General features: G+C 34.9%; 5 protein-coding genes across 64 annotated transcripts in view; 3 read left to right on the forward strand and 2 right to left on the reverse strand.

The window, feature by feature from the left end:
- The window catches only part of LOC18426634 (peroxisomal fatty acid beta-oxidation multifunctional protein AIM1), an 18,500-nt gene extending 15,493 nt beyond the window's left edge, over positions 1-3,007 (forward strand). For 2 of the 10 annotated variants that reach the window (XM_088866641.1, XM_088866637.1), the window contains exons 16-19: positions 3-151; positions 1,123-1,261; positions 1,790-1,966; positions 2,765-3,007. In XM_088866641.1, coding sequence (XP_088722767.1) covers positions 3-151; positions 1,123-1,261; positions 1,790-1,885 — 384 coding nt within the window. In that variant the 3' untranslated portion in view covers positions 1,886-1,966; positions 2,765-3,007. Of the gene's footprint in view, positions 1-2; positions 152-1,122; positions 1,262-1,789; positions 1,977-2,764 lie in introns of all 10 variants that reach the window. The other 8 variants (XM_088866643.1, XM_088866640.1, XM_020662596.2 and 5 more) reach the window with 5 other exon arrangements.
- Positions 3,008-10,241: 7,234 nt separating this feature from the next.
- LOC18426635 (peroxisomal fatty acid beta-oxidation multifunctional protein) lies at positions 10,242-24,454 on the forward strand. The gene is made up of 18 exons (XM_006833277.4): positions 10,242-10,469; positions 12,590-12,661; positions 12,985-13,047; positions 13,174-13,230; positions 13,408-13,475; positions 13,562-13,643; positions 13,799-13,854; positions 14,438-14,740; positions 14,971-15,057; positions 16,257-16,431; positions 17,407-17,528; positions 18,633-18,796; positions 20,495-20,749; positions 21,552-21,673; positions 21,813-21,934; positions 22,357-22,505; positions 23,672-23,810; positions 24,076-24,454. The coding sequence occupies exons 1-18, from the start codon at positions 10,385-10,387 to the stop codon at positions 24,118-24,120; spliced, it is 2,166 nt and encodes a 721-aa protein (XP_006833340.1). The 5' UTR covers positions 10,242-10,384; the 3' UTR covers positions 24,121-24,454.
- A 3,602-nt stretch (positions 24,455-28,056) lies between these two features.
- On the reverse strand, positions 28,057-31,217 carry LOC18426636 (pentatricopeptide repeat-containing protein At3g02330, mitochondrial). The gene has a single exon (XM_006833278.4). It carries the CDS (start codon positions 30,608-30,610, stop codon positions 28,157-28,159), a length of 2,454 nt encoding a protein of 817 aa, XP_006833341.2. The 5' UTR covers positions 30,611-31,217; the 3' UTR covers positions 28,057-28,156.
- Positions 31,218-32,233: 1,016 nt separating this feature from the next.
- Positions 32,234-45,951, reverse strand: LOC18426637 (alpha/beta-Hydrolases superfamily protein). Of its 50 annotated transcripts, none has more exons than XR_016055539.1 (15): positions 45,774-45,951; positions 44,597-44,935; positions 44,408-44,484; positions 44,226-44,303; positions 41,388-41,516; positions 41,222-41,308; positions 40,494-40,547; positions 39,407-39,497; positions 38,738-38,808; positions 38,254-38,441; positions 38,006-38,144; positions 37,667-37,719; positions 36,841-36,934; positions 36,032-36,129; positions 32,234-32,555 (listed from the first exon to the last, which is right to left on the reverse strand). XR_016055539.1 is itself a non-coding variant. In XM_088866654.1 (15 exons), the coding sequence occupies exons 3-15, from the start codon at positions 44,667-44,669 to the stop codon at positions 32,469-32,471; spliced, it is 1,062 nt and encodes a 353-aa protein (XP_088722780.1). In that variant the 5' UTR covers positions 44,670-44,759; positions 44,833-44,935; positions 45,774-45,902; the 3' UTR covers positions 32,234-32,468. The 50 variants fall into 50 exon arrangements, 34 of the variants coding, with proteins under 34 accessions (XP_088722780.1, XP_088722799.1, XP_088722781.1 ...); XR_016055538.1 differs by lacking the exon at positions 38,006-38,144 and having other exon boundaries at positions 44,597-44,759; positions 44,833-44,935; positions 45,774-45,902; XR_016055540.1 differs by having other exon boundaries at positions 44,597-44,759; positions 45,774-45,868.
- Positions 45,952-58,283: 12,332 nt separating this feature from the next.
- LOC18426638 (Tesmin/TSO1-like CXC domain-containing protein) lies at positions 58,284-70,002 on the forward strand. Of its 2 annotated transcripts, XR_016055550.1 has the most exons (9): positions 58,284-58,811; positions 62,186-62,299; positions 62,814-62,991; positions 63,884-64,249; positions 66,743-66,849; positions 66,974-67,068; positions 68,479-68,895; positions 69,069-69,156; positions 69,455-70,002. XR_016055550.1 is itself a non-coding variant. In XM_006833280.4 (8 exons), the coding sequence occupies exons 1-8, from the start codon at positions 58,669-58,671 to the stop codon at positions 69,733-69,735; spliced, it is 1,701 nt and encodes a 566-aa protein (XP_006833343.1). In that variant the 5' UTR covers positions 58,284-58,668; the 3' UTR covers positions 69,736-70,002. The 2 variants fall into 2 exon arrangements, 1 of the variants encoding a protein (XP_006833343.1); XM_006833280.4 differs by lacking the exon at positions 69,069-69,156.
- Positions 70,003-72,089: the final 2,087 nt, after the last annotated feature.

A 72,089-nucleotide genomic window follows, 5' to 3' on the forward strand; every position in this document is an offset into this window, starting at 1 on the left:
AGCCAATAACGGTGAGTGACTGTGAAATATTGGAGATGATCCTTTTTCCAGTTGTAAACGAGGCTTGCCGGGTTCTGAGTGAAGGAATTGTTCTTAGAGCATCTGACCTCGACATTTCATCCATTCTTGGAATGGGTTTCCCCAAGTACAGGTAAGCATTGTTCTCCATGTTTCCTGCAAGTACTTTTTGCCCCTTCGCCTTTTCTTTAAGGTGAATTACCACAAGAAATTCATTGAGGAAATTTGGTAAGATAAACCTATGGGATTAACTATTTAGCTTTTTACTTATATGTTTTTAATTAATTTCATAATTCCCATCAAAATACACATGATTTTAATTTTGAACAGTAAGAAAATGGTAAAATGTTAAACAGTTGAAATGTGAGGTGTATTTTGATAAATTTCCTAATTCGTTTTCCCATAATCATCATCATATTATTATCATCAAAATCAGTGACAGTATTATTAATTTATTTTGATAATCAATGGCTGCATTATTATTGTTTTTCTATCATAAGTATTCGAAAATGTGGCTCGGCATCGGAACTCGGACCTGGGAGGTCAGAGTGAACGGATGAGTCTGAGTCGACTCACCCAAGTCAGTGCCAAGCTGTCCAAAGAGGGAAAAGCTTTAAAAAAAAAAGAAGGGGAGAAATCTTGAAAATTCAGTAAAAATAGGAGCGAAGAAAGCAAAAATAAAAATGATAACATAAAAAGATTAAAAAATAGAAAACTCATTAAAGATCATTTTCTCATAAAAATCATTATAAATCATAAGAACATGAAAAGTATGCACCTAATTAGTTATCAATCAATTATAGTTGATTTAGTCAAATATTAAATCAATTACAGTTAGGGGTGTTCTGGGCTTGGCAGCCTGCCAAATTGAGTGGCTAGGGTGAGTTTGAGGCAAGTCACCCGTGTGGGCTATCACTGTTTATCACCAGGGACTGCATTTTTTGGGAAAGCATGGTTGTTTCCATTACTAGCATATTTGTGTGTAATTTTTTGGGGCTGTTGAATTCCTTTTGTTATTCTCAATATTGTTTATTATATATTGGAACTCTAAATTTAAGTGGGAGCTTACCATATTCATTTGTTTTAATGTTGTTCATGTGTTAGGGGAGGGATTGTGTTTTGGGCAGATTTAGTTGGACCTGCACACATATATTCCAGTCTCAAGAAGTGGGCTGAGGTATATGGTGGCTTTTATGAACCATGCTTATTTTTGGAGGAAAGGGCTAAGAAAGGCATTCCTTTGGTGAGCACTCCCACTATTGGTTTTGTTTCAACTGTCAATAATCAGTTCGATCCTTTCTCTCTCTGAGCAACCTGCAGAAAGCACTCATCTCATCATGCATGTCATGCTGTCTCTCTCTCACACACACATGCACACAAAAAACTAAAGAAAGTAGAAAGTGTTCATCTGATCGTTCATGGCATGCTCATGGCATGCTCTCTCTCTGTGAGTCAGAAAACTAGAGAAAGTAGATAGCTCCCATCATGGACGTGATGCTCTCTCTCTCATCTCATCATGCATGTCATGCTCTCTCTCTCTCTCACACACACAAACATACACACAACAAACTAAAAAAAGTAGAAAGTGCTCATCTGATCGTTCATGGCATGCTCTCTCTCTCTCTCTGAGTCAGCAAACTAGAGAAAGTAGATAGCACCCATCATGCTCGTCATGCTCTCTCTCTCTCAGCAAACTAGAGAAATTAGAAAGCACTCATCGTGCATGTCATGCTCTCTTTCTCTCTCTCATGTACTTGCATGTTACTTGTAGAGTGATCCGGTTTCTCTCTGTCTCTCTCATGTACTTGCATGGTACTTGCAGAGTGATCCGGTTGCGTCAAGTGGTGATGCAATGTCACGCCTCTGACTCACTGCTTGTTTGTGAATCCACTCGTAAATGTGGCGATGCGGTTACTTCATTTACTATTTTCAACAGGTGGCTGGACAGGTGGCTTTTGGTAGCTTCTGTCGTGTTTCTGGACTCCCTTTTACTCGTGCTATTTCTATCGTATTAAGATACATTTTACAATTGTCGAGTCTTTCTTACCAATCCTGTGGTATTAATGGAGTCCAATTTGAGGGAATAACTATAGTAACTCTTTTATGATGAAAGATATTCCAAGTTTCATCATAAGAATGAGCCAATATAATTTCAAAAATATTTTTAAGTCCTCCAGCTCTTTCTTCTTAGACATTTTTCTTTTCATAAAATAATCCTTTTGAGTTTGGAAATGGTAACACTCCTTGTTTTCAAATATGAATTGTGAAAATGTAATGATTGCATATAATTGTTTTTGATTAATTTTTGGAATAGCACTGAAACAACAAATAAAAATAGGCATTGGTAGAATTTTTAGGAAACACAGCAGGGATTCATTTTTTATCTTCAAATTTTAGATAAAAGCTTGTCACAAATCTTGCTATCATTAACAATTTTTCCACTTCTTCATCCTGAAGATGTATTCTTGGAAGACTTTTTTTCCAGCAAATTCTTTTTTCTTTATAATAAGTGAAATCTTGGAAATAGTTCTAGATTTCTGTGAGATATTCTTTTTGAGATTTTCTGCTAATTTCTTTTGATATTTTGTAAGGCATAAAGACAAAGAACAACGGATCTGATTTACTTCTGGAATATGGAATAATACTCAACAAAATTATTCTATAATATGGTTTAACCAGTTTTTCTTTTACTGTAGAACATATTGCAAAGAATTGGCTACTAACTAGAGAATTGTCTATGATGCAGGAAAACTCCATGGATTCTCAAGGGTTATCGCGACAACAGAAGATAAATTATTTGAAAAGCTTGGCTAATGATTCTCTTAAGTCAGAGCATTGTGAGTTAATTGAAAAATTAATTATAGTTATTCAGAAATGTTCTCAAAGGGATCTCTGTGAGAATACCGAAAAAATAATTAACAAATTATCCAAGTATAAGGATATCTCTTTACTTGGAAAAATAAATAGATTTATTGAGGAATTAGCTAAAGTTATTCTCTCAGACGAATTCCAAAAAAGCCACGGCTATGTCATGCTAACAAGAATATTTTCTGTACAAGATTCTTTAGATCATCTTGTAGATTCACTAGGGTGACCACTAGGAGAGAAGATAAAGAAGCCGAAGGAAAAAAAATGAAGAAGAGCTAATACAAGCTGCTTCAAAAAATAGAGAAAAGGGGGAAACCTCCAGAAAAATACAAGAATTGCCTTATGAAATATTTAAAAAAATTAGCAGAAAATCTCAAGAAGAATATCTTACAGAAATATGAAACTATTCCCAAGATTTCACTTATTATAAAGAAAAAAAAAATTTGCTGGAAAGAGGGTCTTCTAGAAATATAGGATGAAGAAGAGCAATTGTTTGTTAATGACAACAGGATTGGTAACAAGCTTATGTCTATAATCTGAGGATAAAAAAGGAATCTCTAAAATGCTGTCGTGCTTTTTAATTTTTTTACCGAGATGTATTTTTGTTTGTTATTTCAGTGTTATTCCAAAAATTCATCAAGCATAGTTATATGCAGCTCATTATGTTTTCATAATTATTTTTGGAGAACAAAGAGTGTTTTACCATTTTCAAACTCAAAAAGATTATTTTGTGAAAAGAAAAGTTACGAAGAAGGGAAAGCTGAATGATTTAAAAAAAAATTCTGAAGTTATATTGACTCATTCTTATTCTTATGATGAGAGTTGGAACATCTTTCATGATGAAAGAGTTGTTATAATTCTTCTCTCAAATTGGATTCCAATAGTACTATGATTCCAATTGTACTTCAGGATCGATACGAAAGACTGAAATGTATCTCAATACAATAGAGACAGCACGGATAAAATGAAGCCTCGAAACACGACATAGGCTACCAAAGAAATATATGCTCAGCCATACTATCAAGTTTCAGAAGATTTAAGGAGCAGATTTTTATGATAGCTTAAATGATGAGGGATTAGCAAATCTCGACAGCATAATGGAATCATAAGATCGAATGATATACGAAAACCCCCACTTACAATCACATTTTAGTTGCCAAAAGATGCCCATTCGGAGACATCAAAGTCTCTCTCGCTCTCTTTCGATGGACTCAAGTTTCGTCTCTTTCTCTCTCTTGCTGACATCGAAGTTTGAGAAGGAGATTAGATCTCAATCTCTTTCTCTAAGCTCTCTCTCGTCTCTTATTCCCACCTCTCAATCTTTTTCCATGACCCTTCGATCGCTCTAAAAATTATATTTGTGTTTTGTGAAGTCTGTTCTCTCTCTCTCTGTGTCAAAATCTAGATGGTGCACTGATTTTGATGGTGCACTGGGGATGGAATTCCCAACTCCTTGACTATCACTTGATTTTGGGGCTTACGAGGAAGCTTTCCAAGTATCTGCTTAATCATGATTACTGAATTTTCTAGACCTCATATTATTACAATTCAACGACTATAAATCAGTACCATGATCATGTGAGGAACCCAAATGCCAATTTCACATTCAATGATGTCAAATAGGATTGAGATGCCAAACACAGTCCCTATCAAATAACATATGTCAATTATGCATCATATTTAAAAATGCATAATCTAAATTGGGGATCAGCATCCCATCTAAAACAAGATGGAAAAAAAAAACATGGTTTTCAAATCTACTTTTTTATACTTCTCTCTTTCATGTTCTAAACTCATAAAGTTAACATCTTTCTTTCCATGACCCAATTCCAATTCCAACAATAGGGAGACAAAAGCATATTTTATCCCGAACGTAGATTTTGTCAGTGTGTGAGAGAGGGGAGAATACAAAGAGAGAGACGGGGTTTGGGGAGAGTCAGAGAGAGAAGTTTGAGGTGATGCACGGGAAGAATCAAATGATTGGATTTAAAAACGGGCATCTCTTTCTAAGATTTGTTCGGGCTAAAAAAATAAGTTTAAAGTGGATAAAGTTACTCTATGAGATTAAAAAGTCTATGAATTTAGAAGATATAAAACCTTAAAATAAAGGATACATAGATATTTTTCAAAACACTATTCATTTATTTTTAATGGAAAAAGTTTATATAAGGATGCAACCTTATAATGTAGAACTATAGATGCACCTCAAAAATCCATCGGATAAGGTAGTTTTAATGTTGAAAAACCCTTTGATTGATCATCTCGACATCGAGATGTATGACCATGAAAAATAAAAAGATTTTAAGTCTCAGAAATAGTGTTTTTTATAACATATTATCCAAACCGTCCATTTTCATTATTTTCATATGTTTATAGATCTACTTGATTTTAAACACTTTTGAAATTTAAAATTTTATAATTAGATATAAAATCAGATTTTGAGATAATCCTAAGAACATTTTACATCAGAATTATATACCATGATAAAATTTGAAAGGGCACCTTACCTCGACAGCTACAGATACCTCGACAGCTACGGATGCATCTGTATGCCGACTGCACCCATTTTTAATATGGTACAACTGCACCCATTTTTATTATGGTACAGTAACAAAACAAATAGATGGAAAAATTACCAAAAAAAAGAAGTAAGGAGTGATCCCTGTACACCATATCTAAAAGATCTCACTATTCAACAAGGACCTTCTCTCTAAAACTCACCTCAATAAGGTTCATATATTGCAATCTAATGTACAACTATTACCTAAGTGGCCTTCAGTATTTATCATTGCTGTTGGTAAATACTGAGCTAGCCAAAAATTGTTCAATAAATTTGTGAATCATGCGCATTTTCTTGAGGAATCAAACATGAAATAGTAGGGCTAATAGCCTTAGAATCCATGGCCACTTGAGTGAAAAACATGATTTTCTATTACAATTATGAAAATAAAAGCATGGCATTCTGTTGTTGCTGATATTTATCGTTGATTCCCTATGTTATTGCTGAAATTCAGATTCCAATTAACTGAATGGTTCAGTGCCTTCTTTCCGTGACTTATTTCTCATTAAATCTTTTATGCCTTATATTCCGTGCTTCAGAAATTGCTAATTTGGATTTAGAATTGCAGGGAATTGGTGAGTAACGACCTAGGTCTTAGTTGTCAATGGGAATGAAAACCACAATGTGTAATTGTAAATGGGAATGCAAGCTACAACATGCAAATGATGTGTTACCACCACGTCCTCGCCCCTTTCCCAATCTCTCTCTCATATCACTATGTACATTATGAGGATAAAAATTAATGCTTGAGAAAAAATAAAACGAAAAGAAAAATAATGGGAAAAAATAAAAGAGAGACTTATGTATGCCTTTACTCCTTTCCAGATCTCTCTCATATCACTCTCTACATTATGAGGATAAAAACTAATGCTTGAGAAAAAATAAACAAAAAGAAAAATAATGGAAAAAAAAAAAGAGAGACTTACGTGATTTGACAAATTGCTTATATCCACGTGACAATAGAATTCCTTTCCATGAAACAAAAAAACATCATAAAAGCATGGAAAAGAGAAAAGTTTAGAAGCTCTCTCTCGGAAACCCTCAAATAGGCTTTCATTTTTCTTAGAACACCCACATGATGCTTCCTAAATATCCCCATTTTTTAGGTGTTAACAAGCCCTCAAGTTCATATGAAAAATATGTAGGTCTGATTTTTATGTATTAGAGGATATTGTTATTGGCTGCGCTCCTTAATACATTCATTGTCCATTTACGTGAAAAATAGAGATTGTATATGAAAAATGAGACCAGGATACAATCTCTATCATCTATTGTAAATAGACGGTGGATATATAAGGGGACACAGTATAAATTGCATCTCTTGATGCACCAAGAACTTTTCCAACAACATACAAGCCAAAACCAAAGAAGGCCAACTAGAGCAAGTGTCGAGAAAAATGGGCAGAAAAAGGGTTTTATTATTTTGCATCTTTAGTAAAAAATCGAACAAAAGGTAAGGGCCTGTCGGTCGGCATTTCATCTGAGTCGGGCAAAAAGATCAATGGTTATCCAAAGATCTCTTAATTTCCATTTTCTGCAGTGCTCTTCTTCTCTGTCTTTCTTTAGCCTATGAAAAACTTGGCTCTCCCATGGCTTCTCTATCTTTTTCTCTAACCTTGACTCTTTACCCGGAATTTTCTGTCATGCTTGTCTCCTCCAAATATCTCGTCTTCTCTCCCCCTCAATTTTTATCATACAAAAAAAATATTGACATTGTCTTAAAAAATGAGCCAAATTTTTACCATCCAACTAAAATAAATAGTTTAAGTATTTGTAATAAAATAATGAAAGAGATATAAATGTGAAATGATTTTCTAAAAGCATTTGCTTTGTTAATACATTAGTTGGTAACCATCTTAGGTGATTTGACAATTTTAACAATATTTCTCAAAATTTTTATTTGGATATTGAAACTTAAAGCTTGTAAGGAATATAATGCACATAAAGAAAGTGAATTGAACATTCATGGAAATAATATGTAGGCTACTTAGAATTCTAAAAGTGTATGTCCTTTGATTCCTTTTTTCCACAAGAGAGGATCCAGTCAATTAGAAAAAAGTCTTATATGTAAACCAATGGCTAAAGCTTTTATATTATTGAAGTGTAAGCTACCTAGAAATGTCCATTTCTCTTCCAATCCTTGAAGAGAAACTACTTTCCACCTTCTACAAGTCAATCCAAGTCAAGGGAACCATTTTTGTTTTAGGATGAAGTTTGTAAGGCCTAGGTTTTATGAAGACCAAATAAAGCCTCACATCAAATCCTTGTTTGTAAAGCACTTTCGGCAAAAGAATGCTCCAAAATAAAATTCCAACACCGACAATAAAATTTAAAACTCAAAAAGTCCTATAGATGTTGTGGATCTTTGAACACTTATTTTTAGGGTAAAATAGATGGTCTAGATAATTTGTTAAAATATAAACTACTTTTTAGGGTTTGAAATCTTTTTTTTTTCACAACCATAATGTTCAAGTTGTGATGACTTATGTAAAAGCTTTCGAATGCTTGAATTACAATTTTCAATGAGTTATTAGATGAGGCTTTACTTATTTTTATAGGGCTGCAACCCTAGCAAACCGTTTTTCTTTATTTTAAATGTGAATCACCAATTTTAAAATAATTTATGATTTTCCTCGTAATATATGTGTAGGTGAGAGAGAGAGAGGACGCATGGGTGCCATCTTTTTTAGTGGGAATCAATTTAAAATAGAGCTTATAAGTCTTGCTTTAAAATTAAAAATTTTAAAAAAGTTATGTTTCTTTTTAAGATGCGAGTTTTAAAACAACTCCAAGAAAACTTCATTTTATTGAAAGAAAAAAAATGGTATTTTTAATGTTATTATTAAAATAAATTTTGAAAATTTTCCTAAAATACATGTGAGGAATTTAGTGTTAGATCTAGTGGGACCAAATCCCATCTCTCTCTCTCTTCCCTTGTCTTGCATGCAATCTACCTAACTACCCCTATTATAGAATTTGGTTTACTATTTAAAACGTAAGTCAATTTTAGTATGAGAGAGGAGTTTTATTTACTAAAAAATGACAGGCTCTTGATGATGATGATTATTATATAAACTTAGTCAATTTTAGTTTTAGAGATGGTTTTTTTTTTTGCTAAAGATGACAGTGTCTTAATAATTATCTGGTATATAACCACTTACATTATTAGCATAATTTTTTATTTATTATATTGTAATTTACTATTTTTACTAACACTCTCTAAATAAATTCACCCAAACAACATGCCAAAGTTTGATATCTTTTTGGGCAAATCCAAAATAATCAAGTGTTTTTTACTTTTTTTCTATTTTTTTATTATTTTTTTTAAATTTTTTTTGCCTTTTTTTTTCCAATAAATCGCCATTAAATGATTTATTACCTATTAATAGCAAAACCGAATTAATAACATTATTGTCCTTGTCAGAGAAAGAAATTAGAGAGAGGAACAATGAAAATTAGATGGAGTAGAGAGAGAAAATGACAAACAATTCTCTCTCTCTCTTTGTAATTTTCTGTGAACTGCCAAAGCCATATGCCCTCTCTCTCTACAAGTCATGCCATGAGAGTTCTACTCTCTCTTTCTCTCTCCAAGTCATGCCATGAGATACTCGTACTCTCTTTCTCTCTCTAAGTCATGCTGCCCTCTCTCTCTCTAAGTCATCCCATGAGATACTCGTTTAGACAGGTCTCTCTCTCTAAGTCAACCCATGGGTGAAAGAGCCGCTAACTTTTGCTTTCGGAAGCAAAATTTTTTATTTCAATCTAAAATCTACTAAAATCTTATAGATTTTGTGGTTGTCGAAACGTTACAAATCTATTTCACAATTTTTTTAGACTGTAACTCAAAAACATTACAATTTTCGGTACATCCAAACTCTCACCAAACTGGCCTTAAATAATGTTTTACACAACATTAAACATAACATTAAATAAATAAAGGAAGAAGTTTATATGAGGCTGCAACCTTAGAATTACATATGCACCTCTAAACTCATTGGAAAAAGGTTGTTTTGATATTGAAAAACCCTCTAATTGATTATCTTGACATCGAGATGTACAAATATGAAAAAAAGAACACATAAATAGTGCATCTTGCAACACATTATCTAAATCATCCATTTTCAATATTTTCATATATTTATAGATCTTTCATATATTTATAGATCTACTTAATTTTAGCCATTTTTGAAATTTTATATTTTATATTTAGATATAAAAATAGATTTTGAAATAATCGTAAGAATTGTTTATTTCAAAATTACGTTCAAATTTGAAGGTACGCCTTAATTGGATCGTTTAAAGTTTATAGAAACCCCACCCTTGAATAGAACGACACGGTTTCCTCGAATGTAGAAATGCGGGCCCTTTTAATAATTTATTTTTGAAATAAAATATTTTATCTGAATTTTTAAATAATATATGATCTTTAACATGGATAATATTAATCGGTAAAAATAAATTTAAAAAACTAAAAATAATATCTTTTAAAAAAATTATTTGAACTACTAGACTTCACTTTTTTTTTTTTTGGAACGATCTTATTTATGGGAGGTGTAGATCTCCAAGCCCACGTAGTAGCTGGCGCGGGCTTCCTAAATAAAAGCATTATCTTTTTATAGGATACATTTATCCATTAAAAACATCAAGAACCGTTTTACGCGGGTTTATCACTGTTTTCCATATTTCTCCACGTTAAAAACGAAAATTTTCATTAACAACGAAATCATTCGTACAAATCAGAAAAAAAAACCTCGCAATTTCGCCTTTAATATCACATTCTCTCTCTATCAAACCCAATCATTCACATTTTGTATTCTCAGTGGGATCACTGGTTCTTTGCGTCCCCTTTCCGTGAAAGCCCGGAAAAAGGGTGTCTAGGATTTGAAAACCCTAGAATTTGCAGAGAATCAAGTTAGAAGTGCTGTTTCGTTGGTAGCCATGAGTCTTTTGATGGATGTCGGTGCTGATGGAGTTGCAGTGATCACGATCTCCAATCCACCTGTTAATTCATTGGCTACTACAAGTGAGCTGAATTCCTTCTTATGAAGTGGATAATTTTCTGCTATTCTCTGTAATTTGGTTAATGGATTCTATAACATTAATGAACATTCGAAACTGAATTGTGGAATTGTGTTAGCTAAGAAAATCTGAATTTTGCTTGAGATAATTAGAGATTAACTCGATCTGTTTTTTAAAATTTTGGAAATAACTCAGTTGAATCAGGGCCTGCTTTATTTTGGCTGGAATTAGCTCACAAATTTGGATAAAATCAGCGAGAACAAGTTTTGGCATCTGGATTCACACAGCTGCCCCTTTTTTAACTTTGGGCCATGAGGGACTATCATGAAAACTGGTCTTCGATAGACATTGTTATTTAGTAGTTAATCCTTGCAGAAAGTTATTGGGAATTCTTCAATGTTATTCTGCATTATTTGTACTAAATCACATACATTATGCCTTCCATGGCACTTAAAATGTTTATTCTACGAGTTATTGAAGAGTTTCTGTTTTGTATTCGTTATGGATTTCATTTTTACTTCAGTTTTTAAGGTTTTTTTTTGCTTTGAATTGATATTCATAAAACTGTGAAAGATTTGTTCATCCCCATGTGGAATTTCCAGCTATATATATATATATATATATATATATATATATAGAAAATGCTGAGAGTAGCTCACTAGCTCATATGAACATATGAGCCCAATGGAATCTGGGACCGATTTGACGTTCTCGACCTCATTTCGTATTTCAATTTTGTTTTTTTTTTTTACAAATCCAAATAAGTTGAAATTTTAGGTGCGTGTTCTTAAAAAATAGGAGAATCTAATAAAAATAACAAAAAAATAATTTGCAAGAAATAAATGGATCAAAATACCCCTGAAACGTTTCGGGGGTATTTTGGTCAATTTATTTCTTGTGGATTAGTTTTAAAATATTTTTATTAGGTGCGCCTTGATGAGAAGAATAAACGACTAAAATTTCAAGTTATTTGAATTCGTAAAAAAAAAATTAAAATTAAAATTAAAATACGATATGAGATCGTGGCCGTCAGATCGGCCTAGATTCAATATAAGCCGTTGGGCTCATATGAGTTAGTGGGCTAATCTCAGCATTTTCATATATATATATATATATATATATATATATATATATGGAAAAGATTACATTAGCCTATTGGCTAATACTATACAAGTTCCCCCCCCCCCCCCCCCCCCCCACCCCAATTTTTTGATACTAGTTCTCCTTTTTTAGGGCCATTTTTTGCGCACCTATCCTTTTAGCCCCAGCAAATGTCCCCATGAAAAAATTTGAAGAAAATTAGAAGTTATTTTTTGAAGTGAGGGAGTATTTTTCATTGTCGACCATTTGTTTTGGTGCATGTGAGCTATAAGATTACATTGGTCCGAAATCACCTTCTTTTTTCTTTTTGAAATTGCTCATCTAGTGTTCTTAGGATCATCCCAAAAAAATGGCCCTCAAATGATACACTTGACACCAAAGAAGGGAGTGTAGCATACTTGTACAATGACTTTATTAGAGGGGCTAATTTTTAATCCTGTATTGGCTTTGTTGCTGCTTTTCATTGCTTTGAACTCCTTTTGTTCTTATAGGGAAGGGGGGGAAATGATTAATTGATTTCTTGGCTTGCATTACCGATACTTTGGGCAAGTGCTAGTGGTTTTGCTCAAAGAGTCTTACCTTACGAAGTGAACTTCTGAAGTTACGTCTAGCCTATAGCTAACCTAAGGGTTTCCCATATGTGCGTGTGAGCACGCTACAAGAGCATGCTGTATGCTTACTTCCTTGGGTGAAAGTGCTTGGATGAATTTTTTCAATATGGAATTTTGGGATCTCCCAAGAAGAGTACCAGATGATTATTTTCAAAAAAAAAAGGAAGGATTTTGAGTTCTTAAACACACTTAGTTTTGACAGTCCATACCCGAGGAATTGATGGGAGAAAATGCTCCCACAGGAGTGTAACTTCATATTTAATTTGTTTTAGAAGGCTGTGTTATTTGCTCAGGATTTATCTTATACTCTATATTTTCTGATTGTTTAGACACTGGATTAAGTTAATCTCTCCAGTGCATGATTTATAAATTTTATTTGGATGCATCTGACCACTGTAAATCTTAATTGCAGTAATTGCTGGATTGAAGGAGAAATATGATGAGGCAATTCGAAGAGATGATGTCAAAGCCATTGTCCTTGTTGGTATGTTCTATAAGTTACTATTATCATGCTCAAAATATTGGTTCGGCCAGGACTTTTACTTGTAGCTCAATATTTTTTCAATTTTAATTTCAAGGGGTTAGTAGCATGCTAGAAATACACAAATTTCATGGATACTTGTAATGTTCTAAGAATGCTTTTGGTTTATTATGTTTTGGATATTACTCTACATGTGAAAAACATGGTCTTTTTTTTTTTCTTTTCTTTTTTTTAACGGTATGAGATTTGAACTGTTAAAATTTGTCACTGCTTATAAGTAAAGGAACTAAAATGATGATTAATGTATTTTTCCTCTTCTTTCAAAGGTGAGGGTGGTAAATTTTCTGGTGGATTCGACATAAATGTAATGAAACGGGTCCAAAAGACTGGTGAGATATCTCTAGTTTGAGTGCTTGACTGATTGATCAGGAAAAAAAACTGAGTGCTTGTATGAACTTTATTACATGTTTTTGGACCTAAGGATGCATGTGAGTCATGATTCTTATATCTTACAGGAGATAAATCAATTCTACCAGACGTCTCTGTTGCACTTCTCAATGACACTGTTGAAGGTTTATATCTGATTCTCCCTTTGCATGTTAGTTAACACTGTAATGATTTAATTTTGTATTTGTCATACACTGAGTTTGATGGTTATTGCATAAGTGTTTTTTTCTCTTTGGATAGTTAACTTTATTCAGATTCTATGTTTTTTGCTAGTAGTTTGCTTACGCCTTATATTTCTTCAGCTGCTAGGAAGCCCTCTGTAGCAGCTATTCAAGGTCTTGCACTTGGCGGTGGCCTGGAGTTAGCAATGGTTTGTCACATATTCCTTTTTTTTTCTTCTTGTTTTCTTTTTTGTCTTATGTATAACATTATGCACTGTGCAATTATTATTTGCAGGCATGCAACGCAAGGATATCCACTCCAAAAGCTCAACTTGGCCTTCCAGAACTGACCCTTGGAGTAATTCCTGGGTTTGGAGGTAGCCATCATGTTCCTTTATTTTACTTTTGAAGCTCGTTAATCATCAAATCTTCATTTGTTTCCTGGTTTTATGGTATATGTTAATGTTGGCTGTCTTAAATGTCCTCAAATTCATTGCTGGTTTCACTAAAAAAACTCATGAATTCTTGAAAGGTACACAACGCCTTCCAAGACTTGTAGGATTGTCAAAGGCTATCGAAATGATGCTGGTGAGTCTTCCATATCCATTGATACATTGAAACAGTTCACTACTTCATCGTGTTCATTATTTTTATTTGATTTCGAATTCCTTGACCTATATACTTTGGATATGATAATTACTAAAAGGTAAAAATCTCATGTAGCTATTGTGGGGATATTCAGTTTTTTAAGATGTCTATGACCTTGTCTGGAAATTCATGTGTAGTTTGTTGTGCATGTTGTTTGGCTTTATACCTCTTAAATTGGATGATTGTTTGTTAATGGTTTCTGATCATGTTGTCTGTAGCAACCCCATTTTATCCCTTTGCCAGCCATCAAATCTAGGTTGATAATAATGAAACTTATCTTGATGTAGAGCTGATATGACTACATTATGTTTGATAAGCTATGCGTTAGCATTATGGAGCAACTTGGTGATGTTTTTAATTTGAAAGTATGAATTTCAGACCATTTTTGTGCAATCAACTAGCCTCATGGAACTTCTGGTGTCAAACATTCACGTTATGTTATTTTAATTCTTGGGCATCGATGCATTTCCTTCACATGCTATGCTTTTAAGGTGTTGAAATGGTATCTCTTATTTCCTTGCAGCTATCCAAACCGATAACATCTGATGAGGGTAGGAAACTTGGGCTGATTGATGAAATTGTACCAGCTGATGAGTTGTTGAGAGTATCAAGGAAGTGGGCTTTGGATATCGCTGAGAGGCGCAAACCTTGGCTAATCTCCCTTCATCTGACTGATAAACTTGGCTCTCTTTCTGAAGCTCGTGATACATTGAAAATTGCTAGGCAGCAAGCAGCAAGAATTGCTCCAAATATGCCACAACACCAAGTTTGTCTTGACGCGATTGAAGAAGGAATTGTATCAGGAGGATATGCAGGCGTCGTAAAAGTACGTGGGGTTTCAATGTTCTCCAAATAATAGAGTTTTTCTGGTGGATCTGTCTTTTATATGATGGTTTTCGGTTGATAAGAATGGCTTATCTACAAACAATCAATTTGGTTTCCACGTCCTTCATGATAGAGCACAGTGTTTTTCATTGTTTCCATATGGTCATGCTTATTAAGATAGAATTGTTTGTGTTTGTGAAGCCTGATATCTAAACAAGGTTTTTGCCTCAGGAAGCAAAAATTTTCAAGGAGTCAGTTGTATCTGATACTGCAAAAGGTCTTATTCATGCATTCTTTGCTCAACGGACAACTTCAAAGGTACATCTCCAACTTACTAGGATTGTCTTATGCTGCTATTTCTGGATTGATTATAATATTTGTCTCTTTTATCCTATGTTAAAATTTCACGGGTGATGCATTTTCTTCTTCTGTACTTAAGGATACAATCCTAGTTACTCAGTACATCTGTGGTAGTACTCTGGGCTTTCTTTGCTAGGTTTCTAAATTTGGCTTATATGATTGGAACAAGAAGCTGGCCATTATCCAACTATTGCTTCTTAACTTTATTAGCATCTGAGAAAAAGCAACATGGGGAACCCTATCCAACTGTGGCTGGACCTTGATCCTTTTTACTAGTATTATTAAAATCGATATTAAACTTTAATAAAGTAATGGGAAGACACTTTGGTTGTTTCTCCTGGGTTACAGGTGATGAACCTCCACATTTGGCCTCAAGTCTTTTTTCTTTTGATAGATTAGCTGGGTTTAAACTTCCCCAGTACTCTTGCCTAGACACTAACCTGAATTCTCAGGTATAAGAAGCCATTCACATTCATTATAATAAAATAAGTATCTGTGTACTCAATCATGTTTATTTGTGGCTTCTCCCTTCCCATCACCTTCAGAAAACCATATCGTTGCTGTATTTCCAGTTTCCCCAACTTCTCAAATCCTGAGAACTAAAGAGCCCAAAACGATTCCTGTCTTTTCTAGTTTTGAAATTCAAACCCAACTCAATAGTACACCAGATGAAGAAGTCAGTCCTCTAGTATGCGAAGGTAGAGACTAGAGATCTATGTTCCTGAGATGCCTACAGGTCTCCAATCAACCTGTCTGGTGGGTTCTGACTTCAAAATGTGCAACACAGGAATCGAGCTCCAAACTGGCTCCAGCAGCTATAGGTGCTATAGCTATTGGTGCTCTAGCTCAAGTAGCTGAGCTCAATCAACTCAAGAACGCAGAGTTGTATAGTTGGAAAGGACTATGCTCTTCATCCTCTTGAAAACGAAAACAAGAATAACACACATTTGATAACTTCTTTGTTGTCCCATGCCCCATCAAAATTCTGCACTTTTGGAAATCAAACTCGAAGGAAATTTTATACTTAATAGTATGAGAAGTTCAAAGAATATGGTAAAAATATCTGGCTTGTGATACATGTTATATATTGCTTGAAGGAAGTGTTTCTCTACTATGTTACTTTTTCTCAAAATATCCTAAACTTATGCATCGTGCAGATAACTGGTGTGACTGATATTGGACTAAGACCCAGGCCAATCAAGAAAGTTGCAGTTATTGGTGGGGGTTTGATGGGGTCTGGCATTGCTACAGCTCTTATCCTAAGCAATACTTGTGTCATTCTCAAGGAGGCCAATTCTAACTATCTGCAACAAGGAATTGACAGAATTTCTGGTAAGACTATTGAATTGATGTTATCTGTGTTTCTGTTTTCTCATAATCATAAATGTTCAATGGCTGCTTTCATACAAAATAGAAAGGGGCTTGCCTCATGTTCCATGGGACACACTTCCATAAGTACTATTTATAATGCTTATGCTTGCATATCATAAAAATTACTCACGAAATGCTAATTCAACGGGAAAATTATATATGTTATATTTTCAATGTTTCATGGAACAACAAGGAGTCATGTGTCTTACAACTTTTTTTTGGTGGAACACAACATTTGCGGGGTTTTCTTTGTACAAAATGATGAAATATTCATATGCAGGAGAATTCTCTGACGATATTGATTCAGTAGTGTACATGTTGGCCATTATGAAGAACTATGGACCTAATATAAGTGAATAGATGGGTTTATATTGTTTAGGGCACCTATGTACAAAACCAACTCACCCAATAAGACTGAGGTGTTCATTACATGCCTGGTTTCTAATAGGGCATCTTAATGCTTCCAGTTCTTCTTTGGCAAGAATGGAGGATCCAAAAATCCTTGGGAGGCCAACATGCCCACCAATTCATTGGCAGTGGATGTTATTTGTCACTTAAAGTCTCTTGGCTGGAACTCCTGTTTCTTTTTCGATTTAATGTGTTCCCCTCATCATCTCTTTGGTTGATGATGATTTTTCATCTTTTCCTTATGTTCTATTTCGATGAACGTAGATTTCTTAATGAATAAGTTCTATTAGGGTCCTAGAAGTATAAAAATCTCTCCTATCATGCTAGGCACTCGAGTCAGTTCTTGTTTCAAAAACTTTGATGTTTTTAATAGTCTTTACCTATGATTGTAATGAGAGTACAAATTTTTTTTGCTTGCATTTATTTGGAATTGATTGCTCTTCTTGTTGGGGTTGGTTTGGTATCACTTCATTAAGCATCATTTTTGGCATCTTTTATGGGAGACTGATTTCTGTGCCCTTATATCAGCAAATCTAAAGGGTCTAGTTGCAAAAGGAACTATATCAAATGATAAGTTCGACAAGACCATGTCCCTTGTCAAAGGTGCCCTGGATTACTCGGAGTTTAGTACAGTGGATATGGTCATCGAGGTAAGATTTTGAACAGGTTTGCAGTTTTTATGAGGTATCTGTCCAGGGCTTAGATCTTTATTCATGCATGTACCTGATCTGGAATATGTTCACTGCCCTGGCTTGGTTCAAACTTAGGTATTCTAGTATATGATTGGCACTCTTTGTGATGCTCAAAATTGTTCACTTTGTGAATAAGAGACCGAAAATGCCAATATTGCATTGTGTATTTTTCCAGCTAATGTAGAAAGGAACAGACATGAGTGTCTAACACTGGCACAAGTGTCAGAAACAACAACTTCAAATATGGCCTTTAGAAACAAAACGTATGTACTATGTTTGAGTTATAAAATTTTATATATTAGACATGTTCTTGAGATCTAAAAATTACGACTAGATATACAAATATTTTACATTAAAATTTAGAGAAAAACAGTGTTTGCTATTGCGTCATATTTTTAACTTTTCCCACTTAAAAAGGGGTGTGCATATAGTGATGTGCCTGGTAGAATATCCACCCGACCTTTTGGGTGGAACTAGTAAGACAAGTGGAGTAAGTTTCAGGGAGGAGGGGGAAGGGGGGGGGGGGGGAGGGGATATCTTGTCTTTTGTGATAAGTCAGCTCCTTTTAAAAGTACTTGGCCTCATGTAAAACCTTATTATATCTGAATTAAATAATAAAATGCTGTTTAACGTACAAAATTAAAGAGCATGTTATTTTGCTATTTTATTTGGTATTTCACCTCCTGTAGAGCATGGATCTAAAAAACATGCATAATGCATTTCCATACATTTCATTTCTGTGTGTCAAAATGCATGTCCGAGTACACTGCATTTTGTGAAGGGTGAAGCTCGGAAATATGTTGTTCAGTTACATAGGTTTCTGGACATCTAGGGACAATTTTTCGCGTACGAGAAAATAACCGATATACAATCGCGAACATGGTTGTACATGATGTGAGCTACCTTGCATCCTGAGCGAGTTTTCCTTGATTGATCCCTTTAAGTTGCTTGAAGTGTTCAACTTATTTAAACGAATTGCTATCAGAATTTCCTACTATTAGACAATGCTTGGACTTTTGAATATCAGTGTGACTTTTGTGTTTTCCTTATGCAACTTTCTAGGCTGTCATTGAAAATGTTTCTTTGAAGCAATCACTATTTAATACGTTTGAAAAGGAGTGTCCTCCTCATTGTATTTTGGCAACAAACACATCTACTATTGATCTCAATTTGGTTGGAGCAAGGACAAATTCCCACGATCGCATAGTGGGGGCACACTTCTTCAGGTTTGTGATTCTTTTTCTTGTTAGTTTATGTACTGCCATATTCATCACAAGTTTTTTGAAGATTGACAATTTTATTTGTTTAAGACTAAGGTGTATACATGGACAAAATTAGTAACCCTGTATTAGTAAAGTATGTAACTTGGACATCTTACAACATGCGAAGTCCACCTGATTCCTCTCAGGCACTAATACCCCTTGAACACTAGCTGCATGCATCAAGCATGTGACTAAGTATGTCTCACCATTCTTCAGAAACAACCATTGTGGTGCACAATTGTTGAACAGGCAGATTCTTGTTTTACCACAGAAAAGATTTTTGAACCTGTCATAATAAAGGGAAAAAAATTAAAAAGAAAATAATGAGTTTGTAAAAATAGAACTTTAGGATGATATTCAACATAATGGATTAGTTTTATTTTCTTATTTTCTTTTATTTGTAGATTTGGTATTTCCAAATCCTGTGTATTTTTACTATAAGAAGTGTATATACATTGATCAAGAAATGCTAGAAAAATAATATGTACATCCTAATGTCCATTTTTTTTGAAAAATTTCATGGCATGCTAACAAATTTTCAACACCCTTGCATTTTTGGCGAACATTGCTTTCTGCGCAATTGTCATGACATTTTTGCAATATTCTTTGATGACACTGGTGCTTCTCAAAATTCTCTAAGAGATAGCCATGCCACCTACTTCCCACCATGGGGAAAACATGCTGACCATCCTTACATTTTCCGTATTACATAAAACCTCAAAAAAGTGATTTTCTTTCCTTTTATACAGTTTCACAGATTATCTTGCTCCTCCATTGTTTCTTGGAATCTATCATTGCTCCCATTGTTCCCAATTACTCAACTGTAGTTCAAAAATTAATGGTAGTGTCGAGAAATGGCATAGCACAATGGGGTTCTCATTAACTGTGATTGTTGTATACCTTTGCCTCAGGGTGCGTTCATATGTCAATAGGTTTCATCGGTGGAGGTGAAAAGTGGATGTTCTTGAGAGTATTAAATGGTTGATATTATCCTTTTTGTACCTTGAATGATGTGCAAGGGATTCTTGTGATCCAGCTTGCTTGAAGGGTGGCCATTTGAAATAAGTCGGTCCCTTGGGAAAGTTTTGAAGTGGGAGAAGCTTACTTAATATTCATTATGATGTGTTTGTACGATGTATGTATGTGGGAGAAGTACATATGCATGCACACATGTATGTATTAACATATCATATACATGTGGTGTTCTATAAGCTGTAAGATATTAATCTTTCTGTCAGATATCCTTATGTATCCTGAATTTTGTGAAATTCTGAGTCGTAAATGCTCCTGTCTGTGTACATTTCCTTGTCCAAATCTACATACCAGGGATCACCCTACAAGCACAATCTAGAGCAAAGTTGTTACTTTGGAAGGGTGCAACTCTGAGGTACTTTTAAGTCCTTAATACGTGAAGTAGTTGCCTCCTTCCAATAGTAGCTGTTTGTTTTTACTTTTTTAGATTTGACCAATCAAATAAAAAAAAAATCTCTTGTTTGGATTTGCATCTTGAAAAAAACCTGGTAAAGGTTATCTTGGTCCAATTGCTATTTGAATTGACTATATGAATGGTGGGTCTTTTATTAGCATACATTTTTTTGCTTTTGTACATGTGCTCTCTAGTCTCTACTGAATTCTTTTGTTGTGGTGCACTTTCATGAACAGCCCTGCACATGTGATGCCCCTGCTAGAAATTGTTCGGTCAGAGAAGACTTCCCCACAAGTGATTCTCGATCTCATGACCATTGGAACGGCCATAAAAAAAGTCCCTGTTGTAGTAGGAAACTGCACAGGATTCGCTGTTAATCGAAACTTCTTCCCTTACACTCAAAGCGCACATTTGTTGGTACACCTTGGCGTCGATTTGTTCAGAGTTGACAGAGTAATCAGCAGTTTTGGAATGCCGATGGGACCTTTCCAGTAATTATTCTCGCCATGCTGGAAGAGAGAGAAAGAGAGAGAGAGAGAGAGAGAGAGAGAGAGAAAGATTCTCAAGTCGAAATGGTTTTAGCTGCTGCTGGAACGAGAGAGATTCACATTCCAAAATGGCTGGGGCTGGAATGAGAGAGATTCACATTTCACTTGTGTTTTAGCTGTAGGGCTGGAAACAAATTTTGGATTTTGGACCACATAATCAATCGCGCACTTTCTTAAACAATTACATTTATTTGAGAACCAGGAAATGTAACCGTGATTAAGAACTTCGATGTAATGGGAGTACCATTTATAAAAGAAATATCTTGAAAAAAGGCAAGAAATACTGCATAATCCATTGGAATATGGAAAACCATTGTTGGGTCCTAATGATCCATTTAACATATGGAGGGTATTGGAAAGTGTGATCCACCATAAGAGACCATGAACCCAACGGTTTTCAAAGGATTGTGATAAATCCAATGGTTTTCCCAGGGTCTCAGATTACACTGTAGTTTCACTTGATTTAATACATTCCAAACTCCTGATATTCATTATATGGGCTCTGGTTTCCATCTGGGTTGACGTTGATTAAGTTCAACTTACCAACCAAAAGAAAGGAAAATTGGTGTTGGGGGGCGGGGGTGGAGTTTTATTTTTGGAAAGGGGGGAAGGGGAGGAGGGTCGGGATGTTGATTCTGATTTTTCAGCCAAAAATTAGCCCCAAGTTTAAAGTATAGATTTGCTTTTACTTTCTATGATGAAAACTAGGCTTGATTATTTATATCCCCCTTGAACACCTTCACAGGCTCCAAGATTTGGCTGGATATGATCTTGCAGTAGCAGTATCAAAAGAGTTTGCTTCAGCCTTTGTAGGTCGCACTTTCACCTCTCCATTAGTTTCAATCATGATGGAAAAGGGGCGATCAGGTAATCAGTCGCTTTGTTACAAATTTGAAGTTTTAAGTGCCTTTTGGGTGCTATTTCATGTCATTCTCTAGCTTAGTTATAATGCTTTATCTGCTTCAAGTATGTAGGATTTCAATCATAGATTTGCTTTTGGTTGCAGGGAAGAAGAATGGGAAGGGATACTATCTTTATGAGAAGGGGAGTAAACCAAAAGCTGATCCCAATGTGCTACCCATCATTGAGGAGTCTAGGAGACAAGTGAACATATTGCCTGGAGGAAAGGTATCTCTCTCTCTCTCCATGCGCACATTTTCGATATCCCATTACATTCATACATATATGTGTCCATGCATGTTTTTGAACCATTGATTTGCTAATTAACAAGATGGATGCTTGTGTAGTTTCACACTACATGAATCTTTTGTTGAAATTAGCATCTTCGCTTAGTTCAAGTGCTTATAAGAAATTGTAGAAGATAACCCTCAATTTAGCAAGTGTGGCATTTGAGGGCAAATTATTAACTTCTCCCTCTAAATGTCATAATTTCTCCTCAGCGTTCTTCTAAGCCTCTTCTATGCTTCTAAGAAATTAAAAAACTCTCTCTCTCTCTCTCTCTCTCTCTCCACTACATCTCTCTCTCTCTCCCCACTACATGTCTTTCTTCTTGATACTCAAGTTCGTTGGTGCAACGTCATCTTGTGCAGCCAATAATGGTGAGTGACCGTGAAATTTTGGAGATGATCTTTTTTCCAGTTGTGAACGAGGCTTGCCGGGTGCTGAGTGAAGGAATTGTTGTTAGAGCATCTGACCTTGACATTTCATCTGTTCTTGGAATGGGTTTCCCCAAGTACAGGTAAGCATTGCATTTTCGATGTTCCCTTTTAAGTACTTTTTGCCCCTTTACCTTTTCTTTATGGTGAATGATTATTTAGCCTTTTAGTTATATGTTTTGAATTAGGGATTGTCTACAAAGAGACCATTTATCTTTTGTATATAGAGGTCACAATTATTCTTGTCCCTTAAATTTCAAAATGTGTGGTTGTAAGAATGTCATTGAATAGACAAAGTTCCAAAAAAAAATTTCTCAGACTTCGTGACTCACCCAAGCCACCCAATTTGATATCTAATGAGTGGGAATGATTGTGACCTCCATGTACAAAAGATAAATGGTATCTTGGTAGACAATCCTTTTGAATTAATTTCAAAGTTCTTATCAAAATGCACATGATTTTGATTTTGAACAGTACAAAAAGGGTAAAATGTTAAATAGATGTACTTTGATAAATTTTCCAATTCATTGTCCCCATCATCATCATCATCCTATCATTATCATCATCATCAGTGGCAGCATTATTAATTTATTTTGATAATCAATGGCTGCATTATTATTGTTTTTCTATCATCAGTGTTAAAAAATGCGGCTCGGCTTCGGAACTCGGGCCTGAGAGGTCTTAGTGAATGGGCGAATCTGAGTCGCCCGAGTCAGCACCAAGCTGTCCAAAGATGGAAAAGCTTAAAAAAAATTCTGAGAAATCCTGAAAATTCCCTAAAAATAGGGGAGAAGAAAGCAACAAAAAAAAAAGGTTGACATAAAAATGACGTAACAATTTAAAAAATAGAAAACTGATTAAAGATCATTTTCTCATAAAAATCATTATAAATCATAAGAACACGAAAAGATACAAATAATTAATTATAAATCAATTACTTGATTTAGTCAAATATTGAATCAATTGTAATTATCGAGTTTGTGGGTGTTCTGGGCTCGCCAGCCTGCCAAACTTGAGTGGCTAGGGTGAGTTTGACGCAACTCACCCTTGTGGGCTATCCTGTTCATCACCAGGGGCTGCATTTTTTGCCCAGGCATGGTTGTTTCCATTACTAGCATATTTGTGCGTATTTTTTTGGGGCTGTTGAATTCCTTTTGTTATTCTCAATTTTGTTAGTTGTATATTGGAACTATAAAATTTAAGTGGGAGCTTACCATGTTGATTTGTTTTGATGTTGTTCTTGTGTTAGGGGAGGGATTGTGTTTTGGGCAGATTCAGTTGGGCCTACGCACATATATTCCAGTCTGAAGAAGTGGGCTAAGGCATATGGTGCCTTTTATGAACCATGCTTATTTTTGGAGGAAAGGGCTAAGAAAGGCATTCCTTTGGTAAGCACTCCCGCTATTGGGTTTGTTCCAACTTTCAATAATCAGTACAGTCCTCTCTCTCTCTCACACACACATGAGAAACTAAAGAAAGTAGAAAGCGCTCATCCAATCATTCATGTCATGCTCTCTCACTCTCTCTCTCTCAGTCGAAAGCACCCATCATGCAAACGAGAGAAATTAGAAAGCACGCATCATTCATGTAATGCTCTCTCTCTCTCTCTCTCTCTCTCTCTCTCTCTCTAATGTACTTGCATGTTTCTTGCAGAGTGATCTGGTTGCATCAAGTGGTGGTGCAATGGCACGCCTCTGATTCGCAGCTTGTTTGTGAATCCACTCGTAAATGCGGCCATGCGGTTACAAGGAACCTTACTCTCTAAAACTCACCTCAATATAGGAATCTAACGTGTAGTTATTTCCTGATTTCTCTCATGTTTCTCTACCCGAGTAGTCTTCGGTATTTATCATTGTTGTTGGCAAGTATTGATCTAGCCAAAAATTGTTCGATAAGTTTGTAAGTCATTGGCATTTTATTGAGGCATCACACAGGAAATGGTAGGACGAATAGCCATAGAGTCCTTGGCCACTTGAGTAAATAGCATGGTTTTCTGTTACAATTATGAAAATAAAACTTTGGCATTCTGTTACTGTGATTTATCTTTGATTCTCTGGTTTATTGCTGAAATTTGGATTCCAATTAACTGAATGGTCCGGTGCCTTGTTTCCATGACTTATTTCTCAATCTAAAATTTAGCTTCTATCTATCCTTTGAAATATAGAAAAGGAGAAGATTTGTATAAGATGTGAACCTGATATTATAAATACTAGGACACCTATAATGCTTACTGGAAAAGGCTATTCTGATGTTGGATAACTTTCTAATTGATTATTTTGATCTCAAGATGTATGATTATGAAAGAAAAATTGATTTCTAATCCTAAAACCAGTGCTTCTTGCAATATAATACGTAGACTATTTATTTTCAAGATTTTTAAGTGTTTATAGATAAAGTCATTTAGTGTCATTTTTGGATTTATAAATTTCATAAGCAATAGACTACGAGGTCACTATAGGGCTTTCAAGCATTGGAATTGCATCTTTTGGCACAGTTGAGAAGTATATCTTACTTTGATTAGTTAATATTGATATTTTATATAAACCACACCTAATATATCTACAATGTTTATGTGTGCCATTTTTTTTAAAGGGATTATCTATAAAGAGATTATTTATCTTTTGTACATAGAGATCACAATCTTTTTTTTGAATAATTATCATCACCAAGATATGCCCGTAAAAGGTGGGCTGTGCAAAAGAACATCTAAGATCCATGCTCCTTAAATATTTGGGGATTTTGGGGAAAACTATCCCCCTAGAAATGACAGTTTCTGCAATAATATTTCTCCTTTCAATGTTAAAGAAATAACAAAGCTATTCAAATGAAATATGGATAGTAGAAATAGTTGTATTTCATGATTTCAATTAAGAATACACTAGTAGAAATTTAGGTGGTTTGAGTACCTTTTCATAATCAACACTATCGATTAGATAGTTTTATCTAAGGATGAAACTTTACTTATAGAAGTAAGACATTAATCAACACTATCGATTTTTATTTGAGGGCATGTTTTTTATGCTTCCCTTATAGTATAAAACTTATATATTTCCCCTTATCCAACCCTCCATACTGAATGGAGGGTTAAGATTGTCCCAAACACAATGTCACATCTCTATACTATTTTATTTTTAACTTTTTTCTATAGACTATTTTGACTCCAAATTTTGGACGTCCAATCCTCTATTAAACTTGCACTAGCGAAAAATATCAAAAAAATATTTCCAATAAAAAATATAGCCAAAATACCCCTGAAAGTTTAAAGGGGTATTTTGGTCATTATATTTTATCGAAAATTTATTTTTAACAGGTGCGCCCCAATGAGAAAACGACATGTGCCAAATTTCATATTGATACATTTTGTATAAATAAAAATAAAAATAAAATACTCTAAGAGGTTGGATCTAAGATCAAATGGTGAGTGGCTCTCCTAATCATGGCTGGATGGTAGGGGAAGTATGGATCTTTTATGCTATAAGGGAAGTATAGAAACCTTTCCCTTTATTTGAATGGTGTAGACATGATATTATCTCAAAAGATACCACTTTTTTATATTATTTTAAAAGACGAGTCAACTCTATACCATTCAACTAAAATGGATCGTATAATGTTTAATACATACTATACCCGATGATGAAATACTGGTGACTTGTATTATAGTAGTTTTTACATTTAGATATTTTTGTGCTTAATAGAGGGAGATAAGCTTTGAGATGGAGAATTTCCTTCGTTTTAGCTACTCATAATCTAATCGAGATGTATATACAGTCGCTACAGAGGGTGCCTCGAATAATTCTTTAGTTTTAAATGGATTTTGATGTTCCTGGCTGTAATTTTCAACTGGGTACACTTTTTATAAATTTCTAGTATCGTAATGTAAACTGGATCTGTTATATTTCAGAGTAATGAAAACAAATCACATGATTGCTGAGAGAGAGGTTTTAACATATAGAAAACAGCTTTTAGAAAATGATTTCTGGGGATAGGCTTAAGGCTAGGTAGTTCGAGTGGCGGGATGCCACAACATACTGTATTAAGTTCTATTTCTACCATGGGTTTATACGACCCTTTTCCTCGTGAAATACCAAAAAAGAAAAAAATATCCGTTGTATATAATAGCTAGATGAGTGTATGTGAGCATTAGTGTATAGTTACTTCCTCAAACAGATCTGAAATTTTGAGAAAAAAAAATTAGATGATTACTTCCAAAAGAAAATAAGTTTGAATAAAGAAAATTTTGATTTTTGAATTGGATGGTCTCTCTTCAATTTTGAGACATCATTTTTTTAAGCACATAAAAAGTGCGATTTAGAAAAAATAATAATTATTGAGGCTAGTCTATGGGTTGAAGAGGTTACAATCTTAAAATTTTGGGGCCATAGTACTCCCAGAGTGAGTTCTACCTCGGGAGTAAATGGACAAAATGCTCCCACGGGAGCATGAAATCATTTGGTCAGAAAAGGAGACTTTTTACCTTCGTTTTGAAACGGTGATTTTACCCTGACTTGAAATGGGCACAATTTTTTTATCAAAATGTCAATTTCCAAATGTCCATCAATTTGAAAAAGCCATTTCAAATAGTTTTACTCTTAAGTCTTAACACAAAAATATAAAATTAGCATCAAGTCCAAAAACTATTGGACGAAATCCTCCTAGTTCAAGTATAGGGCCGTCAATGGGCCGGCTGGCTTGGCCTAGCTTGGCCCGCATAGGTTAACCTAGTCCTAAAGCCAGCCTAGCTTGGCCCGCATTGGTTAACCTGGTCCTAAGAAACTAGGACCTAGGCCCCAGAATGTGACTTGAGGATCGGGCCACCGTGGCCTGAGTACAAGGCTAAGCTAGGCTTGTGCTTAGGCAGCGATAGGGTATGTCCGGTTCCATATGCCCAACACTTTTTTGCCTTATTTTTTCCTTTTTTTGCTTTTCTTTTTAACGTGGTCCGGTCCAGTCCAGCCCGCTCCAAACAGGACCAAGGGCCTCTTCAGCCCATCCCAGTCTGTGCCAAGCCAGACTCGGGCCAACCATATAGATACTAGGGCCGGGCTAGGCCTGCTGCCATCCTAATGGCAACCATATGAAAGAGAAAACCTGTCATGTTCGGGCACATTTGAGGTGCATTTTGGCAATGGGAAGTAGACCATCGACTACTTTGCATGCTACACCATGAGAGCATCTACTATTTACTCACCTTGACGAGCGGTGAAGGTTCAGTTACATTGACAAACATTCATTCATGGATGGCTAATCTCCGGAGTCCATGACAAATGGTGTATGTTTTAAAACCATACACTAATGGTGTATGATATACTCACCCTTGAAGCAAAAGTTGGGCTTAACTCCACTGAAAATAAGTCATATATCATTAATAAATGCCCTTTTTTTTCAACTACCAAAAAAGTTATTGTAACTTTCATTTCTTAGAGGTGGACTTTGGATGTCAAATTTTTACTCGTCTATCATCTAGACTACCATAATCATGAATTGAATCTTAATTGCATTTTTGTATCGTTTTGAAAAGTTTACTTTAGTTCTTCAAAGATCATCAAAATTGTATCTTTACTAGATACATTTTGAATCTTTGAAATGTATCTCGGATCCTAAATCCCTTGAGAGCTAGAGTGAACAGGACGCATGAGTGGGCAATTCATCGGATCATCATCATCATTTGAGCTGTATCCCAACTATTTGGAGTTGACTGCGACTCACCAAATATTTTTCCCTTTTTTACAATGCCTTATATCTGGTCTAAACCAAATAAGTTGTCAGCTGCCTTCATTTGAAGGTGCAACCAATTCAATTCTCCCAAAATCTCCTCCATTTCAGGATGTGTAAAATCCCCCACAAAGAACCCATGGACCCTTCCTCGGATAATTACCCAACTACCACCGGGCTCTTTTTTCACACCCATAGCACCCATCTCTCTCCTCATTCTAAAAGCTTCCTCCCACCTCCCCGTTGCAGAGTATATATTACACAAGAGCACATAAGCTGAATGGTCGTGTGGGTCCCATTCAAGCACCTTCTTTGCAATTTTTTGGCCAATCTCTAACTCCCCAAAATTCCGGCAAGCTGCCAACAATGTTCGATACGCCGGAATCGCCTCTGGAAAAGGTATTTTGGTGACAATTTCATGAGCTTTTTCTAGCTCTCCAGCCCTTCCAAGAACATCAACTAAGCAAGAATAGTGCTGAAATTCAGGTGAGATTCCATAGTCTAATGACATGGAATTGAAGTAATTCAAGCTCGCTCTCACTAAACCTACATGGCTACAGGCATTTAGGACCCCAATGAAGGTAACACTGTTTGGGGCAATACCTAATTTGGGTAACTCATTGAAGATATTAATGGCTTCTTGAGCTCTTCCATTTTGCGCATAACCTGAAATTAGAGCATTGAAAGTCACTATATTGGGAGCCTGAACCTCATGGAATGCCACTATCGAGTCCTCAATGCTTCCACATTTTGCATACATGTCCAAAATTGAGCTCCCAACATAGACCTGTGAAGAAAAACCAGACTTGGTAATGGTCGCATGGAGTTGTCGGCCTAGTTCCATTGCTGCTAAGATTGCACAGGCCATTAAACAAGGGGCCAAGCTAAATTCAGTTAGCCTAAATCCTTCAATTTGCATTTGCTTGCATAGGAGAAGTGCTTCAAATCCATCGTCTTCCTGAGCATAGCTTGCTATGATTGAGCTCCATGAAATCTCATCTCTGCAACTCATGTTATCGAAAGCTCTTCGAGCTTCATCAATGGAGGTACAATTTGCGTACATCTCGATAACAGCATTTCCAATTGATATGTCAGAGCCCCAATTGGATTTTATTATGTGAGTGTGTATTTGAAAGCCCATGCTGGAATCTGACATATTCGAGCAGGCTTTTAGAACAGCAATGAAGGTGAAAACATCAGGAGAAAAGCCCATTTGCTGGAATTTGCAGTAGAGATTTATGGTTCCCAAAGCTGTTTCTTTTCTCTCTGCAAAAACCACCATCATAGAATTCCATGACACCCTGTCTCTCTCTTTAATTCCCCTGAAAACCTTCTCAGAATCACTCAAAAGGCTGGAATTTGCATAAAGAGAGAGAAGAACACTTGCCACGAAATTCTCTGTCTGATACCCCATTTTCACCACTTGGGCATGAAGCTGTTTCCCTTGTTCCAATAACCCACTTGTCTCTGCACAAGCCTTGAGGGCACTGGACAAAGCATGCTGATCAGGTTTCATGGCTTCCCTACACATCTCTCTAAAAAAAACCAGAGCTTCTTCTCCCTCACCAGATTTTGCATATCCTGAAATTGCAGAGCTCCAAGCAAACCTGTCTTTTCTAGCCATGGAGTCGAGAATTTTTCGACCAGAGCCCAGGCTTCCACACTTCGCATAAACATCTACAAGAACACTGCCTAAAACATTATCTCTCTCTACTCCACACTTTAATATCGAGCTATGGATTTGCTCAACTTCTTTCTCACTCTTACATGACTTCAGCAAACCGGAAAAGGTAAAATCATTGGGTTTTATACCTTCAATTTGCATTTCGTAAAAGAGCCTAAAAGCTTCCATATAATCTCCATTTTTTGCACAACCAGCAATCATGGAGTTCCAAGAAACACTATCTCTATGAAACAAGTTCTTAAACACTAAAAATGCACTATTCAAAAGACCCAATTTAGAGTACATATCAAGCAGAGAGCTCCCTGTAAAATCTTCCTGATCGAGGCCGCATTTGATAATTAGGCCATGGATTTGCACCCCAATATCTAGTGAGAGAACAGTGGTGCAAGCCTGCATAGTGAGAGAAAATGTGAATTGGTTTGGTCTCTCTCCAGCTTTCACCATCTCTCTGAAAACTTCCAAACCTGATTCATAGAGACCCAATCGAGAATAACCAGAGATCATTGAAGTCCATGAAACCACATTTCTCACTCTAACTGTGTCAAATACTTTATGGGCATTTTCCATATCTCCAAATTTGGCATAAAAGTTAGTGAGAGAATTGGCTAAGAAGAGATTCTCCATGAAACCAGAGGTTAAGATAGAGGCATGTATCTGTTTGCCTTTCTCCATGGACTCGGACTGTAAGCAAAGTTGGAGTAAGGAAGCATAGTAGGAAGGTGTTCTTGCTTCATGGGGCTTCAGAATATGATGCAGGGTAGGGCAGAAATGGGTGGCGCATAGCCGTTGCATTCCTGATCCAACGGTTGGAATTGCATCCCTGTCAAGGACGTAGTGACTGTTATCTTGCAGGATGGTATCATGCTCTTTGAGACAAAGCTAGCTTCACATTTGAAAGAGTAGCACAATGCGCTCTCTCTCTCTCTGGTTCCTTGAAACAATCTAAACTGCTTTCTTGAAACAATTTAAACTACTCTCTCCCTAGTAGGGAGCAGAGAAAAATGCCCATTCCTCTCTCTCTCTCTCTCTCTCTCTCTCTCCAATTTAAACTATTTCCTCTTATTAATCAATACAGAGTGCTCTCTCTCTCCCTCTCCATCTCTCTCTACAATTTAAACTACTTCCATTTATGAATCAGCACATAGTACTCTCTTCCACTCCCCTCATACCAGGGCATGCATGTAACGCAGAACACACTTTTCCAAGGAAACTCTGTTTTGGTTGTGAACTTCATTTTCATACCATATAAATTATATTTATCACCGTTAAGTCTTATATTAATTATTTAGGATTGCCTGTATGAATGACGTACCAAAATTTTACCTGAAATTAAAACAGGTTAAAAAAAAATTTAAATCCTCATCCTTAAGATCAGACAAAATTTTACGATAGCTACCTACCTTATAACTCCTCACTCTTTATCACACCATCCTCTCATTTCACCATTCATCATCCTGTAAATTCCATTTTCACATATTGGGAGGGAGACGGTGTGAACTTCTCTTTACCTACTCTTTTTGCTTTTTTACGGCCTAACTGTTATTTCAAGTACTTCTATTATTTCAAGTATGTGAATTATTCGCTGGGCTTTGCTAATTTTAAGCATGCATGGTGATGGCTCGTATCATTCATCATGATATAATAGAAAACATTACCTTTATGTATTGAAATTTAAGAAAACTTATAATAAAATGCCTCTTATTTTTAGAATTATTTAAAATTTGCTCAAGGGTAGGGGCCCTCTTCCCACCGACTCACCTGAAAAAAAAATAAAAAAAACCACCATCCAAAGATTTCAATTACTATTTTTATTAAAAAAAAACCCAAACTTAATTAGTTAGTGCTCGACGATTTGCAACGCTACATCTTAAGCTCAATTCCTACCGAGGGTAGAGGCCCTCTCCCCCACTAACTTAAACAATCAAAACAAGATGCACCTCCAAACATTGTTATAAGATATAATTTTGGTATCGAAAATTCTTAAAATGGTACGAGAATCTATTTTTATCTATAATTATAAAATTTTAAACTTTAAAAATGGTTCAAATCAAACATATCTATAAACACATAAAGATCTTGAAAATGCCGATCCTAATAATGTGATGCAAAATGTACTATTTTAGGTCTTGAAATCTCAATTTTGAGATTATCAATTAAATACTTTTTCAACATCAAAACAACCTTTTCAAAGGTACATTTTAAGGCATAACCTTATTCAAACTTTTACCGTTAAAATAAGCACTATGTATTTCATATAATACATTCAAGTCCCACTTATATATATACAACGATCTAATGCAACGGTTGTATCGTAGCATAACACAACAACAATTCTAGACACTCCAAAAAAGTGGGTCTTGAACGTAAAATATAAAATATAGAGAACAATTTTTAAATTCTAAAAATTAAATGGGATTTTTTTTGTAAATATCCCTGAAATTTATTTGCCGTATAATTTTACAATAGCATAAATCATGTCAGTACTCGGATTTAGTGACACATTGATCACACATAAATATCAGGTAACTCCCTATATATTGTAGTTCGTGTTTATGCTTTTTCAAAGCCCTCCACCATATGTGGTGCAAGTCAATATATCTTTATTTATACAAATAAATGCAAAATTGATGCCTTTGGGTGTTGAGGTATGTCAGTTGAGAAACTTGTCAAACCAATCGCTTGCTTCTTTCACCATCAAGGGCGTCATCTCATGCCCAATTCCTGGTTCAGATATGAACTGCATTCATATAAATTTGTTAGAGAAAGAATTCCAAGTAGTGGGTTATCAACTAATACTAATGAAAAAAAGGATAACAAAGAAATTCTAAAAAAGTGCCTTTATATAAATATGTTTGCCTATACAGGTATGTATGTATGTACATATGAGCTTCAATACAGGCGGTTCAACTTATATTATTATGTAGGCTGCAAAATCTTTTATATATGGAAAAAGTTTATATAGGGTTGAAACCTTAAAATGTATAATTATAGATGCACCTCAAAAATCCATCGAAAACGGTTGTTTAATGTTGAAAAAATCCTTTAATTGATCATCTCGACATCGAGAATGCAGGAATATGAAAAAAAAAAAGATTTTGAGTGGCATAAATAGTGCATCTTGCAACACATTATCTAGACCGTTCATTTTCAATATTTTCATATGTTTATAGATCTACTTGATTTTATCCATTTTTGGAGTCTCATATTTTATAATTACAGATTAAAATAGATTTTAAGATAATCCTAAGAATTTTTTACATCAAAATTACATATTATGATCAAATTTGGAGGTGCACCTTAATTGGATTGTTTAAGGTTGCAATCTTATAGCCCTTTATATATATACATATATATATATATATATATATATATATATATATATATATATATATATATATAAAACAATGGATCTTGATCTAATATGATAGTAGTTTAAGTCATGCTCCAAACCAATGGTTTAAAAAGCGGATCGGTGACCCGAATCGGGCATCTCAAAAACCGATCCGGATCGGTGAATCGGCGATCCGGATCGAGAATCGGCTGAAACGGTTGGATTAAAGCTTCAAAAAAATCCGAAAAAATGATTAAAATTCATTATAAATGTTGTTTTTTAAGAATCCAATAGGAAATGAGGGTACTATATTATTAACTTTCATTTTTCTCATCAATTTGTATATATTGAGATGCTCTTTCCTTGTATAAACTTAAATTAAATATTAAATTTGCATCACATAAAAAAAAATCATAGAATTAGCATGGATAAAATATATAATTATACATGGACTATTATAAAATGTAGACTAATCAATGAAAGAATGGCCATTAAAATCTTGTTTTGGCGAAAAACCCTAATCCGCTAAAAAAACCTAAATTATTACAACCTAACTAACTATAATCCAAAATTATTACAACTTAACTAATTATAATATTATATACTGAAATTATAATTATTAGTTTACATTTTATAATTATTTTATTAGACAAATAATAACAAATTAAAAATATTTTAAAATATTATCTAATTGAAAAGTGATTAAAAATTTATTAGAAGAGGCTTCCATATCATATGACTAAAATTAAAAATAAAACCACCAAGAAATTATAATGTAATTATATTAAAAGATTCAAAATAACTTTACCCAAAAAAATGAAAAATAAAGATGCCAAAATTCAAAAAAAACTCCTATCGGCAATATGAACAATAGCTACAAAAAAATAAAAATAAAAATAAAATATTGTAATAAAAACCATCGAAAAAACTATTTTACTAATAAACATCAAAAAAATTTATATGGCTATTTTTTAATTTGGCACACTAAATTAATGAGTGCTATTAATTTATTTTTAAATTTTATATAGCCGTTTATTAGTGCTATTAATTTGACACGCTAAATTAAAACGCTACACATATGGATAATGGCTTGCAATAATTAATAGCTTGTGTGACGATGGCTTGCATGCTGTTGAAGGCAAGTGGGAATTGTCCCACATCGAAAATATCAAGCGACTTCCAAGTTTATAAAAGACGTGAGGTTGAGCTCTTCAACAGCGTGCGAACGAACGGTACATGGGGTAACACGTGGTTATATATGATTGTGGTACTGCCGTCCAACAATATCGAAAATTACCTGTCTTTTTAAGACAAATATCCCACTTACCCTTGAACATCATACATGCCGAGACATGACATCACCATCCGATTCTATACAGTGAATCGGCAACCTTGCACATGTGAGCGCGCACGGACGAACGAGAGCACGTGCGTGAACCGACTGAATCGGATGGGAACCGGGCGGTTCCTGATTTTATGATAGAACCGACATGGGCTGGTCGGATCCCGAGTCGAACCGGGCGAGTCCGGTTCGACTCGCCGATTTTTAAAACACTGCTCCAAACCATTAGATCTTGTTTAAATGGTTGAAAATGCATACACTATAAGAATTTTATTTTATTTTATTTTTTCTATTAATCAAGTCAATCTAAAATTTGAAGTGTATGTACTTGAAGCCATCAGTACAATATAAAAATATAAAAGAAATATTTTTAAAATTAAAAATAACCAAATTATCCCCCATCATCTTTTGAGGTAATTTGGTTATTTTAGAATTTTAAGAATATTTGTTTTATTTTTTTCTTGGTTATTTTAACTTTCTAAGAATATTTATTTTATATTTCTTCTTGTGCACCCTATTATGTAGGACACGTATACAAAATTTCTTCTTCATTCAATTTGTAAAAAAAAAAATTAACATTCAAGTAGCAACTAGTATTTTTCTACCATCCGATCAAGATAGGATGGCTGGGAAAGTGACCTAAACTACTATTCATATTAGGGCAACACTATATATATATATTAGGTCGAGATCTATTGAGAGAGAAAGACCTTTATCAGTTGGATGGGAAGAGCAAACTCGTATAAAAAAATGCGCCGCTGGGCAGACCTTTATCAGATTACTAAACATACCATAATGTGAAACTTGATGGTCAAAATACATGCCACCACGTTTTTATTATTTTCTTATGAACAAAGATGTTGCACACTGCCCTTCTAGTCTCTATGGAGATTCTGTTTTCTTAGTGTTTGAAAGATTTCGAGGCTGCGAGTCGGCTCCGAGCCAGGCCATTCCAGGATGAAAACCCCTTGGGTCCGATGGAGCCAGGCCATTCCAGGATGCCATAGTCACCCGAGTCTCCTGATTTTTTTATAATTTTTAAATTTTTTTTGCTTTTAAAATTTTCATATAAATTGCTCGTTCAATTCAGAGCTCAAATCCACCATTCAACTCTATCAAGGATCATACCCTCACTAAGACCATAAATCTTCATATATTTTCTCACTACTTCTATCAATATCCTTTTGAGCCTTCCACTTTCTTTTTTAGAGCCTTTCACTTGAATCAAATCTGAACCTCCTAATTGGCGTTGTATTGGATTTACGCTGCACATGGTCAACCCAACTAAGTCTAAATAATTTCAACTATCAAATCTTTCGATGCAATGCGGAGCATATCATTCCTAATAGCACAAGAAAACTCCAAGTAACAAAAGATTTTCCATAGAAACTAAGTTCCTGTAATAAGAAAGATTGCAATTGTATTGAATCAGCACTAACCATTAAAATGTAATTCAGGAGACATAAAAAGCTCACAGTTCCAACTTCCAGCACATTGGCACGTTTGAAAATAGAGTATATGAAGTAAGATAATTTCGAACCTTGAAATTCCCAGGAGATTTGGCCAGATAATATGCCTCAACCACTCTTTCAATTGCACTTTGCAAACCTTCAACAGGACATCGAGGGTCTTCTTCGCCTAAAAATATCATGGAAAGTATAATTATTAGCAACAAATGATTTAGATACTGCCATATGGGAACTTATGTCTAAAGCAACTTTAAATTTGGTATCAGATTGGCATAACTTAAGCTTCATCATTTACAACTCAATATATTGCCAAGTCAGGTCAAGTCAAGCGAGTACAAGTTAACTCGCCTGATGTATCGAGGTTAAAGTTATTTAAAATTTCATCCAAGTGGGATGAAAATAAAATCCTTGAGATAAAAATTTGTACAGTCCCTGGAGGTATCACAACAAGATAAAAATCGGTGGGCCACATAAGAAGAATCACAGTAATTCCCACAACTGCATCACCCTCTTTACAGGAAAAGCAGAACCATGGAACTCATAAATTTAAGGGCCTCTATAACATGATCCACATAGTCATGAAACTTCATGATCTAAAGGTTATCACAGTCCCATCAATGGCTTGGACAGTGTTGGCAGCCGTGGGCACCATCATACAATTTGAATTTTGAATTTTACGGACTCATTATCTCTCCATCACTGTCCAACCATTGATTAGACGGTGATAAACCTTATATCACTATTGCTACTACGACCATATGGATCATGTTATCTGACAATCTTCAACAAAAAAAGAAACATTTGCTCCCATACTTAACCAAAGAAGGATGCTCTGTAAGCTTCAAATCAGTAAGTTCCCATAGCTATTTTCTGGGCATACCATTTAGAATCAAGAGAGGGCGTGGTGTAATTGCTAGAATTGAATGAGGTGCATCAAACTCATGCGCTAAACCTGGGGCAATCTGATCCCAAACCTGGTTCAGAGGTGAGGAGACAAGATGGCTATCAATGTCAAGATCAAAACTCATATAATAAAGAAGGAAAAGGCAAGATCTGAAAATTACAAGAGCATATGACATTTAAATTAGCATCAAGCTCATATAATAAAGAAGGAAAAGGCAAATGATCCCTCGAATAATTAATAGACTGGGATATTGAGCAATCTAAATATGAAATGAGTGTTAAAGCAGAACAGATTTGTAACTGACTGAATCTGAACTGGCCAATTAAATGAACCAAATCTAAGCCTTCATTATGTCAAGAGAAAGTTCTGAAAGAGATAAGTTTCATCAAGAATGACAATGAAAGCATAAAGGACATTTCCTAAAAGAAGGTAATATCGTGAAAAGATCAGAGCACTTTCTACAACTACTTTTGTCAAACACGATAATGAAAACAGCCTATGAGTCCCAGTATTAAGTATTCCCAGTCCCAAGGAAATGTAAAACACGGTAAATTGAAAATACATGACCAAGGCACTCTATCCACAAGCTTATTCATGTGCTTGATGTGTAGAGCATGAAAGAGAGAGAGAGAGAGAGAGAGAGAGAGAGAGAGAGAGAATTTGGGTGGGAAGAGCATCTGCCTTTTGTGTGCTTGCAGATCAATTATTCAGTTCTAGCCATTGGAGGCTTTTCATGTAAAATGAAAAATATAATCTATAGCCACTGACCATGTTGAAAAGAAAATCATAAAGCTAAGCAAACCTTCTCCACTATTTCGCTATCAATCTCACTTTTACATAGATCCGTCCGTGCTTCTGCAAGCATTAGGACAAGTAAGAAAAGATGCACAAAAGAATAATGATCCCTCTTCATCATAAACAAAGAAATGGATTTTTCTTTTTTCCTTGTACTTAAAATATGCATGCTTCACAAATTATGACATTTATACGCATAAGCAAGAAAACTATTTCTCAAGCAAGCACAATCATCTATGTTCAATTTTTCACTTTGAGTTTCTAACAGAATTATGTAGCAGTTAGATCAACATTGTACCCAAAAGGAAGAGACTGAAATTATTAGATAATAAGAAAAAGAACTGACATTTTACATAAACATATGCTCATTTGCTTCTGCAAATGTGAGAGGGCGGTCACTTATGGGGTGCTTCCAACTAGAACTTTCTGTTATCTTTGGTAACTTAGGATAGTCCAGACTTTTTTTAAGTGAATTCTATCAATTTCTGAAAGAAAAGGAAGATAGATGAAACCTTATACATTGTATCCCATATTTCATGTAACAAATAAGAAAGAAACCATATCGACTAAATCACGTAAGTTAGTCTTTTCCACCTAAAAAACATGAAGCGTGGCAAGTTCCATAAATCAGGATGATTTGGTGCTATGCATTTACGATGCATATGTGATGTGCCATCCAGCCAACACGAAGCTGCCCAAGAACTGATCTCACCTTCAAATACAGCTTTTATACTTTCTACTCGAGCATGCCATCTACCATTTTCTACGGCCCATCGAAATCCCTACATAGGATTGGAAGTTTAACTTCGATAGCACATATTAAAGCATTTTGAGATTGAAAACATATAAAGCACTCAATAAGAAAAAGACTACTATAACTTAATGGGCTAAAGAAACCAGCCACTAGGGTATCATCATGGTCATATCCCATTCTGACGGGCCCCACTCCACTCTCCATCACCATCCATCATTTTATGGTGATGACTCCAATGAATTATGATCTTCTAAGGTTCATTGGATTTCACTATACTTTAACTAAAATGAATGTCAAAAACTCCAGAAATATTCCATGTTCCACCTGTACACCAATTATGGGGACACCTACTGCATAACGAGTATCTGCGGCAGCTGCAAACCATGCATGCATGCCTGCAAAGAAAAAAGAAAAAGAAAATAATATGAATTGTAAATATTCAACAAGGAAATGGACAATGAAAAATCATTGTCGATTTGGGTCCTTACCATCCACTAAAATGATGGAGGTGATGAAGATAGAGTGAGACCTACAAGAACAGGACATGACCCCAATGGTGGGTCCTACTCTCTCGCCATCACCGCCCATTTGATCAGACATTGATGACCTGATTAAGTGTGATTTAGAATGGGTCACACTTCTCCCCATCACCGGTTGCCATTTCACATGGCAGTGACAACCCCACTGGACTACGGTTTTTCATAGCCCACCAGACCATGCTTTTCTGAAATCAAATGGGCCACTGACTTTTTTCCAATTCATGTTAGAATTGTTCCTTAAAAAGCCAAAACCACCAGTCCTCAGAAACTAGAAAACTGATCATCATCACATCCAAGCCTTTTCCCAATTATTTGGGATCGGCTTAGAAACCAGAAAACTGGCTGATACAAGCCCACTAAATCAGATTTTAAGCCATTCATGTTATACCCTTAGACTGAAGAAAGACATGATGATTTTTTAGATTGATTTAAGTATACAAGAAAATTACTATACCTCCTAGTGATTCACCAGTTATCCCTATTCTTGAAGGATCAACATCTTTTCTCCCAGTAAGATAATCAGCCAATTTTATCAAGTCCCACACCTGTCACATAATGCAAATTTGCAGTTGCCAAATGTATCCCTTTTGTATACACAAGACATTAAAGGAATCAAATTGAAATACAGAAGATGATATTGATAAAGGGTGCAATTGACCACAATCATAAGAATTAACCCACCATCACACGATTGAGGCATGGATACGTACCGATGATATGTTTAACATGCACAACAATCTAAATAACATACAAGTGCCCACTAAACATTTCATGGTTTAAAAACTTTCTGAGTCAACCAGGAACTTGACCAGGTTGACAAGAACCACCATGTGAGCTTGTGAACCCGGTAACGTTCTAGGCCAATTAATACTCATGTTTTCTCCTATGGGATGTGTAATATTCTTTTCCTAAATTAATGCCTCTTGATTGCTCTATTACTTTCTATATCTTCAGAGTACTGAGTCATTAACTACCATAAGGTGTCAATTGTAGCGTATTTAAAATTTTGAATTGTAGAGTGGGATGTGATTGCTTTTTCCACTCATGATTTTGCTAACTGCATTTTGTTTTCTTGCTGTTCTAAACTAAAACGTAAGTTGGCAATATCATTTGTTCATATATACATTTAGTTCTCACAAAAAATCATTGTTACGGTGAGGAATCCCCTAATATATTACTTTCCTCTGTACAATATGATATATAGCATATCTGAATACTAAAGGACAGTCTGCTTTGACAAAAGAATTGTAGCTCTACAATGGACCTTGGCCCCACTTCTTGTAGAAGCGACCTATGAACTCTTATATGAAATAGGTCAACTACTAATTCAATTGTTATCTCCCTCTCCGCGTATATATACTCGCATACATACACCGCCTCGATCACGCACAGTTGGGTCACGAGGTTAATGGACCGATAGGTAGGTCCAAGCTGAGCTCAAGTCCTAAGTTCTCTAACCATGATATATATTTAAGCAATTGCATAAAATACAAACAAGCTGCTGCAATATCCTAGGCATAACATGAAAAGAGGCAGAATACCGTGTCATAAATGAAAGGCATTGTATCACCATTCTTCAATGCTGACACGAGCGCCTGTACACCCAGAATGAAGAATTTCTAAGTCCTCCCCAGATCACTAGTTTATTAGATACACACAACTACAGAAAACAGCATTCCAAAACTCACCGAGTTTGACTTAGTCTAGCCTGGGTTACTCGGACTCAGCAGGCTGTCGAGCCCGAAAGAAAAACCTTGGGTATTAGCCAAGTCTTGCCAGATCCCAAGGTTTTAGGGTTATTGCTTTTAAGACTCGGTCCTCGTCTTTGACAGGCGTGGCTGAGTTGAGTTGCCTGATTCAGGCTTGGGACCCCAGCAAATCCCAAAACCCTAGTCCTTGCTCCAAAACACTACAGGAAAACATCTTAAAATCCACTGTGCATTGAAAATACATTGTCCCCTGGGTTGTCACCATCCAATGCAAAGAGAAAGTTGGGACCACCAGACGAAGGCATGGTCCCAATGGTGGGTTCTCACCCTCTCTCCATCACTTTCAATCATTTCATTGGATTGAGATGACTTAATAGACAATGATTTCTACATAATGCAGCAATGGATTATAGTATATTCTCCACATAACCTTTCTTAATTGTTTCACAAATGGGTGCCCATTTTCAGAATGAGACCATACTGGAAAATAGTAGCATCACTAGCATGCCCTTTTTAGTTTATTTAAATTTTAAGATGGAGTGATGCAAAATATTAGGTACATCTCGATAAGCTGTCGCACTATTTGCTCGTTCACCATGATAGCGGGAATCGACCGAAACTGCTACATATCCTCGTGAAGCATAAGCCTGGAAACACAAAAGAGAATCAGTATCATGAAAATGCTAATTAAAGTAAAATCAAATTTTACCTAATTAATGTTGTCACCTCAAGTAATGGCCGTATCCATTCCTTGCATTTATAGGAGCTATGCAAAATTACAACTGCAGGCCTTCTACATTGATTTCTCTCCCTCAGGCTGAGAATCAACACTGGCAAGCGTCCTTGCTCACCTTCCTGTTTAAAAAAGGACAAACTCAATGAACATGGATCAGGATAAAACAAGAGAAACCAACTGATATCAATTGCAAGATTTCAATATCAAATTGCAAGCTTCGCCTAACCAAGACAAGAATTGGATAAAAGAGTGAAAAAAAAAGGCTACATACTGATTCAGTTATTTAAATAAAGCACTGGATCACTTAAAAAGTGATTAAGTACTACATTAGTTGTACATTCAATGTTTAATAATAAGAAAAGGTCTCCACCAAGATTGTCATGTGAACTGTCTACCATGCCCAAATACAACTTTCATTACTATACAATGAAATTAGCAAGTGAAATTGTAAAACTCTTTTAAGAGAAAGAAACTCCTTCAAAATATATAAACCCCAGGCCTAAGTGGGGATGTCTTAATAAATGGAAATAAAGCATAGCTCTGTAACTCCTGTAAAATCATGCAGCAAACATGAGAGAAAATTTGTGAACACAAAAAATTGGTGGTGGGATGTAGCTTCCGCTATGCAATGTAAGCCCCACACCCTATATATGATATTTGCATGCATGCAATTCACATTCCCCACAGCGACAATGCCCTCAGAAATAGAATTCATCTCTTCTGTTCTACATGGGCTCCCGGTGGTAATACTACTCTAAAGTGAGATACATTCCTCATGATATATAGTGTTGTTCTTTCCCATTTCACAATGGGTAAATGCAAACCAAATGAAACTTTTCCCACATTGATTTGACAGCCCATAGTCAAGTTCCAGAACACCCACATTGACATATTTTGGTTTTGACAAAAATTCCCCAAATCAGTGCAACTCACTATCTCTCATCAAGCTTCTATTCATGTCTCGTGGGATTGGTGAAGTTTGAAAATCATACTCACTTTGCCACTTGCGTGCCTGCATCCAAGATGCAGCACAGAGTTTCACTTCATTGCATAAGTTCCCTCTAATCCACATAAAAAAAACCTCAGCCTTTCACGGATATGTCAAACTGTTGATTTCAATGGTAAAATTTTATTTGGACTCCCTAGTAATGCATTGTCATCACCAGACCAACACAATAAAGCTTTCTCGAACGTGACACATCTTGAATGGCATTTTATCGATAATAAGATCAAAACATTTCCACGATTCCATCTAAGATGCATCTTCTCCCCTTCTCCATAATCATATGATGGTACTTTGGTACAAACACATGACAAACACAAGAAACACTCAAAATATTAAGATACTTGGTCAAACATCTTTTTGATAAATGTTTTACAATGCAAGTGAAGATACACCATTTATCAAATAGACAGCATACTGAATCCTCAAGTATAGAAAATCTTTAGGAAACTGTATCTAACCTTTAATAATCTCCCAATTTCAGAAACACAATGTGTTGAATCCAACACCTCTGATCTGTACCCTCTAATTTGTTCCATTATGTGAAACATAAAGCTTTAACTACTAACTCAGCTTGCCTAGGTCAAGTTGGCTCTTACAAAGGGATGAGTTTTTCTTTGACATGCGAAAGAAAGTCACATCAAGTTCTTTAACATCAAAAACCAAGTTGTATCACTTATCCCACTTGTTGCATAAACCACTTAAACTTTTTTAACCAGTGTACTGTTTCCAGATGAGCCAGCCTTAGCTCATCCTAGTCTGGTCAAAGTTCTGCGCAAGTCTAAACTGAGTCTGTTTGCATCTAAGTCTCTCACAAATCAAGCGAATATTCCTCAAAAAGTACATTTTTCCAAAGAGGAGACTCAATGAGTCGACCAGGGATTCACTGAGCCTACTCGCCAGGGACACTGCCTCTCAGGGCGAGCTTGAGGTTCAAAACACTGTCAAACTCAAAATTTTGAGACTCGTCCTTATTGTCCAATAATACACTTATTATATCATTTGTTTATTGTGAATCACATAAATGAAATTATATCCATCTCTACCATCATTTTTGAAACGAGATGGTGGAGATCAGATTTAGTGCACAACTGTTGTACTATGTGTAGTATCCTATAGGGTCCCTAATGTTGTAAAATCGGGATAACCCAATCACTCCTTTGGAGCAAATCAGGATATCTCAAATCCCACTAGATGTGGTGAGCACTACACCACAATGATTTCAACACTCAAATAACATGCCCAATATGCAATAACAAGTACAATATAATTGTGAAAAATATAAAAACAATAAAACAAGCAATATGGGAAATCATCAAAGTACAACACAAATGAAAGTAGAGAGGGGACACGCACATATATGTGGTTCACCCAAGATGGGCTACGTCCACGGGCAAGATGGCAAAGATGTATTCCCTATCAAGAGGGAAACTTACTATATTGGGGTTATGTAGAGTTACCTCATACATATCAAGGAAAGCTCAAACAAGAGAATTTCCTACCACAAAACCACCTACAATCGACTTATTTCTTCGATTCACCGATGCCACGAAGAAATGCCGACAAAATGGCCCAAGATAAGCCCCAAGTGGTGGTGCTAGGACGAAGTTTTGCAGCGAACTATTAGCTTCCCCTCAAAAAATGTCAATTATGCCCCCACCCCCTCCCAGAAACTAACCAGTCTGCCCTTGGTTCAGTTTCGAAGAAACAGAAGGGAAAAACCCTTTGATCCAATGAGATCAAAGGCATTTCAAATATATCAGAACAATAATGAATAATAAATATTAAAAATAATAATAATAATAATTAATAAACATGAGCTTGCCTCTGTATAGAGATAGAGATTTTCCTCTGCAAAATCATCTTTCACGTATCCATCTCTTTTAGGGCACGACTCCATGGCCTGTAACACAAGGAAAAAAAACAACAAAAACCCCCCAAAAATCAAAATATAAAAATTTATTGATTATCATTTATTGAATTTCTAACAATTTACTTAAATATGACCTCGCTCGATCTTGGAGGAGGAACCCCTTGATATATAGGGTTTGTTACTGGCTTAGAAAGCTCCACAGTGAGAGGCACTGAAACCATGAAAATTGCCTTGATCCAATAAATTATAGCAATAATCTCAACCAACAAACATTTAAAAAACAAACTCAAACTATTTTTTTATGAAATAAGGGCAAACAATACCTTCTTTTCTTCTTCTAATCCGCAGCATTTTCAAGAAATTCACCCCAAAATTTTCGGGATTTTCAGTCGCCATTGTTAACCAGGAAGAGAGCTTGGAAGTAACTGGCTTTTGAAGGGCGATTTACATGCTTTCGACAAGCGTGAACGTGATTCGGGGCCGAATCTGCGGACCGAAATTTCGGCAATTTGATTGAGTTTCGGGGTTTCGTTTCAGTGAGAAAGCGGAAAGACCATACCAGACGTCGAAGGGGCAAGATCCGATACGAAATTTCCCGAAATTTTAGGTTCGCGCTATTTCTTCAAGGAAACTTCGCATCGAAGTAGACTCCCTCCATCTCTCTGTGAAAACTCAATCCAAAATGACAGGAATAAATGAAAAAAGAAAATGAGGTATTGTTCATTGTTACAGAAGGTTCTATATGCTCTTTAGATTCACTGTGTTTAATATGAACCAAAATGTAAGAAATTTAATTGAATAAACATGTTTGCAAGCTTCCAATATACAAATTAAATAAACCAAATAATCAGATTAAATGAATCCAAACTCCTTAAATATCAGAAAAAAATGCATTGAACCCAAATTGATCAGTAAATTTACTATTTCTTTTAATTGCTAAAAGATTCATTGAACCCAAATTGATTCTTTTATTCATATTTTCACCTGTATTTTACAGTAAAAAATATCAGAAAAAATAAAACCAATAACCCACAAAAACAGTCATAGAACCCTGAACTCTAAAATACCCTAGATAAAGAAAAACATATATAAAATCCTAAACTCTAAAATCCTCTAAATAAAGAGAGAAAAAGAACACCAAATCCCAACTAAAAAATATAAAAACTTCCATATTCTTCAGTAAAAAACATAATCAGAACGCAATATTCATGATTAATTTAAAAAAAAATTTAAATTATCAAAGCAGCATATTAGAGAGAGAGATTAAGTTACGCAAAAATAGTTAGAAGGCAGATGAGAGAGAAATCAAAATATGAAAGCAGAGTTAGAAAGCAATGAGAGAGCGAGCGAGAGGGAGATTAAATAATGAAATAAGTTTTTTAAAGATGATGGGGGAAAGAAATATTACACAAATGAAGAAAGCTGATGAGAGAGAGAATCCATAAATCAAGAAAGCAGATGAGTGAGAAACATTGGATAAATGTTAGAGAGAAATATTACCCAAGTGAAGAAAGCGGGTTAGAGAGAGAAAATTTGGGTAGGGTCGATCTGATCCATTATACCCATTATATATGTTCATGAAAGTTTTTTTAATGACTACAAAAATATTGATATATCATTTTGCTCTAGATCTAATCAACTATATTTACTAATAAAATATGTGAAGTACGCTTTCTACAAGAACCTTGCTTCATGAAATCAAAGTAAAACTTCACCTAGAATCCCCTTCCGGATAGTGCTTTGGGCATCGGAAATTTTCATGATATTTTTATAAGGAATTTTCAACACGGAATATGAAATTTGAAGTTTAAAAAGTGGCCCAAATTTTGTAGATCCATAGCACTTAATTTTAAGGCAAAATAGATGTATTAGATAATGGAAAAAGTTTATATAAGGTTGCAACCTTACCTCTATAGCTACAGATGCACCTTAAAAATCATCGGAAAATATAGTTTTAATGTGGAAACGTTTTGATTGATCGTCTCGACATCGAGATTGTCGAGATGTATGACCATAAAAAACAAAAAAAAAATTCGGTCTCATAAATAGTGCATTTTACATCATATTATCTACACTGTCCATTTTCAAGATTTTCGTATGTTTATAGATCTACTTGATTTTAACCATTTTTAAATTTGATATAAAAATAGATTTTGAAATAATCTTAAGAACATTTTACATCAAAATTATATACCATGATAAAATTTGAAGGTGCACCTTACCTCTACAGCTACAGATGCAGCCGTATGCCAACTGCATGTTACAATATAGACTTTTTCCTGATTTCAAGAAAAGGAGATCGATTCTCTCCTCCTCACCTGAAGATACAGAAATCCTTATTGAATAAAAGAATCGTACGCACAAAGCAAGCAACAAAAACCTCTGTCCCTGCCCCAGCTCATATGAATCAGAGCTAGGCCACACAAAAGAAGGAAAGGTAGGCAGCCTCAAGGATAAGCGGTTGAGCAACCGAGAAGAGCTACTCGACTAAAAGATAAAAGATGCGAGGAAACGAGTGAAAAGGCTTTGAATTTTTTTTTTTTTTACAACCACATGGTCTAGGCTGAAATGATCGATTAGAAAGTTATCCAACACCATAACTACAAATTTTAGTGAGTTTTGAGGCGAGGCATTATTTAAATATTTTTTATATAAATAAATTATATAATATATTAAAAATATATAAAAAATAAATTTTAATCAAACAATTTCTCGAGTCAAAGTCCAGAAACCCGAACCTGTACCAATGATTCAAAAATTGAAAGCGGGCCCTACTTGGTACGAGTTTGATTCGAGTTATTCCAATTCGTCTTGGACAATTCTAGTATTGCGCAAATTACAAAGAAATTTTAAAATTTTGTGAGAATTTGGTGATTACAAGGATTTTCTTTCGAAGCCATCCACCTCCCTATTTCGATCTGATTCGATTGATATGACTCGATCATCAGATTTTGTTGTTAAAAACCTCACATAATTTTCTCAATGGATTTCATATCAATGCCTTTAGATAAAGTTAATTTTATCAAAAGTGGACTACCTTATCAACAATTAATATATATATATATATATATATATATATATATATATATATATATATATATATATATATATATATATATATATATATATATTAGTTGTGCCATATACACCCTAATATTATAGGTAATATTATAGAAATGTATACGAAGAGACTATTTACTTTTGATATAATGAGGTCACAATTATTATTGACCGTTAAATTTGTAATCGAGTGGTTATAGATGTGTCCTTGTTTGGGTACAAAGTCTAGAATAAATATATTTGAATATTATACCACACTTTCATCTATTGGATTTCACATTAAACGGCTAAAATAATTATGATATTTTTATTCAAAAATTACATGATTATGGTCTCATAGTATACCATCCTTGTTATTTAGTTATGCTTGGATACAGGGTGATTTTTTCATTCGCTCGCCCTTGACAAATAGAATGATAAACTACCTTGAATGAAGTATAATTTTACAAAAGGGTGCGATTTGTATAGAGCCGAGGCTCTGAACAATTAAAGTAAAACCCACCTTCAAATAGTATCGATAAATGTGTTTTAATATTGGAAATCTTTATGATAACTTTAAAATATATTTTCATCTTTAATTATAAAATTTAAAGCTTAAAAAATACTGTAGATCAAGTGGATCTATGGAAATTTTGAAAACTGACGATCAAAATCTTTTTTTTTCTCATATCCATACATCTTGATGTCAAAATGATTAATTAGAAGATATTTGAGCATCAAAACAACCTCTTCTAGTGAAATTTTTTAGATGGGCTTTGTCACACCCCAATAATTTACAGTACTGTTATTCCTGAGATGTGACAATATTTGTCACACCCCAAGAATTTACAATACTGTTATTCATGAGATGTGACAGGCAAAACATATATACATCTATTGATAGGACAAATTTACAGTGGCGAGGTCTTACAAAGTAAATAAAGAAAGCTAGCACAACAACAGTATCTTCCAAGGTTGATCTTGACTTGCACTCAAAATGAATCCGCAGTTATCCTGAAAAATGTTTACCATAGTTTGATGAGTTTGGCTACTCAGTAAGTGATCATCATAATCCCAAAAATAATCATGTTTGAAAGATATCAATATTTTTCAAAATGAGATCTATTAACAGAAATGCATCAACAGTTTCACTTTCAATAAATGCAGTATAATCCGAGTAATTGAAATGCTTATAACACTTTTAACGGCAGTACATAATTCAAATGATTTCACAAAATACCCTACTGGCGTCCCAAGTAGGTCACCTATATACCCCATTAGCGTCCTGATGGGTCCACTTAATCCCTATCGACGTCCCAGATAGGTCCACTTAATCCCTGCAGGTCTACTTATACCTCACCGGCGTACCGGATGAGTCCACTTAATCCCTACCGGCGTCCCAGATAGGTCCACTTATACCTCACCGGCGAACCGGATGAGTCCACTTGCATACTTAAATTATTTCTAAATCTCTTTAAACATTCGAAAGCAGCAATATCATGTACTCAACATATCACTGAAACCATTAATATGAATTTCACTTAAACCATTAATAACAGTCACTCTCTATAACATTTCAAAAATAGCCAATCAAATATTTTGGGCTCAAATTTAGAAAGGTAGCAGTTTGTAAAGGCACTCTAGCATAATTGCCAATTTAATATGTATAGAAAAACTCTTATAAAAATTCAAGAATATGAAATTATCACAATTTATGGGATATCAATCCACAAATAAACATTTCACAACAATACTATAATCAATTGCAAAAATGTCAATTTTTTTAAATAATAAGGCAGTCATTTGCACATGAATTTTACAATGTCTAAATATTCAAAACAGTAGAAAGAAATATCACAATTTTACTGAAAGCAGAAATATCACATTTATTTCTAACAATAAACAAGAAAAATAAATAAATTTATTTTTCTAATTTACAGCATTCAAAATTTCTAACATAGATAAAATATCACAATTTTTATTAAAAAGATTATTTTTCAAGATAATGAGGTCACGTGCGCATAAAATTTATCGTGCCTAAAATTCATGATAATAAGCAGAAATAATTATTTCATTTCATTTTTAAAAAGAATGGATTATTTTTCGAGACAATGGGGTCAATTACACACAAAACTTATAAAATAAAGATCCTGGATGGAAATATCACTATTTATTAAAAACAGACTATTTTTCAGGAAGACGATGTCACTTACCCACAAATACTTGAGAAGGACCTTCCGATAAAAATTCGGCTAGAGAGAGGAGTTCACTGTGTTTCGACCAGAGAAAAAAATCTCATAAGTTTTCTAAGGTAGGAGTCCTCATCTCTTTGAATTTAAATTCTACTAATATAATATTTTATTCTTTTATTACGTTACAGGTGTGAGCGTTAGCTTACGCTTTAAACGACTAAAGCCCACGTCCTTTAGTGGACGTGGCAAGAGCAAAGAAGCAACAAAGCTTTTAAACGAAAAGCTTTGAAAAGTAGAGATGGTCCGTTCAAACGAATCATCATGTATTAAAAGTTTATTTTCTTCTTCTTTTTTTTTTTTTTAAAAAGTTTAGGATTGTTACATTCTTTCCGCCTTAAATAAATTTAGTCCTCCAAATTTGTGTACCTGATTATTGAAAAATATTTTTAAATTTCCTAAAAATCTTAAACCTATTGCTCTGATACCATAATTGTCACACCCCAAGAATTTACAGTACTGTTATTCTTGAGATGTGACAATATTTGTCACACCCCAAGAATTTACAATACTGTTATTCCTGAGATTTGCAGGCAAAACATATATACATTTATTGATAGGACAAATTTACAGTGGCGAGGTCTTACAAAGTAAATAAAGAAAGCTAACACAACAACAGTATCTTCCAAGGTTGATCTTGATTAGCACTCAAAATGAATCCGCAGTTATCCTGAAAAATATTTACCATAGTTTGATGAGTTTGGTTACTCAGTAAGTGATCATCATAATCCCAAAAATAATCATGTTTGAAAGATATCAATATTTTCCAAAATGAGATCTATTAACAGAAATGCATCAACAGTTTCACTTTCAATAAATGCATAATTAAGTATAATCCGAGTAATTGAAATGCTTATAACACTTTTAACGGCAGTACATAATTCAAATGATTTCACAAAATACCCTACTGGCGTCCCAAGTAGGTCACCTATATACCCCATCAGCGTCCTGATGGGTCCACTTAATCCCTATCGGCGTCCCAGATAGGTCCACTTAATCCCTGCAGGTCCACTTATGCCTCACCGGCGTACCGGATGAGTCCACTTAATCCCTACCGGCGTCCCAGATAGGTCCACTTATACCTCACCGGCGAACCAGATGAGTCCACTTGCATACTTAAATTATTTCTAAATCTCTTTAAACATTCGAAAGCAGCAATATCATGTACTCAACATATCACTGAAACCATTAATATGAATTTCACTTAAACCATTAATAACAGTCACTCTCTATAACATTTCAAAAATAACCAATCAAATATTTTGGGCTCAAATTTAGAAAGGTAGCAGTTTGTAAAGGCATTCTAGCATAATTGCCAATTTAATATGTATAGAAAAACTCTTATAAAAATTCAAGAATACGGAATTATCACAATTTATGGAATATCAATTCACAAATAAACATTTTACAACAATACTATAATCAATTGCAAAAATGTCAATTTTTAAATAATACGGCAGTCATTTGCACATGAATTTTTCAATGTCTAAATATTCAAAACAATAGAAAGAAATATCGCAATTTTACTAAAAGCAGAATTATCACAATTTTTTTCTAACAATAGACAAGAAAAATAAATAAATTTATTTTTCTAATTTACAGCATTCAAAATTTCTAACATAGATAAAATATCACAATTTTTATTAAAAAGATTATTTTTCAAGATAATGAGGTCACGTGCGCATAAATTTTATCGCGCCTAAAATTCATGATAATAAGCAGAAATAATTATTTCATTTCATTTTTTTAAAAAATGGATTATTTTTCGAGACAATGGGATCAATTACACACAAAACTTATAAAATAAAGATTTGGACGAAAATATCACTATTTATTAAAAACAGACTATTTTTCAGGAAGACAATGTCCCTTACCCACAAATACTTGAGAAGGAGCTTCCGATAAAAATTCGGCTAGAGAGAGGAGTTCACTGTGTTTCGATCAGAGAGAAAAATCTCATAAATTTTCTAAGGTAGGAGTCCTCATCTCTCTGAATTTAAATTCTACTAATATATTATTTTATTCTTTTATTACGTTACAGGTGTGAGCGTTAACTTACGCTTTAAACGACTAAAGCCCACGTCCTTTAGTGGACGTGGCAAGAGCAAAGAAGCAACAAAGCTTTTAAACGAAAAGCTTTGAAAAGTAGAGATGGTCCCTAAGGACCATCATGTTCAAACGAATCATCATGTATTAAAAGTTTATTTATTTATTTATTTATTTTTTTCAAAAGTTTAGGATTATTACAGGCTTTAATTTGATTGTTTAGAACCTCAGCTCTCTATAAACTTTTTCCTCTACAAAAAGATAAACTTATACATGAAATAATCTTGTATAAATTGCATAATAGAAACCGTAAATTATCAACGATAACAAGCACATCTGATCAATAAGATTTATAGCGAATGAGAGAAAAGGCAAAAACATCCACGTCAAGCTTATTTATCTATTGTTTTAAAATATCATATAGGGTGCGGTTTGTATAGAGTCGAGGCTCTAAACAATTAAAGTAAAACATACTTTCAAATAGTATCGAGAAATGTGATTTTAATATTGAAAATCTTTGTGATTGTCTTAAAATATATTTTCATCTTTAATTATAAAATTTAAAGCTTACAAAATAGTATCGATCGAGCAGATCTATAAAAACTTGAAAATTGACAGTCAAAAGATACGCTACAAGATTCACTATTCCTAAAATTTGAAATCTATTTTTTTCTCATGTCCTTGCATCTTGATGTCTACATTATCAATCTGAGGATATCTGAGCGTCAAAACAACATTTTCTAGTGAAACTTTTAATGTGGGCTCTAATTTAATTGTTTAGAGCCTTAGCTCTATGTATACTTTTTCCAATTATAGAAGGCTTAAAGGCCTAGTTGATGAGAAACTAGTATATAAACCTGGGAAAAGGCTTTGACAATGAATGATGATGTACACCCTAGCTCGGGATATTAAACTTAAAAATTGATCATCTTTAGTTTTTTGACAAATTAGAGAGTTCAAATTCTTTCCATCTATTGAAGATAAATTTACATCAAAATCTAGTCTAAATGGTGGAGGAGGCTTGAAATTTACTAAAAACTAATATGAATATGGGTTTGAGAAAAATGAGGACCTTGATCGAATCAGGAATTAGTGGCGACTGACTCGGTTCCTTGACAAACTAGGAATCGGTATGTTTTATCGTTACCTACTCAGTTCTATCAAACAAATGGGTCAGTCAATTAAGGAATTAGGCAATAAATATCAGTCAAATCACCTAGATCTTATCTCTTGTTATAATTTATTTTTTATGTAGAAGTATTGAGATAATATTTAAATTTGTTGGGAACGTTTTATAAATAAGTGAATCGTTTGATGGATCGGGGATCCGAATCAATCCATCTGATGACTGATCGTGCCATCGGATCCAGGTTTTAAAACACTGCAATCTCACCATTCATTTAAAGAAAAATGCCATCTAACATAACCATCACCACGAAAAGGAACTTCAACTCTTTTCGGGGCAAGCAACTTTAAATTTCAATTTTTATTTAAATAAAACCCTTCATCATTTCTAAACTAAAAAAATCATGTAAGAACTCAAAATATTTGGTGTCAGAAACTTCTACATGGGCCTAAAAATCTAATTTTACCCCTAACTATTATAAACTTTAAAATTAAAAAATATGTTCATTGAGCAAATCTTTAAAGCATAAAAATATTGAAAATGGACTGTCTAAAAAACATATTACAAAATCGTAAGTTTTAAGACTTGAGATTCTCCTTTTTCTTATATATCCAGATGAAGACGATTAAATAGAGGGTTTTTAAACATCAAAATGACTTCTTTTTTTCAATGAATTTCTTTATGTGCGCCTTGTTTTGTTCAGTGTAGTTTTGAGGCTTGCGTATTTTTCAGATTTTTCAAAGACATTTTCTAGATTTTTTTTTTTAAAAAAAAAACTTATTTTAATCCATCAAAAATTGAAAAAATTATTAAAAGAGTGCAGTTTGTATAGAGCACGGGGCTCAAAGTACAACACACCTTCAAATAGTGTCGAGAATTGTGGTTTCAATACTGGAAATCTTTGTGATAGCTTTAAAATATAATTTTATTTTTAATTATAAAATTTATGCTTCAAAAAATTGTAGATTGAGCATATCTATGAAAACTTGAAAATTGATGGCCTAAAAATAGGTACCAAGATGCACTATTTCCAAAACTTAAAATCCATTGTTTCCTAAAACTAATAGTTTAAAAATATAATTTTTTTAAATATAAAATATATTTAAAATTGCCAACTTTATTTAGCTAGATGGAATCAATAAAAACAAGCAAATCTGACCAACTAAAATCGTTCAAACATTAGTTTTTGTTTATTAAACCCTTCATTTTAGACTAGACCGGCTAGTTCTGATTGGGGATGAACTTGCGTATCTTGTAAGAGGTTCTAATTTAAAAAATTACTATAACTTTTCTTTTTCTATTTTATTTTTAACTAAACAATATAAGAATTGTATTCTTCGATTATTCTTGAGAATTGTCCTATTTATCAACCAATTCAAAACAAGAGATTTGTAATTTCATCACTGGAGTCTAGCTATATCCTATTTATCATATTTTTAATTACAAACTTTAATTTATTCTTAATTAATTTACGCTATGATAAAACGATTGATTGTTCAAATATACTTAACAGAACATGCTTACCATAAATTATTTAACAATTTAAAATATGATTTATTTGTCTTAAAATAATTATGCAATTTTGAATTAAGAGATTTTAAACCTAATGAAAGGCATGAGAAGTGTGTCCAACTTTCCCTAGACTTTTGAAAAAGAATCAATAATTAGTTAGAGAGCATTATTTTAAGGGACAAGTTTATATAGAGCCGAGGCTCTAAACAATCAAATTTTAACCTACCTAAAAAATTTAATTAGAAGAGGTTATTTTGATGCTCAAATATCTTCAAATTGATGATCTTGATATCAAGATGCATAGACATGAGAAAAAAATGGATTTCAAGTTTTGGAAATAGTGTATTTTGTAACGCAGTTTTGGACCATCAATTTTCAAGATTTTCAAGCTTTCATAGATCTATCGATTTACATTGTTTTTTAAGCTTTAAGCTTTATAAATAAAGATGAAAATAAAATTTAAGGCTATTACAAATATTTTCAATATTGAAACCACATTTCTAGATACTATTTGAAGGTAAGCTCTAATTTGATTGTTTAGAGCATAGGCTCTATAAAAAACACACCCTTATTTTAAAACCTATATCAGTTGACTGAACTGGCTTCCAAAAACTCATTTTGATCAACGAATTGTTGATCTGGATCAATGATCTAACCAATTATCCTCGGAGAGAATCAGTATAATATAAAAATTGACAAAAAAAATAAAAAAACTTTCACAGAACTGGTTGGTTCTATAGGAACCAGAATGATAAGCACTGCTTTTCAATCCGGATTGGATTATTATGATCTAAATCACCAGAGAGAGAAAGAGAAATAAATTTTAATGAAATCATTAAAAATTGAGAATAAATTTTGATGATAGAGGTGATCCAGATATTCTACATTTATTTATCATTGAGACGTTTTAAATAATGAAATAGGAGTCACATAGAGATTCAAAATTTATAATCGTATTTGTTGTCCCGTGGTAATATTGAACTGTGCGTATCATTTTGCTCACACATAAGTGTGAAGATTATTATTATTTATTCCAATTTTATGTTATTTCGTCACAAAGGCTTGAGGATTTTTTTTAGCATTTTTTTAGAAAAATTTGTGAAGTTTTATTTTAACACATATTATAATAGAAAAAGCTTATATAAGGACGAGACCCTAAACAATTAAATTAAGGTGCACCTCAAGAAGTCACTAGAAACGGTTATTTTAAAGCCCAAAAATCCTCAAATTGTTCATCTCGATCTCAAGATGTATGAACATGAGACAAAATGGATTTCAAGTCTTGGACATAGTCCATCTTATAATGTATTTCTAGACTGTCAATTTTAAAAAAATTTCAAGTGTTCGTAGATCTATTTGATCTACATTATTTTTGAAGCTTTGAATTTTTATTATTAGCTATGAAAATAAAGTTTCAAACCATCACAAAGATTTCCAGTACCGAAAAACATATTCCGACACTATTTAAAGGTGTGTCTTGCTTTGATTGTTTTGGGCCTCAACCCCACACAAACCACACCCTATTATAATTTTTTGATAAGCTTGGGCAATTGGACGCATTTTAAATGTATTAGTTTGGATCGATAATATATTTAAGGTAGAGGGGCACACCATCTACACCGTTTTTTTTTAATAACCTCATCCACATTTTTTTTTGGCATTTTTTTTTATCAAAATAGCCTCTACAGTAGTTGTATTATTGTGAAGCCCTAGTATTATGGTACTTTAAGTACTGTCTACCCCCATTTTATACAGCATAACTCGAAGTATTTTAAATGTCAAAACTAACAAAAAAAAGTTGTGGATGAGATTTATGAAAGTTGAAGTTTTTTATTTTTTTTTTTATTTTCAAAAATTAAAATATATTTCTTATTATTTCCCTTGTTTCAACGTTTTATGAATTTACCCAAATAAAAACTACTAGTTTTTTAAAGATTTTTTTTTTTAAAATAATCACTCCTTCGTCTTTCTTACTCTTTCAACTTCCAACGTACAAAAAATGTGTCTACCCTTTGTAATATGACCAATACCATATACATCCGTAGTTGACTGTGTGAGATCCAGTATTAGATTGAAATAAATATTTAAAGGTCAAAAAAATGAAAACTCAACAATTAGGGTCTCCAATATGTAAAAAATATATGAATTTATTATTTGGTAAATAAAATTGAAAAATATCCACAATTGCTTGTTATCTAGAGTATTAAATCAAAATATGAAAAAGATCGTGGAAGTTCACTTGATTATAAACAATGTGGGCAGACAACTTAGATGGAAAGATAAAAATAAATGACATAATTTGTACTCGTGTGTTTTATCTAGGCATTAAAAAAAGATAAAAAATAAATATAAATGTTATTACTATTATCATCATATTCTAAGCCTTATTCAAACTATTTGAGATCGGTTATGTGAATCATGTTCCATCACTCCACTCTATAAATAACTAAAATGTGAAAATCCTGTATAAAAAATATGGATAAAATGTGTCAATTTTATTGCAAGCCGTTAGGCTTAGAGGATTTTATCCCTAAAATATTTATACAAATATGTGTCATGATTGTACACTTCTTCAAATAAATTCACTATACTTCCTAGTTATCTAGAGAGATAACATTTCTATTTAGAGAGAGAACCATTTCTATTTATAAAGAGAGAGGGGGGGGGGGGGGGGAGGGATGAGGGAGAGCTCTAACATAACTGCCATAAATACCTCATGAACAAAATTTTAAATATTACATAATTCATAAATTTTATTAAATATAAAATTTGATTTTATTTGGTTTTATAAACTTTAATTTTTTGCATGTACTGAAAATTAATAATTTATTTTGGGCATTAAACCTTTTTTTGTTAGGTAGTTCAGTAGTATGAATCAAACCTGAGATGTGATATCGTTAATCTCAACTGTTAACCTCTTAAACCCACTCAATACTTATTCTGGCCATGAAGTTATTTGAAATAGAAACCCGTTTGATAGATTGAACATTTATTTTTATAACTAGTATAAATTTTGAGGCTCTAAAAATGGTAAAGTTATTGCAGATATGTAAACACATGAAAATGGATGATCTAGATAATATCTCTTTTTTTTAGAACTTAAAATCAATTATTTTTCATATCCATAATATCCAAGGTTTAAATGATCAATGTGAAGGTTTTTTTACTTTAAAAAAATGATCTCCAATGAGATCTGAGATGTGGCCTAATAAAGCATGGACCTGCTAGTCATTTTTTTAATCAATTACTTAAAAGGATAATGGTTAATAAGGTTGCAATCCTATCAAAATAAGTAAAGCTTCAGCTCATAACTCCTCAAAAGTTGCAATTCAAGTGTTAAAAAACCTTTAAATGGATTATCTCAGATTGAATATTATAGCTGTGAAAAAAAATAGGATTTCAAGTTTTAAAAATAAATGAGCATTCACATATTTGCAAGATTTGTACATTTTATTAGTTTCAAATTTTATTTTTTTTGTTGGAAATTGATTTTAAAGTCATCATGAATATTTTCGATGAAAGTGATTAGATGTGAGGCTTTATTTTGTTTTCATAAAAGCTAGTGCCTATAGAAACTTCATCCTAATTTAAAATATATTTACAAAATCAACATTATTCTTGATCTCAACTTACTAATCAACCATTAAATAAACATTTTTTCCAAGCAAACATTAAAAAAAACCATAATTTTCTTTTCTTTTTTTCCAATTCCATTATCCATTCAAAAAACAAGGTTGGAGGGAAAATTACTCAGCAAGGGTGTATTAGATATTAAGTTCTTTTGTAGGGTCAATAAGTGGAACTCCTTTTTTCTGACCTTTTTAAAGAAGGCCCCAAGCATTGCCCTCGCTTTAACCCTTCGAACCAAATATCATCTCAAATCGAACGGTCTAAATTTCATCATCCTTTCTCCTATGAATTTCGTCCGTTCGATGATTCCCCAACCTCGTCCGTCCGATCGTGTCCACCCCATGAACAGACCGTCCAATTTTATGAATTCAATTTCAAAAGGGAAGTGAGAGAAAGAAGAGAGGAAGAGAGTAGAAGAGAGAGAGAGAGAGAGAGGCTTCTGAGTTCTCTGTTTTCCCAGCAAAATCCTCATGCTTTGATAACCTCTGGTTCAAAATTTCCCGGCGATAATTACCGGTCAATTTTTCGCCGGGTTTTTGCCTTTTCTATTGCTTTTGCGGTTGATCGCTGGATCTTCCTCACCATTGGCGTCTACAAAGTGTCTTTTTGATGTTTCTCTCTCTACCCAATTCAAATTTTCGACGGAGAATGGCTTCTCTATTGGGTTTTTCCTCCTGCTAATTTCCCTCTCTAGTTTTGTTTTGGGGTTGTTGGGTAATTGTCACCTGATTTTATTTGATTTTCCATTTGGGTTTTCTGTGTCCTCCATTGATGGTGTGAGTATTGGGGTGAAATGGATAAGAGGGTAATGGAGTCGGGGCTTCCTCAACCTGATTTTCCTGTGAAAAAGCTTGCTCGCCAGCTTGATTTCACAGCTTTTTGTAGCACTTCAGCGCCTGTAACGGACATTATTTCGAGGCCGACTCTTCCTTTACAGTAAGTCTTTTGTATTTGAAATTTGTTTGTGTTTTTTGTTGACTTATAAGATATAATTTTTCTCGTCAAATTTTATGCAATTTCATATGGGGTTTTTGAATTTAGTTGTTTTTTTTCGGATTTATTTCAATCTTGGTTTTTGTTGAGATCTATGGTATTTCTGGATATTGTTAATCCGAACCCTTGTAGCAGAATCTGAACTGGCTTAGCTATTGGAAATGGTGACTGGGGTTTAATATTTTCCTCAATCAGTTGCATTGGGTTCTTATCATAAGATTACAGAGGAAATTACTATAGTTGCTACCAGAAGTACAAATTTTTTGAGTTTGAATAAATTAATAGTGGTTCTCTGGGTTCATTAAATTCTTCCAAATAATGCATCTTATTGAGCATTACTTGTTCTCCTATTTTCTTGTGAAAAAATTAGAATTTGGTGCATTAAGGAGACCTCCACCATCAGGATTTTGTATTTTAAAATTGTGGATTATGTAGAATTTTACATATTCTCTCATAGAGTAATACCCAATTAATATTTTTGTTTTGTGTAATTGTGTTCTGTATATTCATGTTCCTTTTTAAAAAAATATGTTTTCACCTTCAGAATTGGCTAGTTCATACAACTAATAATGCTAAGCTTTGAAATTTGAAATGTATATTAATGCCAATTTAGATCCCTAGTCTATAGAAAGAAAACATAGCATGAAGAATTATTATAGAATGTTGGGTTAGTTCTGTTGTATGGCTTCTGGAGTTTTCAGAGAATTTTTGCATGAGGATTATATTGGTTCAAGATGTTTTACTCAACTTATTACTCCCTCTCTTTCTCTTCCAAAGGGGACAGAAGCGCACTTCATATTCAATAAAAAGGGATATGTTAAGCATTTAGCTTAAGACGTGCAGACTGAAATGAAAGTCAATAACAGCCAATATCAAGTGCTCCAAGCACCCTTAAAAATTACAGATACTGGTGAACATACTGAATAAATTGTACACATGCTGCTCCTTATATTTAGAATCAAGGTATTCATTCAATGAGTTGCGTATTAAAAATCCACCCTTGCTTAGTGAGAGAGTGATTATGTTGGTAGTTCACTTATTAGTGGTGATGATTGGGGATTTGATTATCCAAACTATAAGCCTTACATAGAAATGCCTATATTGCACATTTGTTCCATTATTCCAAATCATTTGATTTGAGATTTAATATTATGATTCTTTTGTATTTCATGCACTTCACATTCACTTGACGTAGAACAATATCTTTAGAGTGAAAGCAGCTAGACTTGATTTTAGTATCGTAATATGCTTCTATGGTTGTCTGATTTCCATCAACTTAGACTCTTCCTGGATGGACACAATATGGAATCATGTGTTTCTGTGGATCTCATAGCTAGAGTTTTCTTTGAAATGCTATAAACCTCATCTGTGGAACTGTTGCTGTTGTTTGTTGTTGGTGATGATGATAATAACTGTTATTCTTAAGGTGTTGGTGCTGCTGACTTACAATTATGATTATCACTTTGTTGGGATACTTACCTAATACCCTATGGTTGCATCCATTTTTGGTTATGTAAGTATTCATGGCTTTTATCACAGTGAGTGGCTTCTTTAGGTTTTGTTATAATTTTATGGTGTGTTGACTTACATTGTTTCCTGTTGTTTGGTTTTGTTTCGGTCATTAAATCATCCCCGAAGTAGAAACAACACGATTTTGGGAATTAGGGTCAGGTAAAGTTTCTTGGACCGGGGCATCAGACCATGTCCCACTTATTGAGGTTCACCCAAGAACTATTGGTTATGTGGTGGATAGGACGGAGGATTGACTAAAAGCTTGAAAATGGAAATATCTCTCTTTAGGGTGATAGCACCGATCATTGGCTAACCTCCTCATTTATTTTTTTACAATGTCCAGATCTTTTGTTTAAAATTTTTAAGAAATATTTGGTCTTGAGTGGATAGTGGGCCCTACAAATTGTGATTACTGTGGAGAGGGAATTAATTGCCCCTCTTTTATTGGCAAGACAAGATATCTTAATGCAGAATAAAACTCCAAAGGTTTGGGTTGAAGGAAGTTAGGAAAAGGTCAGTATGATGTTTCTAGATAAATGCTAGTTTTCTATGTGAATCCTTATAAGGAAAGGGTGGAAGTAAGCAATGTCAGTGGAGGCATTTAGCAGGAACTCCATGATGTCAGTGGTGGTACTTAGCAAGAATTTTATGGCATGAACTGTTGTTTACATTCTATTCAGGGTGTAGGATCTGCTTACTTATAGGTATCAAGAGTACGATTTATTTGTGTTGTTTGATCGTGTCAGGAGGTGATTCTGGAGGATGATTTCCTATTTTGGTAGCCATATCATCTGATCAAGAGTACAAGCTGACAAATGATTACTGCATAGTACTAGTTCCTCCTTGACCGACCTTAAAATAATGAGAAAACAAGTTCTTAATTTTATTATACCTTCAGTATCTGCAGGTATGCACGTTTGTTTGTATTTGTTCAATCCTTGCAAAACCATACCATCCTTAAATATGACCGATGATATTAAAAACAATCTTGATTCCCATCAAGGGTATTAGAGCAATTCAAATCATCCTGGTCCATGGTTCTAATGACTCACAAATAGAAATAACTCTGTCACCTTACTCTATAGGCTTTGTAGACTGACAATTGCATGCCTCGTCATGAAAGAGTCAAGTTAATTGTCAATCTTCACATCAAATGTGTCCTTATTTGGATCATTTATTACTTAAGTCAGTCAAGAGCATTGGTGCATTACAATTTTCGATTGGTCACTCACTTTCTTTTCCTTTGAAAGTTTCTTCTTTTTTGTTAAGCATTTGGTTGAAACTGCAGGCTAAAGTGTGGGAATAAGAGCTTCAAACCACTAGGCTATTGTGATCGACCCTGTTTATGCATAAAGAATTGATGTGGATAGGTTTGTGGATAAAACACATATTCGTTTCTACCGCAAGATCTTGTGTTCTTCTTATAGTTAAGCTTCTGAAAATACTTAAGCCGGTGGATTTCATACTGCTTTATGTTCCCAAGGGGGAGGACCTAAAATCTCTCTTCAGTGATGAGAGTGATTTATTATTTCCAGAATTACTTATTTTCTTTCTGAAAGAAAAAAATATTTAGCTTTATGTGCTGGTGCTCAAAGTTTCTGTTACATTGTTTAGTTTTGTTTCTCAGATCCTTTTATTCTTTTGCTCATTGATGTGTTTTGATTCTTTTGAACTTGCCTGTTAATATACATCTTTTATTAAGGGATAGTTATTCTCTTTCTTTTATGGGTTTCAAAAGTTTGGATGGAGAGAATACCTTATTTTGTTTCAGTTTTTAACTTTTGAGATTTGTTGGCTACTTTCAGGAAGCCGGAATCTCCAAGAGCTCCTCCAAGACCGCGGACTCCTTTTGATGCAAAAGATTGTACTCCAAAGAAACCAAAACAGTGCAACTGTAAAAACTCCAAATGCTTGAAGTTGTAAGTGCTTAACCTCCATGTCATTTCTATGTAGTGCTTAATGCTTTTGGAAAGATCCATACATTGGAATGGTCTCTCTCCACTCTCTCATTAGCTTGAATATACCAGGTTTTTTAAATAACAAGTAAAATTTCCTTTGATAATGTGCTAGTTTAGACCAGCTGTTTCAGGTAAGTCTTCTCTTGATTGAAACCTCAGGCTTCATAGACTCCTATTGGATACCTTGGAGTGTTATCCATGGAAAGATTTGGAACACTATTCACTAGGTGTTTCCTGCAATCAAGGTGTCCATATATCATCTAAATTGTTTAAGATCTTACTGTTTATTATTGGGAAAACGTATTATTCACTTAATATTTTCTCTCTTTTTGTTCTTTGTAATTTATATTCTATAATTGTTTATATTTTTAAGTGGCTTTTTTCTTTTGGAAGTGTATTCTTCTTGGATTCAATAGTTTCCTGATTGATAGACTATTTTTCTTGCTCGAAGTTGATTCCAGTTACTTTTTACCAGGTATTGCGAGTGCTTTGCCTCCGGAGTATATTGCGATGGATGCAATTGTGTCAATTGTTGCAATAATCCTGAGAATGAAGCTACAAGGCATGAGGCAGTTGAGGCTACATTGGAGCGTAATCCAAATGCCTTTCGTCCAAAGATCGCTAGTAGCCCTAATGCTCCTCGGGATAGTAGGGTATGGCACTAGAGTGTCATTAGATATACATGTTATGCAGCCACTTTATAGCTTCAGCTCTACTGTTTTCATTCAAATTTTGTCTTCAAATTTGTCTGACTTGCATCTGTCTGTCCAGTAATTGATTGGTATTGCTTGTATATTTGCAAGACTGAGCCATCTATTATAGGGAAAGTATAAACTAATTCTATGGATTGTAATGTACTCATGATCCATTGCACTCATCGCCATCTGGCGAAATGATGGGCAGTGACGGCAGGAGAGTGGGACCCACCAGAAGCGTACATGACCCAGTGTGTCCCTCTCTTTCTATCTCCCCTGCCCCCCCCACAACAACAAAAACCTCAAAGAAAAAAATAAAATAAATCACCCTCCATTTCATTGCATGATGATGATCCTGAAGGCTATGGTTTCCCACAATCCAGATTTTGACATATTTTCCCATCTATTTCTGGTAATAAAAAGAAGATTATGCTCTCTAGTAGTTTGGTGGTTCTGGAGTGAAAATATCCCGGGATAACCTTATTCATGCTGCATGTTGTTTCTGCCTTCTCCCTTACCATGAAATAAGCAATGATTGGTATGGTTATTTCTCCTACTCATACCAAATTTATCAGCAATGACTATGATTGGGCTCATAACTTGGGTGAGCGAAGTGTATTTGCATTCCCAAAATTTCATTTAAACTAAAGGTTATGTATTATCTTTTATATGGTTATATATAGCTCAAGAAAATGGTATGGTAAGAAGCTAGAACACTTTTTAGGTTTAAGCATTGGATGATATTTCACTACATAAGATTCCAGTTAATACCCAATTTAAAAAAAAATTACATAAATGGGGAAGGATATTATCTCCTTAATTTTAGTGGCATGTTTTTTAATGGTCTCAGGAGGAATTGGGGGAGCTGCCTATGGTGGGGAAGCACAACAAAGGATGTCACTGCAAGAAATCAGGATGCCTCAAGAAATATTGTGAATGCTTCCAAGCTAATATCCTTTGCTCTGATAATTGCAAGTGCATGGACTGCAAGAACTATGAAGGCAGTGAAGAAAGGAGAGCTCTCTTCCAAGTAGACCAAGGAATGCATATGACCTATCTCCAGCAGGCAGCCAATGCTGCTATAACGGGAGCTATTGGATCCTCTGGTTATGCTTCTCCCCCAATTAACAAGAAGAGAAAAAACCAAGAAATTTTCTTTGGCCCAGGGCCACCTGTCAAAGATCAGGGTGTTCATAGGCTTGGACCGATACCCCAGGTGGATGACTATGTCTTTCTTTTAATTATTTTTTTATACCTGAAATAAATTTAGATGATTTTATGCCTATTTACACCAAAACTCTTCCTAAAAATAGTTGACTTTAACGTGTTTTCACTATAATCTGATGCCCGAGGTGGGTAAAATTGCCTTGGCTCTGGCTATTTTATTTTTACTTGAAAGAGTTTCAGAAGAGTTTTTCCCTTTTACCGCATATCTCAAGATGGATTTGTTTTAATGGCAAAGTATGCTATAATATATTGGATTATGGAAAGAAAACCGTGGTCCACTGGGTTCACCACTCTCTAATAAAACAAGGGGTAATTGAGAGATTGATGGATCCACCATTGTGGTCATGTCCTGTGCCCATGGGTCCACTCGCTCTCCATCACCATCCATTGCATCAGACTATAAATGTACCATAATCCACTGGACTAAGTATACCTTTCCTTTTATTATACTTGAAATAGTTTCAGAAGGCATCTTACCCTATGAAACCGAAATTTTTGGTCCAGAACTCTTCCTGAAAGATGTGATACTCAATAGTTTTCTTATTTCTAATTTTACCATTATGGGGTTTTTATGCTCATTCTGCCATTTATGGAAATAGAGTTAGTTGAGTTTTTTATGTTTAATTGTGTTATTTCTGGGATTGAGGTTCATGGCTTGGTGGTTTGCCGGTAGCGGTGGCAATGGACCTGGACTTGGACCTGGACCCGACCCATACCCACCGGGTATACCCGACACGGGTCCGGGTATGGGTCCAAGTTTTGGACCCGTGGGTAGGATCCGGGTGCAATAAAGGATACCCGGATGGTCTCGTGTCCGGTTATGGGTCCTGCTATACCCAACCCGACGGGTACCCGGACTTGAATTTTTACTTTACCCAATGCCCAAAGCCCCAACCCTAAAATCGTTTCAGTACTTTTTGTCTTCCCTTAGTTTCCCAAACGGCCAAACCCCATTGCTATCCTCCTTCTCTGCAATTCTCCCTCTCTTAGTTTCTTAGAGACATAGCTCTCTCTTTGGATCTCGAATGTCTCTCTCTTTCTAATCGCCCACCCCTCAAAAATTGGTTCTCTGTTGTTCATCATTGTAGACTACAAAAAAGGAAGCTCATAGTGAGGGTGGTAATGGACCCGATCAGACCCAGGACCCGACGGGATAGACCCCAGACCCGACCGGTACGGGTATGGGTGTCCAAAACCTAGACCCGAATACATTCGGGTTTGGGTCCGGGTCCAGCCGGACCCAACCCATACCCGACCCATTGCCACCCCTATTTGCCTGTGAAAGATGCAGCAAAGTGTCATCGTCATCGTCAAAGCCTTTTCCCAACTAATTGGGGCCGGCTACACGAATCCTGGTCCGGCATTCTGCCAAGTGTTGGAAGCTTCGAATCCCATCGCTTGTATACCCAATGAAAAGCAATTGTGATTTATTTTCATTTTGATTTTTATCTTTATTTTTGTTTTTGTTGAATGTTAACTTGGGATGTGGTGAGAATAGAATCCAAGACGTCACATCATGGCACTTGCCACCTGATCAAATCTGCCTAGAGCCCGTTCTCATAAAAAGAGATTGTGATTTATTTTGAGGGAATATACGTCTCTTTAAATATCTTTGAGGTTAGCTGCATGTGAAAATTTCAAAAATGAACGTGTGATCGCTTTATTTTGAATGTTTATAACAATTATGGGTTCTGACATATTGGTGTTTTTTTTACCTTGGCTGACTAAGCTAGGATTCAAACTCCAGAGTCAAGATCAGTGTTGTGGCCAGTTATTCCATGGTGGAAGTATTAACATAATCCAAATGGACCAAATCTACTATGATATATGGTGATATAAAGGGATGTCTTCTCTGTGTTCCTGATAACTGGTTGTGGACTTAACTCCACCTGGGTGAAAGGTTCCGCTGAGCCCCACAGTGGTTAATCTCCACCGAACATCATGATGAATGGATAGTGGATGCCCCATAAATACTGTATATTGTACTCCATTGGATTACTGTATCCTCTATGCCTTAACCACTTATCCAACATGCTGAGAGTTACGAGCTGATCAGTAGTTGGTAACATGGATGGAAAGAAACTTAAAAAGTATCTTTTCTGTTTATTTATCCATCTCATTCATGTGATGGAATACACAAACAGAACATGTAGGCATATGTATGACATACGTTCATGCCAGCATGTAAGAGTGTCTGAGTACATGTATACGTGTCCTTTTGTATATATGTCTTTGTTTATATTGTGTTGTACCTGTATATGTGGTGATGCGGTATTGATTTAATATTGTTTAGGGCACATGATGCCCCCTTTTTTTAAGGGGATCTACACAGTAGTCTACTGATCTATGGTACAGTAAACTTGTCAATGATTGCGTTGCAATTACAACAACATTAAAATAAATTCATGCTAGTTTTTAGAAGCCTTTTGTGGATCGCACTGTATGATATATCAATTGATTGGGTTTTCCACATGTTTATCAGACAAACCATATAAAAACTACTTCTGCAACTTCATCCTCTGTGGCCCCTGTTCCTGTATTTAAAGTTGCTCCTCCTGCAGTTACAGCACCATCAAAATTTACCTTCAGGTATTAAATAAGCTGATGAATCTATTTAACTATAAATTTGTCTTTTTCCCTTACCTTTGACTATATATTTCTTTTTAATAAATTCTATACAACTATGCTAATAAACCTTTTGTACTTGCCTTAGGTCTCTATTAGCAGATGTGGTTCAACCAGAATATGTGACTGAGTTTTGCAAACTTTTGACGATGGTATCGGTTGAGACTGCTAAAGCTTTTGCAGGTACCCACTCCTTTATAGACCTCATGTTTCTGGTGTCTGGGAATTGAAGATGTGCATTGGATGAGACTAGTAAAAGCTCAATGCATATTCACTGTGTGTAAATTGAAGAAAGGCAAAGTGTACCATTTCCAATGGAGCATGGTATACAGTAGTCCAAAGGAGCATCTTCCATCCACTCTCAAATCTCAATGATGGAGGGCGGGGATTAATTTATGTGGGGCTATACGGCAGCGTCCTGGTAGGCCACCATGGTTAATCTCCAAGTCCATTATTGAGTTGACAGTGGTTGGCCTTTGAGGTACCACATTCATGGGATTAACAGTGTACTTAAAAAGAATTTTGAATTCCTCTTAAGGTTGAGTTACTATTGAGTGACTAACAATGTTTTTATTTAATTTAATGAGAAACGAGGTCAAAGTTGTTCATCATTGTCCATCTTGCGACACACTGATGACTCCAATGCAGTATAAATTAGATTTTCATACGTTAGGGAATTGTAATATTTTGCCATACCATATTATCATAAATCTCTATGGAACTTAAGAAATCTGCAACCTCAACTGGGCCACATTGAAAGGAATACCACTTTCACCCTTAATCATCTGATGACATCAGGCAGATCCCCGTAGATCTCCTTACCATAGAGTTGATAATAAACGTCGTTGGAAAGTACAATGTAATTTTGCAAAATATGATATATTGTACTCCAAGTCTACATCTACCACACATATCCTCTGGTTGATGCTGTAGACCAACAAAGTCAACTTTCAAAGGGACATTCACCTGGGTACAGTTTGACCATTCATCAGTGGGAGGGGATGGTGGATATGGCATTGGAGTACCGTATATGTAATACAATATAACATTTTTAAGACGGTGGATTGTCGAGTGTCTCCCCACCCCATCAAAAAAAAAAGAAAAGAAAAGAAACAAAAAAGGTTGTGTGAGCTTGGGGTATTTTTTATGTATATACTGGTCATGGAATTAGGGTTTCATTGGGATGCTAAAGAGAGATTGTAGGATGAAGATAAAGGATTTGATAGCTACAACCATGGATTCTTTTATACACTCCTCTTGGGAAATTGATTTATTCTGAGTGAAATTGTCATCGTATTCAGTGGGAGGAGAAAAAGGAAAATAGGGAAGTTCTCTGGGTACGATAAAATAAAAAAGGAAATTAGCAAATTCTGGGGTACCCAACAAAAAATATCCATCCACTTGAAGTACAATACCAAAATATGCAGAGAGAGAGAGAGAGAGAGAGGGAGGGCATAATATGTTCTATTTTTCATTGTGACTAGTGCTTTCTTCTTTTCTTTTGAGAGAGGGAGAGAGAGAGAGAGTTATTGTGCATGTAATGCATGTCAATATTTTATTTATTTCTGATTGTGCCATGCTCGGTGTGCACAGTGGATAATGCCACCAAGGAAAAAGAAATCGAAAGGATCAAATCCGACCAACCAGAAAACCCCACAAATTCAGCACCATCCCAAAACCCTGATAATGGTCCAAAACCATTGGATGATCGGAAGCCGACAGATGAACGATCAAGCACAAACCAAGCTGTGAAAACCAACGGTGAAGATTCGAGTAGCTCAGATGCTGGCGAAGGCCAAAAAGGGAGACCCATGTCACCAAGCACTCTTGCTCTCATGTGTGATGAACAAGACACACTCTTTAGTGCAGCAGCCTCCCCTTCGGGGGCCAACCCTAAGCGGTTCCCTTACAGCCAGGGTTCGACCGAGCTATATGGTGACCAAGAGATGATGGTTTTGACAGAGTTTCGGGATTGTCTTCGAAAGCTTGTCACTGTTGGTAGAATGAAAGGTAAGAATGTGTACTACTTTCATTCTCTCGACAGCAGAAGCGAGTGTCTGCACTAGCGAGTGTCTGCACTAGCGTGTGCATGTCATAATTAATAGTCGGAGTGTATCATATCATATGCAAGTCATATATGGTATACATCCGGGGCATTCACTATTAATTCTCGCGATTGACAGTTTAGATGAGCCATAGTACTGATGAGGAGCATTTGCAAGAGGAACAGTGCTTGATCTCTTCCATCCTGAGGGTTTGAGGGCCGTAAATGTATGTGTACATATATGCATAGCAGTCATCACTGTCCCATCAATGGATCATAAAGTGGAGAGTGAGGGTACCACCAAACATGTTATTAGTTCAGTCATACATCCCACTCTCCCACCATCAACCCATTGATTGGAGGCGATGATACCTGCGAGCCTGCTGTTGCCGGATCATATGGTTTTGTATACTTACCTTTCATGTTTGTTTGTGTATATTCAGTGGATTGATTTAACAAGACATCACGGTTTTTGTACATATAATTTGCTGTCCATTTATAATATGATTTGGTCTATTTATACAGAAGCACAATTCTCGACATACGCCACAAAAATTGAGACACCAGCAAGCCATCAAGAACCCGATGGAAATGGGCCAGTCCAGGCTCCGGAAGCCGCCCAAAGACTGGGAGAACCCACAATTCAGGCAACTCCTTTGGCCCGAAATTCAACTCATTTTGCTAGCAATTCTTCTCATTTTAGTGGAAATTCAGTTCCTGCTACTAGTTCGAACCCCACGCTAACCACAAATGTGGGGGACCCAGTTGTGAATGGTGAGAACAAGGCTCAAGCCTCCAATAAGTAGAGAGATAGAGGGCAATGAGCTTCAGGTGTATCTCTCTCTCTCTCTGCATCTGTGGTTTCGTGCTCTCCATTGTAATTTGAGCCGGCGGCAATAGATGAGGTCGGAGATAAAAAATGGTAGAAGGTATTCCGAACTCGTTCTTGGTCGCCGATCAAGCCAATTTTTTTTCTCTTTCTTTTTTCCATTATTGTGTATCTATATTGCTTTTATTACATTTCTGGCTTAAATATGAGGGCGTGCTTCTCTGCGGCAGAATTTTATGATTCACCTTGTTTTTCTGTTTATTCTCTTTTCCATGTTCTCCCATTATTGCTTTTTCTTGTTTTACTTTTCATTTTAATTCCTTTTGCATTTCTTATTCATGGGAAATCAACTTCCATTCCGAAGTTGGTCAAATTACTAAAATACCCTCATTTGTTCCGAATTTCAAATCCAGAGCAGGCTTACAAGACAATTTACATAATTGTAAATTCGTGTTAATTTTGTTGAATAGGTGTTTCAAAACAAAAACAATTTCTATTTTTATAAGGGACTAATTTGATAGTTGTAGAATGCTTTTTGTATGTGAAACCCCATGAGGACCTAAGTCAATACTTTGGTCCACTTGGACCACATGGAATACTACGTTTCTATTGGGGACTTGTCAGATGACCAGTTTTCAACAGGAAAAAATTTATGCCAAGGCATTTAAATGTAGAAGGCAAATCTAAAAAATCTGTCTGAAAAGGTTGCTCTGGTTAGTGTTTGCAAACTCGGCCGGTCAACCTGGAACCAAGCACTGGCTGATCCGGTTTTGGCTAGTTTTTGTGGTCGGGCTAGGTATTTTCAAAAAATATTAAAAGAAACAAAAAGAATCCAAAAATATAAGGGATTTATTTTTAATGTGTTTTTTTAATTTTTTTATCATTTTGGCAAAGATTGGAAAGTGTTTTGGCCATGAACATGTATTTTTACATTTTTTCCATCTTTTTTGAAAATTTTGAAAATACCCTTGGGCACAAATCAATTTTTTAAAAAATTCGTTTTTCACTATTCAAATGATTTGGATGTGCTTTGTTTAGTCATACTTTAAAATATATTTTCATATTTTTTTGGATTTTGGATAAGAGTATTAATGCCATTTTAATTGCTTTAATCCCTAAAAAGGACTGTATTTTTGGTATTTTAGATCTAAGACTGTCTCGTGCCCCTGACTCCCTTACCATCCAAGATGGAGGTTGACCGAGTGCGGGCTCGTGATCCCCAAGTGGTGTTTGTCAATTAGGTCGGGATGAACTCAATGCCATTATTTTGGTAATCAAAGCAAACCATGGCAAGAAAAAATACATCAGTAATTTTAAATACTAGGGCAAATTACTAATTTAAAGTTCCATACAATACAAAAGGGCTTTATATAACATTTTTCCAAAAATATTACATTTGAGTCTAAGGCATCAGGGCCCAAAATTTACAATAGACAAAATCCAGGGCTAGACTTTCCAAACACATACAAGATCTAGGTCCCACTTCCAAAAAGTCTGGCTTCAACGCCCTTCAGAAATCATTGTCGTTCCAACTCTTGACTTGTTGTTATCAATCTACAAAGAGGGAAGGGAGAAATGGGATGAGCTATACAGCTCAGCCCAGTAAGTAGGTCTAGGCGCTATGCTTCAATAATGAGCCTACTCAAGAATCATAAACAATTTATTTAACTATACAGAATTTTAGTGCAGCAGTCATGAAAATCAGCGATCAAGTTAGTGCATCAATTATAAACATTCAATCCATATAACAGTTATCATTTAATCGATTCAGTCATTGGCATTCACAAACACTATTCAATCATTACCCATTTACTCCCTAGTCCACCTACTCTCTCAGTAGAGGCTCTATCCATTGGGCTAAGCCCATCATATTGCTTAGGACCTCTACCATCTCCTGGGAGAGAGGGCAATGACAAGTGAGGAAATCCATTTCATAATGCCTTCATACTCACATACTCACACACACGGCCCCCAACGCGCGTTGGGGAGGTTCGATAGAAACTTACCTTGCAAGGTGTTAGTCATTAATATCATCTTAGTAAATCTCGAGGGGTGCAACCCTCCCATTTCACTTTTTCCCTAATTGCATCCTATCATTCAGCAAGTTAGGGGATATAGCCGGCATCACTTTTCTCAATATAGCAATCCTCATAATGATAGGTGCCCCATCGCATAGCAAGCAGTATCAATACAACAATGGCCAGTATCACAGTATTATCACATAACAGTGCCCACTACCAATGGGTGCCCCATTGCGTAGTAGTCATTATTATTGCCTCTTATCATGCTCAAGCATTAAATTTCATTCATGTTAAATCAATGCATTATAAC

This window comes from Amborella trichopoda, chromosome 5 (assembly GCF_054954075.1).
Source record: "Amborella trichopoda isolate Santa Cruz 75 chromosome 5, AtrichopodaSantaCruz75HAP2 v2.0, whole genome shotgun sequence".
NCBI lineage: Eukaryota > Viridiplantae > Streptophyta > Magnoliopsida > Amborellales > Amborellaceae > Amborella > Amborella trichopoda.

Bases quoted from the DNA above. Each gene is read 5' to 3' on its own strand.
- LOC18426635 (XM_006833277.4), top strand. From the start codon at position 10,385: ATGAGTCTTTTGATGGATGTCGGTGCTGATGGAGTTGCAGTGATCACG. The intron at 17,529-18,632 runs GTAAGATTTTGA...GCAACTTTCTAG, and splicing joins CAGTGGATATGGTCATCGAG to GCTGTCATTGAAAATGTTTC. The intron at 21,935-22,356 runs GTATCTCTCTCT...CATCTTGTGCAG, and splicing joins ACATATTGCCTGGAGGAAAG to CCAATAATGGTGAGTGACCG.
- LOC18426636 (XM_006833278.4), bottom strand. From the start codon at position 30,610: ATGCAACGGCTATGCGCCACCCATTTCTGCCCTACCCTGCATCATATT.
- LOC18426637 (XM_088866644.1), bottom strand. From the start codon at position 44,669: ATGGCGACTGAAAATCCCGAAAATTTTGGGGTGAATTTCTTGAAAATG. The intron at 44,304-44,407 runs GTCATATTTAAG...CTTGTGTTACAG, and splicing joins CTCCTCCAAGATCGAGCGAG to GCCATGGAGTCGTGCCCTAA. The intron at 40,548-41,221 runs GTACCTAATATT...CTGGGTGTACAG, and splicing joins GTGCGACAGCTTATCGAGAT to GCGCTCGTGTCAGCATTGAA.
- LOC18426638 (XM_006833280.4), top strand. From the start codon at position 58,669: ATGGATAAGAGGGTAATGGAGTCGGGGCTTCCTCAACCTGATTTTCCT. The intron at 62,992-63,883 runs GTATGGCACTAG...TAATGGTCTCAG, and splicing joins ATGCTCCTCGGGATAGTAGG to GAGGAATTGGGGGAGCTGCC. The intron at 67,069-68,478 runs GTACCCACTCCT...CGGTGTGCACAG, and splicing joins GACTGCTAAAGCTTTTGCAG to TGGATAATGCCACCAAGGAA.